This window comes from Mizuhopecten yessoensis, unplaced genomic scaffold (genome assembly GCF_002113885.1).
Source record: "Mizuhopecten yessoensis strain PY_sf001 unplaced genomic scaffold, ASM211388v2 scaffold9651, whole genome shotgun sequence".
In the NCBI taxonomy this organism is placed as follows: domain Eukaryota; kingdom Metazoa; phylum Mollusca; class Bivalvia; order Pectinida; family Pectinidae; genus Mizuhopecten; species Mizuhopecten yessoensis.
In genome coordinates, this window is record NW_018408154.1 from 1598430 (window position 1) to 1670518 (window position 72089).

Here is a 72089-nt window from a genome sequence, read left to right on the forward strand (position 1 = left end):
TCCTTTTGTAATATCTTAATCGTATATTTGTCGCTTTAAGTTTTGAATTGTATGTGGTTGTTTATGATAGAAGTTAATTGTAAGTTTACGGCTAATTATATTGTGGCGCGGTAATATAAGTGCGTCAGATTTCAGTATTCAAACTGGATTATGAATATCTTCTCACACAAGTGAAAGAGTCGCAGTTTTGTCGACATGTATACGAGGTAACTCATAAAATTGTACATAAATATTATATATATATGTAACTACTTTAATTATAACTTGTTTCGTTGAAGTTAAAATGAACTAGTGTTTAATTACCCTTCAAGGGGCCTCTTTGTATTAGCTTCTGTAAATAACCGGAAGTAGAACTCTTCGTTCGACGAAATCTTCGCGGACAACCCAAAACAACTAGACGTCATAACTAATATTTGTTGATATCACCTAAATTTCTCCAGAAATAATGGCAGCAGACTCACCCAAGAGGTCATCGAAGTATTATCAGAATGTCGTTCGACCACAACCGTTCAGGTATGGTAGATAAAACAAAAGCAACCAGTCTGATTAACGCATAATGTCTGTGTATTTGCTTGAAAAAAATCGTTTCGAACAAAGTCGTGTCAACAAATTATCAACAGCTGATCGGAATCATCTTCTCTAATGGCGACCAAAGCTGTCCACTTGAAGAAAGATTGCTCAAATTTGTAAACCCAAACGACTCCAATGGAGAAATTCTTTTTTGATTAAATGTAGAGTTAGAACGAGTAATTGACACGGCAGTTTTGATATGAATTGATGAGGTGTGCAAATGTCATCAGGTCGAATTTCCAGGTCACAAGCTATGAGTCGTGTAATGAACCTGATCGATCCATCAAATATACAGTACATACGCAATCTCGCCATGGCGATTGCTATGGCCATTTAAGACTTCATAATAAAACCAAATTTATTCAGATCGTATCGAGCTTGACATCATCATTTTCACATGGGACATTACAACAGTCACAGTAAATATTTAGATTACTTAACTATGTTGTAAAATTTACAATTTACGTTTTCAACACATATATTGTATGATAAATCCTCTTTTATAGTATGTGGTTTCAGAGAAAAAAATAAATTTAGAATATTACATACCACAAGTTTGAAAGAGGTTCTCAGGATTTCAATGACCAAGACTTTTGAAAAAATCCTCTTTCTGCGTTCGTACCTATACTAAATTTTAACGCCTAAACTAAAGTCCCTTTTTAAGAAATAAATGAGTACTGTTAAAGTCTGTGGTGCTGTTGCTCAATAGAGAAATACCCTAACACTATGTTTAATTATTTTTTCTAAAGAATTTGCAAAGTAAACAGTATGGTTCTAATTTTTTCATTTTTTTTCAGAGCCGAAGGCAGAAACACAATTTTTTGTTGAAATACAAAATTTGTTTTGTTTGGCTTGAAAATCAATTAAAGCAACATTGGTAGTTTCAAGAATCAGGAAAGTGTCCTATTATAAATTAAAGTCATGCACAATTCCACTTGCCTGTCATCTGAGACAAAATTTGATACAGCCTAGGACTAGGGAAATTAAAAATAGAAAGTGTTTGCTATGAAATTATGGATTGGACTAGTAGAATTTTTCAAAGTCTGCAGCTAGCACTTAACTCTCACTATAAAATTTTACACCTCTGTCATGTCATAAAACTGAAAGTGATTTATTTACTGTTGGTAAACAACTAATATGATCAGCTCAGTGTCATTATAATTATATTTTCACCTCCTTTGCGATCATTGTGTTGATAGACAATTGCCTGTGTCTATTTCAGGAGGTTCAGGATCTTGATTATTTTGTCATAAATTTTCTCTTTTGGTAGCACTGTATATTATAATGCATCTCCGATGTTTTTGACCCACCTGAACATGATGTTACTATCACTTGCATTATATCATCTATTTTAAAGTATTTCCTACAGGTACTATTCGTTCTAACTTATTTTTCAAAATAATTTTACAAAATTTGTAAACAATAATCCTACCTAACTTGGGTATTTGTAGGTACATATGATAGATGTTTATGACTCACTAGTTATAATAATCCCTCTGGTCTGTTGAATTGAAATAATAACTAAAAATAAAAAATCCTTTTCCTTTGTATTCTTGTTAGTGGATGTGATTGTTTTTATTAGCAGATATACAATATTAGACTAGCAAGGCTCTGATCATGATCTGTACATGTATTATATAATTGTGTTTCTGTATCTTGTTTCAGTGATAAGACAGTTATGGAGAGTGTGGTGGATTTCATCTCCGATGTAGTCCCACAGGTAGTGTATTGATGTAGTCCCACATGTAGTGTATTGATGTAGACCCACAGGTAGTGTATTGATGTAGTCCCACAGGTAGTGTATTGATGTAGATCTCCAGGAAGTGTATTGATGTAGACCCACAGGAAGTGTATTGATGTAGTCCCACAGGTAGTGTATTGATGTAGATCCACAGGAAGTGTATTGATGTAGTCCCACAGTTAGTGTATTGATGTAGACCCACAGGAAGTGTATTGATTTAAGAGATATATGTGGGGATAATAGAAAATGGTAAGAAGTCAGTACATCACCTCATTCAAGGAAAGGTCCTGCTTACCTTCTGTGTATGCTTGAATCAAATCTATCAGCGATGTAGGATTTAGAACAACCCTGATATGAACTAGTTTTATCTGGATAGCTGTTTCTTTCTAATCCTTCAAATGCCTCTTTAGCAAAAAAGGTAAAAAGTTGTAAGTCTTTCTTTTACCATTCATTAATGTGGAACCAGCAAAAATGTAGAACTAATGTGGCAAAAGGGTTTTGGTTATGCTAGTACTCTTTATTTTATTTGAGTAAATGTGGAAAAATCAGAACTAAAGACAAAACATGCTTCGTTTCATCAATATTGATCTAATATAGAAATTAGTACTTAGTGCATTTCCAAAACATAAAGGAGAACAGACTTTTGAGCCTCTCTAAAACAAAGGGTCAAGTCAGGACTAAAACAAAGGGTCAAGTCAGGACTAAAACAAAGGGTCAAGTCAGGACTAAAACAAAGGGTCAAGTCGGGACTGAAACAAAGGGTCAAGTCATGACTAAAACAAAGGGTCAAGTCAGGACTAAAACAAAGGGTCAAGTCAGGACTAAAACAAAGGGTCAAGTCATGACTAAAACAAAGGGTCAAATCACGACTAAAACAAAGGGTCAAGTCATGACTAAAACAAAAGGTCAAGTCACGACTAAAACAAAGGGTCAAGTCACGACTAAAACAAAAGGTCAAGTCACGACTAAAACAAAGGATCAAGTCACGACTAAAACAAAGTTAAGGGTCAAGTCACGACTAAAACAAAGGGTCAAGTCACGACTAAAACAAAAGGTCAAGTCACGACTAAAACAAAGGGTCAAGGCACGACTAAAACAAAGGGTCAAGTCACGACTAAAACAAAGGGTCAAGTCACGACTATTGACCAAGGAGTTTTCCTCAGCAGCCAGGTGCTTACAAATATAAGTAAGTTTATTACTATGTTTGTAAAGCACAGGGGGGTTTATATGTGTATTTTGACAGGGATCCTCCAACCCCCATATCTATACATAAATAGTAAATACACATAGGTACAGGGTTTGGGGGATTTATGCCAAGCCCTTGTAGTTATAAGCTTGAATAGACGGAATACCTGTATATATCTCCAAATGTTTATCATATTTATTGGATTTGGACATAGCAAGGTTTCATTGTAAATGTATACATCAATTAAAATATATCAGTATCAAATTTAACTAGACTTCTCTATTAATACAGGACATGAGTTGTTACTTTAGAAGGTAACACTTACCACACATCATTACCTGAAGCTCAAACCGCCTGGTAAATTCCATCATTACAAGAATGTCCAAATATAAAACTTCAGTAATTTGGCTGTACATAAATCAAATGACATAATTTGGAATGGTGCATTTGTTTCAGCTAGACAAGTAAGATTATATTGTTCCATAAGATATAAGCAGGTATTTACTTGAATCAGTAATTACCTCCAAATTGGCAATCCCTGGCTTCAGGTCCAATGATTGCCATAGGGGACAGAAATCCTGTGAGGTCACCAGGCCTAAGGATTGCTATAGGGGACAGAAATCCTGTGAGGTCACCAGGCCTAAGGATTGCTATAGGGGACAGAAATCCTGTGAGGTCACCAGGCCTAAGGATTGCTATAGGGGACAGAAATCCTGTGAGGTCACCAGGCCTAAGGATTGCTATAGGGGACAGAAATCCTGTGAGGTCACCAGGCCTAAGGATTGCTATAGGGGACAGAAATCCTGTGAGGTCACCAGGCCTAAGGATTGCTATAGGGGACAGAAATCCTGTGAGGCAACCAGGCCTAAGGATTGCCACAGGGGACAGAAATCCTGTGAGGTCACCAGGCCTAAGGTTTGCCACGGGGGACAGAAATCCTGTGAGGTCACCTCACCAGGCCTAAGGATTGCTAAAGGGGACAGAAATCCTGTGAGGTCACCAGGCCTAAGGATTGCTATAGGGGACAGAAATATTAGAATGCATAACATTGTGTGAGATATTTGAATAGAATGTATTGTTTGAAATATTTGACAAGAAAGTATTGTATGAAACTTTCCATTTAATTTGCAGGCCTACAGTGGACATCAAAAACAGTTTGAAGACAAAGAAAAAATCCAATGGGTTCGCTTTGAGTCATCTGATGTAAATGGTGTGTTCTGGAGGTCTTTTCGATCACTTTATCTTAAATGTTAACAAATTAGAACTTAATTGTTTTTTTACTTCAGTACTTATTATTGAATGACAGCCTGCAGAGAGTTATATACAATGTCTCTTTTAAAGACAGAATATATAGCTATCAAAATGAATTGTAATGGGGTAACATACATTCTTGTAAACTAACTATGATAAAAATTTAACCTTATCCTATTTTCAGTTTGCTAATTAATATAACAGTTCTGCTATTCTTTACAATCATACCCTGTAAACTTCGATGTTTTGTGACATTAATTCTCATGGAGAATAAAAAAAAATGTTTGTAAAATAAATATCTTGTAAAGTTTTTAAATTTCTAACAAAGGCTATAGGTATGTTTGTAGTTTATAGTTTATAGCCTGGCTGGTAAAATGTTTGAACTTCACAGTACAATATCAACAAGAAGTACATAATTATAAAGTAATTAACTGTCTACTAACAATATACTGGGTTTGAAGGAATGACTGATGGTTTACTGTTACAGATATATGTAACAACCCCGACCTGACTGTAGGAGAAAACAAAGGAATTCCACTGTTGTTAATACTAGGTTATAGCAATGGAGTACAGATATGGAACGTTGTAGTAAGTTGGACAGATTTTACACTTTAAAGTAAGGAAATATTCTATTTAAGCTAATTAAGTTCAAAAATGACATGTTCGATTCACTTATATTGGTCTGAAAATAAATATAGAAAAGTAGAAAAAGTTAAGAAACAATATTTTATAAAGATTTCAATGGAGAAGTTTGTTTTAGAACTTAAAGTGTGCTCTATAAACAAAGTGTGCTCTATAAACAAAATGTGCTCTATAAACAAAGTGTGAAACGGGTTAAAATGGGTATTTATGCATCAATTACCTTAGATCTAAATGTTTTTCAGTCAGAATCCTAATGTGATGGTAAGGAAAACTGTGTGTCTTGTATTATGTGTAATAAACATGTTTTAATTGACTTTTGCACAGCCAAGTGGTGAGGCCCTAGAAGTTCTATCTTTACGACAAGGACCAATCAAAGTGGCCCGAGTACTGCCCACACCAGCTCCAGGTTAATGTATAAAATCATCTGTTACCGCAGCTCTTCCAATAACATTCCAGAAAAGCTGACAGTGTTCATTGTAATTAGTGATACAAATATGAATAAAGAATGAAGAGACCATCAGAGATGTGCGAACCTGATAAATATCACATATAAATACCAGTATAGGAAATTAGACATACAGAGTTATCTTTAGCTCAACTATGTTTACAATGCATGATGATGTTTTAGCTGAGATTGGAAATATTTCGTTATAATTTTGAAAATATTATATGTATATTGTTGAAATGTCTGTTGCAGTGAGAGGTGATACAGACCTGTTTCACACCCATAGACCTCTCATGGCTGTCTGTGATACTTCAAGGTATGTATTATAAAACGGAATGTATCTGTTACTATCATTGATTACCTGACTGTGATTTGTATCTGTTACAATCATTGATTACCTGACTGTTTACTGTGATTTGTATCTGTTACAATCTTTGATTACCTGACTGTTTACTGTGATTTGTATCTGTTACAATCATTGATTACCTGACTGTGATTTGTATCTGTTACAATCATTGATTACCTGACTGTTTACTGTGATTTGTATCTGTTACAATCTTTGATTACCTGACTGTGATTTGTCATAGGATCACTCAGTTTATATTATTGATATTTTAATGTTAGCTGTTGACTTTTCTAAAACCTGGTCTTAATCAAATACTATTGACATTATGTAAGAACAAGTAGACATCTTTAAATATTTGTTGTTGTCTTTAATAACCTTTAGAATATATACCTGTATGTAGTCATTACCTGGTAGATAACCTGTACAGTAATAATGTACATGAGTCTATTGTGATCCTGTGTGTATTGTAGTGCTGGCCAGCCTTACTGCTCAGTTAAAATTGTGTCGCTGAAAACTGGAGATGAGGTCCATTCCCTGAAATTCCCCAGCATTCCAGTCCTCAACATCGAGTGCAATAAACGGTACGTACATTGGCGCAGTGAAACCTGTAGAAGTGAGCGCATGGTTGCCAATGAAATTTCAGAGTGAAACATTAAAATGACAGAGTGTAGGTATCAATGAAACTACAGAATAATACACATTTGCCAGCAAATAAAAAGATGTTAAAGTTTTACCGATGTATGTGTCAAATGATTGCCTGTGGTTTTGTCTGTACATGTTGAGAGATACTAAATACATCAAGAGATATAACAGTATTCTCCCCAGGTCATTATAGCTAATCTGGTTAACTTTTGCAACAATCGAATGTGATAACCTGCAATAATCTGTGTTTTTATTTTTTCATACATAAATACTGTTCTTGAGTATTTTCACAACTTGACAGATATAAGACTTGTCAGGCCAGTATTTAGTTTTGTCTATTTCGTTACGCCTAAGCTCTGTATGGAAAAATACATACCCAGATATATTTTCTAACTTCCTGGAATCCTGGGAGAATATTAATATGTAAAGGATATTATTTGATTATCTCCTTTTGTACTACAGAGAAAGGAGAACACTATATCAAGGACAATATTAAATTATCACCCTTTTCACTACAGAGATTGTGAGAATAAGGGTTATTAGATTATCTCCCTTTGTACTTTAGAAGGATTTTTTATTATCTCCCTTTGCACTATATCTATGAATAGAAAAAAATCTGCAAAGTTATGTATATGTGTGTTTCAGATACATTGTTTAATGTATACCTTTAAAATGCTTTAAAGAAATTCATATTAATGTATAACAAATGTACCACATGAACACAAGGTTTCCTTTTCTTTACAACTCATCGAGAACTACTGTAGAACCATAAAATTATTTAAGTTCTAACATGCATTTATTATTATAGTGTATTAGAAACTTATTCAGTACAAACTAGAATTTCATATGAATGATCTGTATCATATAGTTGTTGTATACAACATATAATTGTAGAAACTTAAATGAAAGTCTAGAGGCTTCAATGATCAAGTTACTGTCAAGCTGAAAACAAAACACCAGACAAGATTTATTAAACACATTACAAGGAGTATGAGTGTGTTTGTGTAAAACATATTTTATCTTACCAACCTCAAGTATTTGATGTCACTATTTTCACTTTGTGGCTATTGTCTCTAATGCAATGTCACGGTTCCATTATGTCATGGTTAGTGTCAGAATTCTGACATTTAATTTGCTGATGTGAAGTAACATTAAACAATATAACAGCATGTTTTAACTGCAAAACATGGCTATCATGTGATAATTATCTAATAACATTTTATATATTTTGAAATAATGTTCGTGTTTGTGATAAAGGAAGATAATCCATTATTGCCTAATAAATTTTAATATCATAATTTGGACACTACATAATGTGGATATCCCTCACTGACCTGTAGATTTTTATCATAGCAGGATCCAGAGTTATCAACACTTAATAAGCCAAACTTTCAAAATGACATTTCTCAAAATTGATTGCAACAACACCCATATTTTCTTGATTTCAGTCTGATGGTGGTCATTTTAAATTCAAGAATGTTCCATTTTATGTGACATAGTTTTCATTTTTATATAAATGTAATGGAGCTAGATACAACAGATTCCCGGATATCAAAAATATTGTTAATGTAATGTTGAGTAATGCACCATTCCAAATGTTGAAGTTGAGAAATACATAATTGTCTTTTGATACAAAATGTATCTTCTCTACTAAACATGGGAGGTTTTCTTTATTTGTTTGTTTTATTATTTTTTTGTCATGTGGAGATAATGTATAGTTAAATATAAATATGTTGTACATTAACAAACTTATTACTTGACAGGGTGTTAGTAGTCACTTTCCAAGAGAAGATTTGCATATTTGATGCATGTACCTTTAAGCAAAGGTTTTGGGTGACAAGTAAGTAGAAAACATGTTTATCAAGGTTTTGGGTGACAAGTAAGTAGGAACCATGTTTATCAATGTTTTGGGTGACAAGTAAGTAGGAAACATGTTTATCAAGGTTTTGGGTTACAAGTAAGTAGAAAACATGTTTATCAATGTTTTGGGTTACAAGTAAGTAGAAAACATGTTTATCAATGTTTTGGGTGACAAGTAAGTAGAAAACATGTTTATCAATGTTCTGGGTGACAAGTAAGTTGGAAACATGTTTATCAAGGTTTTGGGTGACAAGTAAGTAGGAAACATGTTTATCAATGTTTTGGGTTACAAGTAAGTAGAAAACATGTTTATCAAGGTTTTGGGTGACAAGTAAGTAAAAAACATGTTTATCAAGGTTTTGGGTGACAAGTAAGTAGAAAACATGTTAATCAATGTTTTGGGTGACAAGTAAGTAGGAAACATGTTTATCAAGGTTTTGGGTTACAAGTAAGTAGAAAACATGTTTATCAAGGTTTTGGGTTACAAGTAAGTAGAAAACATGTTTATCAATGTTTTGGGTGACAAGTAAGTAGAAAACATGTTTATCAATGTTCTGGGTGACAAGTAAATAGGAAACATGTTTATCAATGTTTTGGTAAACTCTTTTATGATTAACCTTTTTCAATTGTCAAGTGTAAATAAAATCAAACTTAAATTGGTTTTTGATAAATAAATTGCTGTATTTGTCATTTAAATTGTGTTTTAAGTAGTATGCTCATGTGTTGTATTAGGTTGCTTCCCCTGTCCAGGACCTGACCACAATCCAATAGCCTTGGGCATCAGGTGGCTAGCTTACGCAGACAAACGGGTAAGTACATGGTGTTAGGTGGCTAGCTTACACAGACAAACGGGTAAGTACATGGTGTTAGGTGGGTTAGCTTACGCAGACAAACGAGTAAGTACATGGTGTTAGGGTAAGTGAAAGTTTCCAGTCCTCTTGTTACAATACATGGGGTTTCCCTTAAACAAACAAGCTTTCAAAAGTGGAGTTTAGGTGAAGACTGGTACCTTTGATACGGGACTGATGTATCAGTTATGAAGGCAGATTCCTGTTGTTTAGACTGTGACTGTGTGTTGTAGTTGGTGCCAATGCATCAGTCCTGTGGAGGGATGTCAGGAGATGGAGCTCAGTCCTATGCTGCCACAGTAATCAGTGCAGCTAAGGTAAGTATAACTTAACTCACTGAGTGACTTTTATAAGTTAATCGTTACTTTGATGTTGTGTATATATGCTGTAGAGAACTGGGCCCATATTCATTAAACCGTTTTCATGCTCAAGCCTTGTACTGTAAAGATAGACAATTTTGCAGTATAGAAATACTTGCATTGGGTAAAGTAGCACAACAAAATCCACTTTTAACGACATTGAACGATTATACAGATGATAGAGCATAAAATGTAAAGAATTTATAGACTTCAGAACTATTTCCAGTGTGAAAATGTTCACACATGATCATTTTATTGTCATTAAAACAAACATTTCTACATGGGATTTTCTACTTTTACCGTTATATATATATAGTTAAATATTGTTAAACTGCAATCAATTGTCCAGAAGAATTTTAATATTACAAAGATTTGGCATAATATATTGAGGTAGGCCTATAATGGGAAAGTAGAAAGGTAGACAGCACCTTAGAATAAACAATTCTAGACAGTTTTGAAACGACAACATCATATTGACGTTTTACTGAAGATATGAGCATCCTAATAAGTAACTTGATATAAAATATGATAGAATTATCCACATTAAATTTATCCCATCAGGATTTAGTAAGGCCAAAAACAATGTGTGTATCGGGTATCCCAATCTACCCTAGATTTTCCTGCCGACCCTAGAAAGATTAATTTATTAGCCAGGCAAAGTTCACAGCCGCTCATTAAAAAGTACTTTCTTCCTGTTCTGGGGATGTGACCCTATTCTTGACCAATTAACAACCATTGTAATGTGTGGAAATGCATTGTAAAAATTGATATATAGCCTAATATTGATCGATGAACATGAAAAATTAAAATTAAAATCAAATTATTTGCCCACCTACCTGCCGTATTATTTTCAGGCATGATACCTGAAATACACATATCTCCGAATTCTATATGATATGGCTGCATATACTTATATTCAAATACCTAAAATTGTAGCTCTGTTAGTTAATATTAATGTGATGACAATATAACTACTGATACAATATAACTACTGATGTTGACTACAGGGTGCGTTTAAGGGCCTGACAATGTTTGGTGAGGCGATGGTGAACAGTGTTACAGGCTGTAAACCCCAGCCAGTGAAAAAGTTGGAGCACAGCTGCCAGGATGTCAATGGGTTCCACCCAGGAATAGTTTCTATCATAGACCTACAGACCATTTCTACAGAACATGTAAGGAACAAACAGACCCTTCTACAGATTATTAACTCTCTGGAAAATATGCTAAAAGTAGAGCAGGAAATAGTTGAAATCATGAATAGAAATATGCTAAAACCTGAACAGGAAATAATTGAAATTATGAATATTCCTATTCGTAAAATTTGATAAAATAAAATAATACGTACAAGTGTATGTTATAATATCATCAACATGTGATCTGTCAAGATGTGGTTTGTTTAAAGCCATGAAGAAAAATTGCATTGGAATGTGGTTGCACTTTTTATAAAGAGCATATTTTCATTTTTTAAAAGAGACAGTGATTGTAATAATTCTTTTAATATTCTGCCTTAATGAAATTTCAGTATCAAACTTATACGATTTTATAATATCTAAGTGCTTAGTATAGAGGTATTACAAAAAATCTCAGTTTGACAGAGATATATACATTAGTATAGTATTTATTCGTGGCATAGATATATAAAATTAATATGACATAATTAGTCATTCAATTTTGCGTTTCCAGTTTTGTGTTGGTGAGGAAAATGAAGGCGATGGACTCATAGCACACTTTCATGCTCATGCAAATGAACCAGTGGCCAAAATGGCATTTGATAGTTCCGGGACATTGCTGCTGACAGCGTGTAAACTAGGCCACAACTTTCACGTGTTCCGTGTAATGGCACATCCATGTAGTTCCTCACTGGGAGCTGTACATCACCTGTACACGCTGCACAGAGGGGAGACAACTGCAAAGGTACAACAAACTTCACTTTGGACAAGAACAGTTATTTGAATTCATTTGAGATTATTTGTTTTAAGATAAATCCTTATTTTTGTTGATATTTACATTTGCATCATAACTTGTGATTTATTTGCATTTTGGTTTGATTGTAATATTTTTTTCAAATCTTTCCATTTAGTCAAATAATGCACATCAATATATTATTTCCTTGTGACACTTAACCCCTCACCCAAATCTACTGTGTATACCATTGTTGATTACAACAGCCATGGCCAAGTTTAAAGGAGAGAAAAAAGAAAATATTTTTGGTAACCGCAAATAGAGCAGAAGTTTCCTGAGAAACAATCAAATTTAAAAGAAGAAATTGTTACTTGTTTTGTATGTTTTAGGTAGTAGATATAAGCTTCAGTCAGGATAGTCGCTGGATCACGATATGTACTCACAGAGGGACCACCCACGTATTTCCCATCACGCCATATGGAGGCAAGTGTAGCAGGATCTGATAAATAGGACTACTTTCATATTGCAGAATACTAAGGTTCACATCTGACTTCTAATCTGAAATAAAATTCTTGTAGGAATTTTAATTAATTTTAATTATCTGTAGCACTCCTTTATTAATATCTGTAGCACTCCTTTATTAATTTGTCATACAATGGTTGATGTCCTCTGTCGTTGGTGTATTTTTACAGGTGCAGTGTCCAAGAGAACACACTGTTCTTCGCGTGTTGTTAATAGAGCTAGTCGATTTCACAAGAGTGCAGGCCTGGACGAGATGCAGCAGGCAACCGGTCGCAGTAGTCCTGTATTGTCTGCTAGTCCTAGTAGTTCCTCAGGTACGTTACACGCACACTGATTCCCATACATACATTTGCACGGTCATTGGAATATTATTTAATATGTAACAATTACATTTGTTTGATAAAGATTAAGTATACTGATATTTTAAATTAACAGAGATATAAACAGTATGGCCCCTTCTGATACCTGTATTTTCAGGTGAGATGGAAATATAAACACTAGTGGATGCTTAGAGGTTATCATTTGACCATTTTCATATCCTCCTTCATAGACACTAAACACTTACTGATATATGGATTAGACATACTGATATTTAGATCAACAGAGAAATGCTATACTTCATATAATTAGTCTGTCTTATTATATCAACAGAGAAATGCTATACTACATATAATTAGTCTGTCTTATTATATCAACAGAGATAGATACTATGACACATACTTTATATAAGTCTGTCTTATTATATCACTAGAGATAGATACTATGACACATACTTTAACTAGAGTGTGAAATGTTACAGGTCACTTTGAGAGCTACCCGAGTCTGATGAGACAGATTGTGATGAGCAACAACACCGGAAACCCACGTCTACCACCATACCCTCACCCTACAACACTGTACGCTCTGTCACAGATAAAGCAGCCCCTCCTACTCACCAATAGTGTGGCAGGGGCGAAGAACCAGAGCCCCTCCCACTCACCCCTGGGGGCAGACAGTGTATTGAGTGTGTGCTCCCATTTCTCCACCCCACGACTGTGGGTCGGGGGTAGCACTAGTGTCACTGTAGACAGACGAGGTTAGTATGAGGTCAAGGTCACTATATATATAGATTTAAACAAGATAGAAAATAACTATATTCATTCCATAGTTCAGCCTACCTTGGTGAAAGCTGTGATGTAGACATCATTCATAAAGCTGTGATGTAGACATCATTCATAAAGCTGTGATGTAGACATCATTCATAAAGCTTGTAACTTTAGTAGAGCTTCAGTGTGGTGGGCCCACGTACAGGTCACCAATACTGCTCGTGTTCAAAACAGTAATATTGGCTTCAGTGTGGTGGGCCCAAGTACAGGTCACCAATACTGCTCGTGTTCAAAACAGTAATATTGGCTACATTTCAGTGTTTCACTATTTTGCTTTCTAACTTTACTAACATGAGATAGCTCTCAAGATTATCAAATGACAACGATTGATGTTAGTTGCACATAAATGATAAGTTAAAATGCTGACAGGCTCTTTCAAATAAAGCAACACAAGTTTTGTGATGTGACAGGCCTGTACACTGGTGTATTGTGTTGTATCTATTTGTTGTAAGGGTAAGCCTGCCGGGGATTGCCTGATTTTGATACATCAGAATGATACACTTTTTATACGCCAGTCAAATTTGACGGAAGTATTGTGGTGTGGGGTTGTCCGTCCGTCCGGCATAAACTTTTGTTTGTCCGGCAATCTTCTCCTACATTTTTCGACCGATCTCTTTGAAACTTGGTATACATTATAATCATGATATGTTGTTGTGTTTCCTTGAAAAGAATTTTGATTCAAAAATTTTGCAAAAGTTCTTGCCCTTTATTTATTTCAGTATTTGATTTTTGTCCGGCATCTCCTCCTACATTTTTCAACAGATCTCTTTGAAACTTTGTATACAATATAATAATGATATGAAGTTGTGTCTCCTATAAAAGAACTTTGATTCAACGATTTTTGCAAAAGACATTGCCCTTTGTTCATTTCAGTATTTGTTTTTTTGTCCAGAGATTTTCTTCTACATTTTTTATAGCATGTCAGCTAACCAGTCTTTGAATGATGCAGATCTTATTTCACTGTAAGAAAGTATATCACACTATATGGCATTCGACGGGTGTATATTGTTTAATATGATATATTTGTGTTTTGTTGAAGTGCGCTGTAGACTCCCTGTTTGTGATGTGACAGACTGGTACACTGTTGCAGTATGTTATGTACGTGTGTTGTAGAGGGTAAGCGTGTTACAGACTCTCTGTTTGTGATGTGACAGACTGGTACACTGTTGCAGTATGTTATGTACGTGTGTTGTAGAGGGTAAGCGTGCTACAGTCTCCCTGTTTGTGATGTGACAGACTGGTACACTGTTGTAGTATGTTATGTTCGTTTATTGTAGAGGGAAAGCGTGCTACAGACTCCCTTTTTGTGATGTGACAGACTGGTACACTGTTCTAGTATGTTATGTACGTTTGTTGTAGAGGATAACCGTGCTACAGACTCCCTGTTTGTGATGCGACAGACTGGTACACTGTTGTAGTATGTTATGTTCGTTTATTGTAGAGGGAAAGCGTGCTACAGACTCCCTTTTTGTGATGTGACAGACTGGTACACTGTTATAGTATATTATGTACGTTTGTTGTAGAGGGGAAGCGTGCTACAGACTCCCTGTTTGTGACGTGACAGACTGGTACACTGTTGTTGTATATTATGTACGTGTGTTGTAGAGGGTAAGCGGGTTACAGACTCTCTGTGTGTGATGTGACAGACTGGTACACTGTTGTAGGATGTTATGTACGTGTGTTGTAGAGGGTAAGCGGGTTACAGACTCTCTGTGTGTGATGTGACAGACTGGTACACTGTTGTTGTATGTTATGTACGTTAATTGTAGAGGGTAAGGACGCTACAGACTCCCTGTTTGTGATGTGACAGACTGGTACACTGTTGTAGTATGTTATGTACGTTTGTTGTAGAGGGTAAGCTTGTTACAGACTCCCTGTTTGTGATGTGACAGACTGGTTCACTGTTGTAGTATGTTATGTACGTTTGTTGTAGAGGGAAAGCGTGCTACAGACTCCCTGTTTGTGTTGTGACAGACTGGTACACTGTTGTAGTATGTTATGTAGGTTTGTTGTAGAGGGAAAGCGTGCTACAGACTCCCTGTTTGTGTTGTGACAGACTGGTACACTGTTGTAGCATGTTATGTTCGTTTGTTGCAGAGGGAAAGCGTGCTACAGACTCCCTGTTTGTGATGTGACAGACTGGTACGCTGTTGTAGTATGTTATGTACGTTTGTTGTAGAGGGAAAGCATGCTACAGACACCCTGTTTGTGATGTGACAGACTGGTACACAGTTGTAGTATGTTATGTTAGTTTATTGTAGAGGGTAAGCGTGCTCCAGACTCCCTGTTTGTGATGTGACAGACTGGTTCACTGTTGTAGAATGTTATGTACGTGTGTTGTAGAGGGTAAGCGAGCTACAGACTCCCTGTTTGTGATGTGTCAGACTGGCACACTGGTGGAGTATGGTAAGCGTGCTACAGACTCCCTGTTTGTGATTTTATGTACGTTTGTTGTAGAGGGTAAGCTTGTTACAGACTCCCTGTTTGTGATGTGACAGACTGGTTCACTGATGTAGTATGTTATGTACGTTTGTTGTAGAGGGAAAGCATGCTACAGACCCCCTGTTTGTGATGTGACAGACTGGTTCACTGTTGTAGAATGTTATGTACGTGTGTTGTAGAGGGTAAGCGTGGTACAGACTCCCTGTTTGTGTTGTGACAGACTGGTACACTGTTGGAGTATGTTATGTACGTTTGTTGTAGAGGGAAAGCATGCTACAGACACCCTGTTTGTGATGTGACAGACTGGTTCACTGTTGTAGTTTGTTATGTTCGTTTATTGTAGAGGGAAAGCGCGCTACAGACACCCTGTTTGTGATGTGACAGACTGGTACACAGTTGTAGTATGTTATGTTAGTTTATTGTAGAGGGTAAGCGTGCTCCAGACTCCCTGTTTGTGATGTGACAGACTGGTTCACTGTTGCAGTATGTTATGTACGTGTGTTGTAGAGGGTAAGCTTGCTACAGACTGGTACACTGTTGTAGTATGTTATGTACCTGTGTTGTAGAGGGTAAGCGTGCTACAGACGTGCTACAGACTCCCTGTTTGTGTTGTGACAGGCTGGTACACTGTTGTAGTATGTTATGTACGTGTGATGTAGAGGGTAAGAGTGCTACAGACTCCCTGTTTGTGATGTGTCAGACTGGCACACTGGTGGAGTATGTATGGGAGCCCCGACCCAAGGTTGTGGTAGACAAGGGGTCGGAGGAGACGCCCCTTGAGCTTCTAGCCACTGGATGTAGAGGGTAAGCGTGCTACAGACTCCCTGTTTGTGTTGTGACAGACTGGTACACTGTTGGAGTATGTTATGTACGTTTGTTGTAGAGGGAAAGCATGCTACAGACTCCCTGTTTGTGATGTGACAGACTGGTTCACTGTTGTAGTTTGTTATGTTCGTTTATTGTAGAGGGAAAGCGCGCTACAGACACCCTGTTTGTGATGTGACAGACTGGTACACAGTTGTAGTATGTTATGTTAGTTTATTGTAGAGGGTAATCGTGCTACAGACACCCTGTTTGTGATGTGACTGTGACAGACTGGTACACTGTTGTAGGATGTTATGTACGTTTGTTGTAGAGGGAAAGCATGCTACAGACTCCCTGTTTGTGATGTGACAGACTGGTTCACTGTTGTAGAATGTTATGTACGTGTGTTGTAGAGGGTAAGCTTGCTACAGACTGGTACACTGTTGTAGTATGTTATGTAGGTGTGTTGTAGAGGGAAAGCGTGCTACAGACTCCCTGTTTGTGATGTGACAAACTGGTTCACTGTTGTAGTATGTTATGTACGTGTGTTGTGGAGGGTAAGTGTGCTACAGACTCCCTGTTTGTGATGTGACCGACTGGTACACTGTTGTAGTATGTTATGTACGTGTGATGTAGAGGGTAAGAGTGCTACAGACTCCCTGTTTGTGATGTGACAGACTGGTACTCTGTTGTAGTATGTTATGTACGTTTGTTGTAGAGTGAAAGCATGCTACAGACGCCCTGTTTGTGATGTGACAGACTGGTTCACTGTTGCAGTATGTTATGTACGTGTGTTGTAGAGGGTAAGCGTGCTACAGACACCCTGTTTGTGATGTGACTGTGACAGACTGGTACACTGTTGTAGGATGTTATGTACGTTTGTTGTAGAGGGAAAGCATGCTACAGACTCCCTGTTTGTGATGTGACAGACTGGTACACTATTGTAGTATGGTATGTTCGTTTATTGTAGAGGGTAAGCGTGCTACAGACTCCCTGTTTGTGATGTGTCAGACTGGCACACTGGTGGAGTATGTATTGGAGCCCCGACCCAAGGTTGTGGTAGACAAGGGGTCGGAGGAGACGCCCCTTGAGCTTCTAGCCACTGGATATATACAATGGAACCTTCAAAGACCAAAAACAGCAGAGGAGATACGACCACCACTGGTATCCAACAACCCTTTGATGCAGGCCACAGAGGCTGTGACCACCCAACAACCAACAACTCTGCCAGGTAAATAACTGGTACTTTCCACTTTAATATTGTGTCAGGGTATTGACTATGATTTTAAAACCATTTAGAAACATGTAGTTATAGTTCTTATGTTACTGTACACCAGGCAATGTTTGCCTCAGTGTAACTTTTGCCTTTTTTGCACTTCCCAAATGAGGGCAAATTTATCATGACAGTGAATATTAGTACACAACATACAAAATATAGTAATGACAGTGTTTAAAATTTGAGGGCGAAATTAACACCAGGTGAACATGGATTTTATCAGCAAAGGGACAATATCTGACTGGGCAAAAGTTTCCCAGTACACAAAAGTCTTATGAGTTAGTGAAATCATACATATTTATGCTATTGGTTTACATGTTTTTATGTCAAAATATTACCTGTTGCAATAACTTCTGTTCTGGTAATATATCTTCGACTTTTTCTGTCAGCTCAACATCTCTATGTCATACATCTTTCCTTCCACAGATGTGTACACTGGTGACCTTGACCCAGTGACCCGGGCAGATTCAAAGGACAGTCTATCATCAGACCATGGTACCAAGGATATGGAGCTTCAGGAGCAGTGGTTGTCCCAGGTGGAGATTATAACACATGTTGGCCCCCACCGGCGCCTGTGGATGGGGCCCCAGTTCTCCTTCAAAACCTACCAGAATGTGCACAACACCACAGTCCTGTCCTCCAACTCTTCTGCTCTCCTCTCACAGAGTCCTGAGGCCAATGTGTCCGCTATGGACATTGTGTCTAATGAGGTTGACCTGGAAAGTCTAAAGTAAATCGCATATCATTATCCTATGTCATGGATTGCTCGTAAAATCATATGTTTATAAGTCACCTGTGGACTCAAAAAGTAGTCCTTGTCTACTCAAGTGAATTTTTATTACCTAAATTTGTATAAAAGCTTATAAATTCTTCCTTTAAGATGTTTAAAACTTCAAATAAACGTATTCAACCATGATAATTAAAATGATTTCTGCTGCAGGATACAACCAGCCCGCTCCAGTCCTGTTGCCATGCCAACAGCTCGACCAGCGTACCGACGCCTGTCAGGCAGTGATAGCACCCCACCCCCAGGGAAGGGCCCCTATAGTACAGCACTGCTTATAGAGGCTGGTAAGTCTTTTGTAGAATTCCTGTTTGATATGATGCATATTGGGTGTAAATGTTTGAAAATTTAGGAATTGAAGCAATGCAAGCTCTTTTAAAACTTTCATGCTGATTTCATCAATTTCAATATTTTAATTTTGATGCTACACTGATTTCTATAAAGAAGTATTTTTCAATGAAAAGAATGGTGTTGCAATCAAAGCACAGATTTTAGTTTAGTAATTAATCACGAAGTACAAATTTTGGTTTAATAACGAAGCACAAGGCACAGATTATGGTTAAGTATGGTGTCACAAAGTGCAGATTATTTTAGCAAGTAGATATCTTAGGTCTTTTCCATAATCAATCATACGGGGAGGTGGGAGGCACCTGTATTATTACATAAAGGATGGGGGTTTTAAAACCAGATCTACCTACAATTCCTCGTATTAGATCATATTAAATATTGGACGTGTGGTTTGGTCTCTGAAAAAGTGCCTCCTACCCCTCCAATACGGTTATTTCTGGAACAATCCTTATTAAATCCGACTTTTCCTACAGGGAGTTTTGAACTGTCACCAAACCTGTGTGATGTGTACAGTAGCTGGGCGGAGTCAACAGTTGCCAAGCAACCGAGAGGGAGTGAGGAGGAAGAGGACAGAATCAAGGAGACGTTAGCGGAGGCCATGCTGGAATCACCAGTTAAGGGAGGGGGTCCTTCTAGTATAAGTAACGGTAAGTTCTCCATCACTAATAGTGAAGCCTATATAAGCTTTCATGTACATGAGTTGGATTTAGATAAAAAAAATATATTTTATCAATCAAATCACAACTTTCTCCTAAAATCGCCTAAAATAGAAATAAGCCACAATTATTCTAATGATGATCAGCTGGGGTTTCACCATTTACACAAAAAATTAAGAAAGATGGGATTATTATTTAGAAACAGGTATAGTACACTATTAGATGGCCTGTCCTCTACATATATATATGATGCCAGATTAGTCTATAACTGATTGAGAGGAGTACCCAGGGACAAAGATAAAGTGGCAAAAAACTTCCGGGTTTGATCATATTCTCATTTAATTAAGGTGTCAATAATTATTTCTGATATCTATATTAGGAGAGTCTATGTTCTCTTGTCTTTATATAAACACATTCTATGCTTAATTAAAAGAATATAATCCCTCTTAAAGCATGTTACATATTTGGAAATACACAGACATATGATAATGTTTCCCAGTAATGCAGCGGTGGTTTATGTGCAGGATTAGTGAAGATATAAGCTTTTTGTTTAGTCATTTTATTCCAGGTTGCTGAATCATAAGTTTTTAATGGACTGGATGCGATAGCTCTGTGGTCAATTGCATAAAATATGAATTTGCTGTTGCATTAATTTTAAAATAACAATGCTAGAATATTTATGTTTAGATATCAACACAGAATATATTTAATGATCATTTTAATTGAATAAAAATTTAACAAAATATAATCATACATAGCTTAATTTGAAAATTCTGAACTGTCTGAAGAATTGGTAACATTAAACAGCCCTGTAACGCTTGTTGATGGAGAGGGTTGGGTTTACATGTATCTATAGATGAATTGGTAACATTAAACAGCCCTGTAACACTTGTTGATGGAGAGGGTTGGGTTTACATGTATCTATAGATGAATTGGTAACATTAAACAGCCCTGTAACACTTGTTGATGGAGAGGGTTGGGTTTACATGTATCTATAGATGAATTGGTAACATTAAACAGCCCTGTAACACTTGTTGATGGAGAGGGTTGGGTTTACATGTATCTATAGATGAATTGGTAACATTAAACAGCCCTGTAACACTTGTTGATGGAGAGGGTTGGGTTTACATGTATCTATAGATGAATTGGTAACATTAAACAGCCCTGTAACACTTGTTGATGGAGAGGGTTGGGTTTACATGTATCTATAGATGAATTGGTAACATTAAACAGCCCTGTAACACTTGTTGATGGAGAGGGTTGGGTTTACATGTATCTATAGATGAATTGGTAACATTAAACAGCCCTGTAACACTTGTTGATGGAGAGGGTTGGGTTTACATGTATCTATAGATGAATTGGTAACATTAAACAGCCCTGTAACACTTGTTGATGGAGAGGGTTGGGTTTACANTACATACTTCTCTCTGGAGGGGGTGTTGATGTGCAGACATTACACATTGTAACCGTACCTGGTACATACTTCTCTCTGGAGGGGGTGTTGATGTGCAGACATTACACATTGTAACAGTACCTGGTACATACTTATTAATTATGTTGGTCACAGGTAGGCTTGGTATCATGATGATATTCATTAGACCAGTGATTGGTCGGGAGCAGTGACAGAGTAAGGAGGTAAATTCTTGCCTTCTAAGTGTCAATGTTTGATACATTAATGCTTTATCTAAAAGTTGAATGTCATTTTACTCTTCATTGGTTTTCACAAGAAAGTTAGCTAGGACATGTAAGCTGGATGAAACCCTGACTGCAGTGTTTATCCTCATTATGTTACGACATGTAAATCCTGACTGCAGTGTTTATCCTCATTATGTTAGGACATGTAAACCCTGACTGCAGTGACATCGTAATACCCTGTCTGCAGTGTTGATCCTCATTATGTAGGACATCATAATACCCTGACTGCAGTGTCTATCCTCATTATGTTACGACATGGAAATCCTGACTGCAGTGTTGATCCTCATTATGTAGAACATGTAAACCCTGACTGCAGTGACATCGTAATACCCTGACTGCAGTGATTATCCTCATTATGTAGGACATGTAAACCCTGACTGCAGCATGTAAGCTGGATGAAACCCTGACTGCAGTGGTTATCCTCATTATGTAGGACATCGTAATACCCTGACTGCAGTGTTGATCCTCATTATGTAGGACATCATAATACCCTGACTGCAGTGTTTATCCTCATTATGTTAGGACATGTAAACCCTTACTGCAGTGTTTATCCTCATTATGTAGGGCATCGTAATACCCTAACTGCAGTGTTTATCCTCATTATGTTAGGACATGTAAACCCTGACTGCAGTGTTTATCCTCATTATGTAGGGCATCGTAATACCCTGACTGCAGTGTTTATCCTCATTATGTAGGACATCGTAATACCCTGACTGCAGTGTTTATCCTCATTATGTAGGACATCGTAATACCCTGACTGCAGTGTTTATCCTCATTATGTTAGGACATGTAAACCCTGACTGCAGTGTTTATCCTCATTATGTTAGGACATGTAAACCCTGACTGCAGTGTTTATCCTCATTATGTTAGGACATGTAAACCCTGACTGCAGTGTTTATCCTCATTATGTTAGGACATGTAAACCCTGACTGCAGTGTTTATCCTCATTATGTTAGGACATGTAAACCCTGACTGCAGTGTTTATCCTCATTATGTTAGGACATGTAAACCCTGACTGCAGTGTTTATCCTCATTATGTTAGGACATGTAAACCCTGACTGCAGTGTTTATCCTCATTATGTTAGGACATGTAAACCCTGACTGCAGTGTTTATCCTCATTATGTTAGGACATGTAAACCCTGACTGCAGTGTTTATCCTCATTATGTTAGGACATGTAAACCCTGACTGCAGTGTTTATCCTCATTATGTTAGGACATGTAAACCCTGACTGCAGTGTTTATCCTCATTATGTTAGGACATGTAAACCCTGACTGCAGTGTTTATCCTCATTATGTTAGGACATGTAAACCCTGACTGCAGTGTTTATCCTCATTATGTTAGGACATGTAAACCCTGACTGCAGTGTTTATCCTCATTATGTTAGGACATGTAAACCCTGACTGCAGTGTTTATCCTCATTATGTTAGGACATGTAAACCCTGACTGCAGTGTTTATCCTCATTATGTTAGGACATGTAAACCCTGACTGCAGTGTTTATCCTCATTATGTTAGGACATGTAAACCCTGACTGCAGTGTTTATCCTCATTATGTTAGGACATGTAAACCCTGACTGCAGTGTTTATCCTCATTATGTTAGGACATGTAAACCCTGACTGCAGTGTTTATCCTCATTATGTTAGGACATGTAAACCCTGACTGCAGTGTTTATCCTCATTATGTTAGGACATGTAAACCCTGACTGCAGTGTTTATCCTCATTATGTTAGGACATGTAAACCCTGACTGCAGTGTTTATCCTCATTATGTTAGGACATGTAAACCCTGACTGCAGTGTTTATCCTCATTATGTTAGGACATGTAAACCCTGACTGCAGTGTTTATCCTCATTATGTTAGGACATGTAAACCCTGACTGCAGTGTTTATCCTCATTATGTTAGGACATGTAAACCCTGACTGCAGTGTTTATCCTCATTATGTTAGGACATGTAAACCCTGACTGCAGTGTTTATCCTCATTATGTTAGGACATGTAAACCCTGACTGCAGTGTTTATCCTCATTATGTTAGGACATGTAAACCCTGACTGCAGTGTTTATCCTCATTATGTTAGGACATGTAAACCCTGACTGCAGTGTTTATCCTCATTATGTTAGGACATGTAAACCCTGACTGCAGTGTTTATCCTCATTATGTTAGGACATGTAAACCCTGACTGCAGTGTTTATCCTCATTATGTTAGGACATGTAAACCCTGACTGCAGTGTTTATCCTCATTATGTTAGGACATGTAAACCCTGACTGCAGTGTTTATCCTCATTATGTTAGGACATGTAAACCCTGACTGCAGTGTTTATCCTCATTATGTTAGGACATGTAAACCCTGACTGCAGTGTTTATCCTCATTATGTTAGGACATGTAAACCCTGACTGCAGTGTTTATCCTCATTATGTTAGGACATGTAAACCCTGACTGCAGTGTTTATCCTCATTATGTTAGGACATGTAAACCCTGACTGCAGTGTTTATCCTCATTATGTTAGGACATGTAAACCCTGACTGCAGTGTTTATCCTCATTATGTTAGGACATGTAAACCCTGACTGCAGTGTTTATCCTCATTATGTTAGGACATGTAAACCCTGACTGCAGTGTTTATCCTCATTATGTTAGGACATGTAAACCCTGACTGCAGTGTTTATCCTCATTATGTTAGGACATGTAAACCCTGACTGCAGTGTTTATCCTCATTATGTTAGGACATGTAAACCCTGACTGCAGTGTTTATCCTCATTATGTTAGGACATGTAAACCCTGACTGCAGTGTTTATCCTCATTATGTTAGGACATGTAAACCCTGACTGCAGTGTTTATCCTCATTATGTTAGGACATGTAAACCCTGACTGCAGTGTTTATCCTCATTATGTTAGGACATGTAAACCCTGACTGCAGTGTTTATCCTCATTATGTTAGGACATGTAAACCCTGACTGCAGTGTTTATCCTCATTATGTTAGGACATGTAAACCCTGACTGCAGTGTTTATCCTCATTATGTTAGGACATGTAAACCCTGACTGCAGTGTTTATCCTCATTATGTTAGGACATGTAAACCCTGACTGCAGTGTTTATCCTCATTATGTTAGGACATGTAAACCCTGACTGCAGTGTTTATCCTCATTATGTTAGGACATGTAAACCCTGACTGCAGTGTTTATCCTCGTTATGTAGGCCTACATTAAACTTGTATGTTAATATTTGTTAGCAACTTTAGTTAGAATACTGTAAAAAAAATTAGGAACAAAATCTGGTAATAGTTTAATACCTCAATTATACTTTTGATAATGTATTACACATATAAATTGATCTCTAGAAGTTTTAATCATTAATTTTCTACGAAGCCAGTATAAAATATACTCATACGGATTTCCTTAACTTACCTAGTCAGTCAAATATACTGATTTATTTCTTGTATGATGCTTAAAAATTCATTGTATGAGTTGTCTCTCTTACAATTGATTTCTTAGTGATGGGTTTATCATACACCATTGTCCGTATGTTAACAATTTCTTCAAACAACTTCTTCTTAACCACTGATTGGAATTTAACTAAATTTGACTGGAAGTATCCTTAGGTTGTGGCGATTCAAATTGTATAAATGGTGGGGCTGTTCCCTAGGGAACTAAGGGGCGGGGCTAAAAGGGGTCAATTTGGCTACATTGCTATAACCAACTTCTTCTCTAGAACTATGTACTTGATATCAATCATATTTGGTTGGAAGCATTAATGGGAGGCGGGGATTGAAATAGAGGGGCTAACCCCCCAGGGGTATTAGGGGTGTTGCCAAAAAGGGTTACCTGGCTATATTTGTTTAAGCGACTTCTTCTCTGGAACTAAGCAATGGATATCAACAATATTTGGTTGGAAGCATCCCTAGGTAGTGGGAATTCAAATTTGTACAAATGGTGGGGCTGACCCCCAAGGGGGCTGAGGGCGGGGCCAACAAGAATAATTTAGCTATATTGCTTTAAGCGACTTCTACTCTGGAAATAGGAGAAAAATGTCAACAGCATTTGGTTGGAAGCATCTTTAGGTGGTGGGAATTCAAATTTGTACAAATGGTGGGGCTGACCCCCAAGGGGTTGAGGGCGGGGCCAACAAGAATAATTTAGCTATATTGCTTTAAGCGACTTCTACTCTGGAAATAAGAGAAAAATGTCAACAGCATTTGGTTGGAAGCATCTTTAGGTGGTGGGGATTCAAAATTGTACAAATGGTGGGGCTGACCCCAGGGTGCTGAGGGGCGGGGCCAAAAACGGTAATTTGGTTATACACATGTATTGCTTTTAGCAACTTCTTCTCCGGAACTAAGCGATAGATATCTACAATATTTAGTTGGAAGCATCCCTAGGTGGTGGGGATTAAAAATTGTACAAATGGTGGGGTTTACACCCCATGGGGCTGGGGGGTGGAGTCAAAAAGGGCTAGTTTGCTATATTGCTTTAAATGACTTCTGCTCTGGAACTAAGTGATGGAAATCAACTTTATTTTGTTGGAAACATCCCTAGGTAGTGGAGATAAACAATTGTACAAATTGACCCCCTGGGCTAAGGGATGGGGCCAAAAATACTTGAAAATGGTTGACATCCCCACCCTATAACCATATTTACAATTGCTGAGTATAAAGAGATGAATGCACATACGTTTTCAGGATGGCCCTGGGGTCTGGCCCCACCCTTGGAGACTAAGTCCCTGGGTCATAACTTTGAAATGGTTGAGAACCCAAAACTAAATATTTACAATTGCTGGGTATAAAGAGAAGAACACAATCATTATATTAGAATAGACCCTGGGGTCTTGCCACACCCCTAGGAACCTAGTCACAACTTTGAGACTGTTGAGGTCCCAATCCTATAACCATATATACAATTGCTAGGCATGAAAAATCAAATACAGATATGCTACACAAATTGGCTTTGGGGTCTGGCCCTCTCCCTGTTATTTGGAGAATATTTTGCCATGATTGCTTAGATATCCAGGTGAGCGATACAGGCCCTCTGGACCTTTTGTAAACATTAATGAGGTATGTTCATCTTCAACTATAGAAAAAGCACTGATTGTGGATATAAATCAACTTCCAATTATATGCACATGTTAGATATTAATTTCCCTTTAAGATATTATTTAAGAGCAGAAAAAAACATTGTTACAGTCAGAGTGTAAAAGTTACATGTATCGATCCTTATTATGAGTAAATGTCTTGCTTTGAAAGTTGATAATTTTTGTAGTTTGAATTAGGTCGAAAAATTGCAAGTCATTTTCGACTATAGTAACCAACCGCTGATTACTTTCAGGGGGAATGAATTCTATCATTGTTGAAAAAAGGTACTTGTTTGGTTTTTCTTGAGCATGGCAGGTTTATCAGCACTCTCCCAAGCTTGCGCTGTTGGACCTCCTGTTATGCTTTTGTTCATAAAGTGGTATGATAATAATGTGATAAGAATTTATACCAGATTCCTGTTTGTGTTTTGACCTTCCTAAAGATTAAGTCACTTCCGCAACACTCCTAAGTGATTTCCAATTAAGTGCATACGGTTTTGAAATGTTCATTACAAAGTGCATGCTACTGTTAGGTGCCAGATTAAAATTATTCATTTCATCGAAAAATGTCAGGAAAAAAGCTGCACCTCAAGGGTCATTTTTAATGCAAACTGGCATATTATTTCATATAAAAAATACACGAATGTTTGTGAAATCCATGCAACTTTTAATAATGAAACCAGACCTATTACAACTAATGGATTCTTGCATTGTGATAGGCTAGGCGTTATATAGTAGAGAGGTATTTGTCACCTAAGGATAGACTTTTTGAGGTTTATATCACGTTCAGATATAGTTTGATGTAGTGTAACATATTTTTATAAAACTTAACAAATTATGAACAATTTTAAAAGCAAACATCTGTCCAGAAACATTGTGAGCGCAACTCGTAAACCGTTCTGTTGGATTGTCTGTAACTTGACACAGTGTAAGTACATCATATGTAGATGTGCATCAACAAAGTGATTTGCGATTCAACAATGTTCCTGGCATTTTGGCCCTTGAAACTTTATATTTCTGCTCTGGAAACCTTTTAAACCTTAACTCCTCATGACTGTGTGTGTTGTTTTTTTTAACTTGGCACAGTGGAAGTACATCATATGTAGATATGCATTAAGAAGTGATCCATTGAATATTAAAAAGAGTTTCATTGCAATTTTTTTATATCAATCATTAAATCTGCAAAAATGGTGGGAAAAAATCTTTTAAAAATAAGGGGCAGGTATATAACCTTAAATGCTTTTCTGAGTTTAAATTGAAGCAATTTCACTTTCATCATTTAGAGGAAATACTAATTTTATCAATGGGGCAAACATTTATAGATTCCTGATAATACACTTGGAATATATTGTGTAATTTGTTCTGTGTACGTTGAAAAAAATATAAAAAATCATGTGATGTTAAATTGGCCTCTTAGTATAGATCAAAGCACATAAACGAACACATGGACATAAACTTGTTTATTCATGCATTTTCTTTTATGCCATTACATGTTACTCCAGTTTCTAAAAATAAAAAAGGAAAACGAGCTTAATACAGGAATACTTAGAGGAGTACATCGTTAAAAATTTCCTTCTAGACACATTTCTATAAACTGAATCATTAGTGATATCCGTATTAAGATTATACACTATAGTACTCTACTCAACATTGAGGATGTTCATATGTTGATTCGATACCAATGATGCCATAATTGTTGATGAGACACAAAAATTGAGCATGTGACTGATTTTGATGGATTCTACGTACAGAACACAGAACAAATATTGTGACATCGTTATGACATCGTTATGACAATGTGTTTTGAGATATAAAGGTTAGCTGATTGTTGTGTATCTACTTCGATTATGATATAAAGAAAAGCTGATAATGTTTTTCCAACAATCATAAAGCAGAATTAAGCTGACTATAAGTTTACTACACAAGAATACAAAGTTTAACTGTTAATAATTTTACTACAGTTGAAGACAATGGCTAGCTGATTGTTATTTTTACTAAAATTTAATAAAAATGTTTGCTTATTGTACATTAATTACAATGTCGTATAAGGGCATGTGGCTGTTAAAATCATGTCCCATACAGTCTTCCTTCATTTTGCTTAGACTGTCATTTTGCTTAGACTGTCATTCATTTATTCAAACATATTTTATTGACATTTAACTGTCAAAGGTATTTGGCACATGTTCTTACAATTTACAAGGCCCTCTCCCAAGCTTAGTTTGTCAGAAAATAATATTTTACATGTCTAAAATACAGTCTTTAATGTAGGATATAAGTTTCAATAAATTAAAAAAAAATGATTTTAGAGAATTTGTAATTTTGATTATCGATAATCATTACATTTTTTGCATAAAAGTTGAATGAGAATAAGAGGGAACTTTATTTTCAAAATTTCATATATGTCTTTAAAAAAAATATTATGCCATAATATAATTTCTGTTTACCAACGCTACAATAATCATTTCAAATGATATGCAACATCCTGCTGCCATCTATATACAGTTATACAGCGTAGAGGAGCCAGTAAATAGTTATAACAGTAAAGCAACCCACCATATTATTACATAGTAAAGCAACACAGTACACTAGTTACATAGTAAAGCAACCCAGCATATTATTACATAGTAAAGCAACACAGTACACTAGTTACATAGTAAAGCAACACCGTACATCCGTTACATAGTAAAGCAACACAGTACACTAGTTAAATAGTAAAGCAACCCAGCATATTATTACATAGCAAAGCAACACAGTACACTAGTTACATAGTAAGGCAACCCAGCATATTATTACATAGTAAAGCAACGCAGTACACTAGTTACATAGTAAAGCAACCCAGCATAATATTACATAGTAAAGCAACACAGTACACTAGTTAAATAGTAAAGCAACCCAGCATATTATTACATAGCAAAGCAACACAGTACACTAGTTACATAGTAAGGCAACCCAGCATATTATTACATAGTAAAGCAACGCAGTACACTAGTTACATAGTAAAGCAACCCACCATATTATTACATAGTAAAGCAACACAGTACACTAGTTAAATAGTAAAGCAACCCAGCATATTATTACATAGTAAATCAACACAGTACACTAGTTACATAGTAAAGAAACCCAGCATATTATTACATAGTAAAGCAACACAGTACCCTAGTTACATAGTAAAGCAACCCAGCATATTATTACACAGTAAAGCAACACAGTACACTAGTTACATAGTAAAGCAACATAGTACATCAGTTACATAGTAAAGCAACACTGTACATCATTTACATAGTAAAGCAACATAGTACACTAGTTACATAGCAAAGCAACACTGTACATCAGTATGTAAAGCAACACTGTACATCAGTTACATAGTAAAGCAACACTGTACATCATTTACATAGTAAAGCAACACAGTACATCAGTTACATAGTAAAGCAGCACCGTACATCAGTTACATAGTAAAGCAACATAGTACACTAGTTACATAGTAAAGCAGCATAGTACATCAGTTACATAGTAAAGCAACACTGTACATCAGTTACATAGTAAAGCAACACTGTACATCATTTACATAGTAAAGCAACATAGTACACTAGTTGCATAGTAAAGCAACACTGTACATCAGTATGTAAAGCAACACAGTACATCAGTTACATCGTAAAGCAACACTGTACATCAGTTACATAGTAAAGCAACACTGTACATCATTTACATAGTAAAGCAACATAGTACACTAGTTACATAGTAAAGCAACACTGTACATCAGTATGTAAAGCAACACAGTACATCAGTTACATAGTAAAGCAACATAGTACATCTGATACATAGTAAAGCAATACATTGCATTAGGTACATAGTTAAGCAACATAGTACATCAAGTTAAACATTAGGTACATAGGAAAGCAATACAGTGCATAAGGTACATATCAAAGCAATCCAGTGCATTAGGTACATAGTAAAGAAATACAATGCGTTAGGTCCATAGTAAAGCAACATAGCACATCAGTTTCATAGTAAAGCAACACCGTCCATCAGTTACATTTTAAAGCAACATAGTACATCAAGTCAATCATTAGGTACATAGTAAAGAAATACAATGCGTTAGGTCCATAGTAAAGCAACATAGCACATCAGTTTCATAGTAAAGCAACACCGTACATCAGTAACATAGTAAAGCAACATGGCAAACTAGTTACATAGTAAAGCAACACATTACATCAGTTACATAGAAAAGCAACATAGTACATTAAGTCAAACATTAGGTACATAGTAAAGAAATACAATGCGTTAGGTCCATAGTAAAGCAACATAGGACATCTTGTCAAGCATTAGGTACGTAGTAAAGCAATACAATGCATTAGGAACATAGTAAAGCAATACATTGCATTAGGTACATAGTTAAGCAACATAGTAGATCAAGTCAAGCATTAGGTACATTGCAAAGCAATACAGTGCATAAGGTACATATCAAAGCAATCCAGTGCATTAGGTACATGGCGAAGCAATACAGTGCATCAGGTACATAGTAAAGCAGTACAGTGCATTAAGTACATAGTAAAGCAATACATTGCATTAGGTACATAGTTAAGCAACATAGTACATCTTGTCAAGCATTAGGTACATAGTAAAGCAATACAATGCATTAGGTACATAGTAAAGCAACATAGTACATCTGTTACATAGTAAAGCAACATAGTACATCAAGTCAAACATTAGGTACATAGTAAAGCAATACAGTGCATTAGGTACATAGTAAAGCAATACAGCGCATAAGGTACATATCAAAGCAATACAGCGCATTAGGTACATGGTAAAGCAATACAGTGCCTTAGGTACATAGTAAGGCAATGCAGGGCATTAGGTACATAGGAAAGCAATACAGTGCATCAGGTACGTAGTAAAGCAATACAGCGCATTAGGTACATGGTAAAGCCATCCAGTGCATTAGGTACATGGCAAGGCAATACAGTGCATAAAGTAACAAAAAAAAAAAAAAAGAACACCAGGTCAAACATGAGGTACATAGTAAAGAAATACAGTGAATTAGGTAAATGGCAAAGCAATACAGTGCATAAGGTAAATAGTAAAGCAATACAGTGTATTAGGTACAGAGTAAAGCAATACAGTGCATTAGGTACATGGCAAAGCAATACAGTGCATAAGGTACATAGTAAAGCTATACAGTGCATTAGGTACATGGCAAAGCAATACAGTGCATTAGGTACATAGTAAGTCAATACAGGGCATTAGGTACATAGCAAAGCAATACAGTGCATCAGGTCCATAGTAAAGCAATACAGTGCATTAGGTACATAGCAAAGCAATACAGTGCATCAGGTACATAGTAAAGCAATACAGCGCATTAGGTACATAGTAAGTCAATACAGGGCGTTAGGTACATAGCAAAGCTATACAGTGCATTAGGTACATGGCAAAGCAATACAGTGCATAAGTTACATAGTAAGTCAATACAGGGCATTAGGTACATAGCAAAGCAATACAGTGCATCAGGTCCATAGTAAAGCAATACAGTGCATTAGGTACATAGTAAAGCAACACAAACAAAGTAGACATTTGCATGTTAAAGCAATAGTACATATCAATTTTTACTTTGTTGTAACAAGCTAGTCCAGTACGTGTCCATAGAGTACAACAAAATGAATATTTTTTTTAAAGACCATAATAAAATCAGTCCAACATGTAATACATGTAGAGCAAAAATAGTACCTATCATCTTTTTTATCAGAAAGAAGCAAAGTGGCAAAGTGGGACTGATACTTCATGTACAATTTACATGTCGTTGGTAATTTGCTCTCTCAGATTGCAATTCCGAAAAATTGCCCTTAGATTGTATTTATAGATAAGATAATGAAAACAGAGCCTAGCTATACTTAGTATACCATATCGCTTTGAGCCAAGTCACGTTCCCAGGGTATTTACAACTAATGTGTATTCATTTTCATTAATCCCCAATCTGAGAAAACTCCCCCTGTTACTGTGACCAAAGAAAACTAATTACACTTATCCTTACATGAAAGGCTAATTCCATCACCACGGGTAAGATCTGGAAGTAAGGGTTTTATGTTCATCCCGTAATTACTGTTACTTAATCTTCAAGTATCACCGTGTCGTTGTTTTGTTGGAGAAGTCACGAATTGGGTAGCAAATCCATGGCCACGGGTTAATAACTTGATAGCTGATCTTGTCAAAGATGGATTCTCATTTATATGTTTGCTTTAATAATCATAAAACTGAAGACTACACCTGTGACAGAGGCAGATATTAAAACAAGTTGCAATATATGTTTTAGCGTTTGGATAGATTTATGGTGGGTATTAAATAGAATGCCAGGGACCTTAAGACCCAATTTCTACCTATAATTATAAGGTCACATCTGGCTGTCTGTTGTCAAAGGCCATGTTAATGATGGTATGACACTCCTGAATTAGACGAGCTCCATACTCTGTCGTCAAATATTACACGCCGCTTGTGATTGTCTTTATACCCCGGGTGAATTACCAGCCAGCACTCGGCTATCTATCCGAATTTCATTTTGTTTCATGTGCCGAGTAATTTATGTTTTTCTGTTGTCTAGATCTTCCCAATCCTCAATGGTTAATGGATTTTCCATCAAAATAGTCTCTACAAATGACAAAAGAAAGCCTTTAAGATGGATTTGTGAGGGACCTTTATAGATCGTTATTAGTTTGCTAGGATAGAGTGAAAAAACAACCCCATAATACCGCCATGAAAGATGTAAGATAGTGTTTAGTGATATTTTTTTAATCTGAGACTATAACTTGGTATTGATAATAAGTATGCTAGACATATATTTGAACGTAATGTAATATTCTATATAATCTTGAAGATACTTGCCGTTTTCATTTCATTTTATTTTGATGTCTTCATAATCAGCAATGATATCTCCATATAAAGTCATTTGACATTTTTTCATATCACTTGTTCGTGTCTCTAAGCTCACATAGTCAGATGTCACTAGTTTCAGTCATTTCATTTTTTAAAGTGAGGAACAAAAGCAGCAATACTATTATAACTATGTTTCCATAGCAACTCTGTTCGCAGAACCAAAATTCAATTCATGTGTCTTGACATGTTTTAAAACGAATGATGCATTTTGAATTGTTTGTGACGTAAGCAGATCTAACTGATTGAGCTGTCAATTAACTCGTGTTTAATGGGAATATTGACAGAAGAATGTCATTGATTACAAACAAGGTTTACGGAATTCTAAAATGGATCTAATAAGATTTAAAACAAAATAAATTAAATAGCAGTACGCAAACCAGCCACCTGGATCATTCAAAGTGCGTGTTGTTCTATTCTGTTACGCCATGTTTCCGAAGTTCGTTGTAATATTAAATAAACGCCTTAGGAATTGAAATAATAACCTTCGTGTGTGCTACAGACATTACATCTGGTTTTTAATGTAACAATTAACTGGCGTTTTTAGACGTATTATAAGGAACCTCCACCCAGGTAGATGGATATTGCAAACCAATTTATTGCATTTGTCATTGTTCAATGGTTTTCAAGTAAAGGTGGAACAGTAAGTTAGAACACTTTTTAAAAAATATTTTTTGATTCTTTGTTATTTCTATCAAGGTATTTCAAACAAAACAAAAAACTTAGGGAACTACTGACTTTGATATTCTGTTCAATAAACTTCTGTAGAGTAAGTGAAACTGATTATAATTTCTTTAAATTATACCTGCGTGATAAACGACCTGATCTCTTGTTGTACGTGATTATGACATAACGTATTACAGAATTATGCTTACAAAATCAAGTGTCTTGTGCAATTACAATTTTAATAAGGCACAGCACTGGCTAACCCGACAGGTAGGAGACGAAGAACTCAGTCAGAATGGCGTTCACATATCACTATTTCAACAGTTTATTTTCCAACTTTGACACCTAATGGTACAATTGTCACACAAAAATTACATTTTTAAAGTAATTGAATGTTGACCTTGATCACGTATGAAAAGAAATCTGGCATGACAGCAAGCCATATGCAAGTCGGGCATATGATGCGATGCACTGAGGTGGACAAAATCGAATAAGTTTAAATGAATCGCCTTTTTAATAAACTCACTCCCACTATTCTGTTACTATTTGTAAACAACGAGTTGTCAGACTATTTCCATGCTCTCGTGTTCAAGCCGTCAGCGAGCTAGAAATGTTTAATAGAAGGTCAGTACGTGTTATAAAAATGTCCTATAGGTTCACAGATGGAGGTTTGACACTCTGCTTCATTGGCCATGTCAGATTTCACCTCATCGGTTATCGCAATTTAAGTCGTAAATGAGCTGTTATTTGTTATATACCATTATACTATTATTAGCTTACATTTGAATTAGCAAGTCATGGTTTCCGTTAACGCTAACACTTCTGTGTTCTCGTCAGATTACTTATGTCAGGATATTAACTGGTATGGTATTTAATTATACGTGCTCGATTTAATATCTTTCAGATTTCACGATAAGTCATTCATTTAATTATTTTGTTCGAAGCGGCAGACAGTTTGAATATTTTATAATAAGTTAGAATTACTCTTGACTTTAATAACTGAATCCTCATGATATATATATGTATTTTTGCTGAATTTCATTGGGGTTTGGTGACGTTGTTATTTATATCTGGAACGATTACTTTATATATAGTCATTGTCGTTATGTTTTAGTTGATGTATTTGTTGTTATTAAAACTGTTAATTTGTTGTTTAGATCAATTGAGATTTTTTTTTTCTTCGATCTTGCAGATGTATTTGTCGGAAGCAATGACAATCTGAGCACCAGCTCTGGGTCCAGTACTGGCATGCCGTTACCGCGAGGCGCTGAACATGTCTTAGACAACGTGTTCCCTTCAACTAATGGATCACTGGACTCCTCTAGCTAGCTGCTTGTTTCTCCAAAACCATTCTCAAGTGATGTAATAACAAGTTTTGTTCCATGCTCCACTTCCAATTTATGTGCCACTGATTTAAACATCTTTAATTAAATATGAATTAAGTATCATCCTTCACAAGTGAAAACGAATTAGATTTGAATGTTACAAAAATCATTATGAGTAAAAACTTTAAAATGTATGAAATACTTTCCTACATGAAACGAAACGTAACTGTATAGTTGCTAATTTCCGTTGTTATGAAATTTCGCGAATGGTATCCAAATATTATTCGCAATAATTTGATTATTTGTGAATCTCTGGAATACCAAACACTTGTACAGTAAGACCTCTGTTGGATTCAGTTTGTTTCTTTGTCTTAAGATAGGTTTGTTGGTTTCGATTTAGTATCTTTATAATATTCTTATCGATTCCGAACATGGAGACCGATTCGACATCGACCTTCTATGTATTATTCAGAAATAACGTTCAATAAATAAGATTTGTGTTTATCATATTTTCTTTCTTCCGAAAAGTTGCATTTGTGAATTATCATGCATTCGCGAAATTGAAACCTTCGCCGCGGAAATAAGCAGCTGTACGGGTTTTAAAAATCTAAGAAACCATTGCCACAATTGAAGATGATAAAAAAGGAATGTTTTGTAGATAGAATGTTTCGACTGATTTTTCGTACCTTATAGAAGGAACTTGATGATTTTGGAGATAACGATTATTTGATCTTTCTTTCCCTGCCATAATAAGTTTTTAAATCGTTTATTCTAATGTGTTCAAAGATTAGTTCTAATTTAGAAAAGATACCTTAAATTTATTCCGATATTTTACGATAATAACTTAACTATACATCTGTCGTTTATTTTGTTGTGTGATTATTGTAGAGTTACACTTTATGTATATATTGTACATACATTATATTTATCTTTCATGTCAGTATCATTGTAAGGTATATAAGCAAATACGTGTTAACTGTTTTGCTCTGTTTTAGATCATTCTCAAAAACGTTTACTCCATTTATAGACAGGTAACACATTTTCATACATGAAACACGTATGTGTATGACTCATTGAGCAGCAAAGCAACCGAGGCTTGATTGATATAAATTTATCTTTTTTCACGCTTATACAAAATCAACCATTGATTCAAATTGGAAAACTTGTAACATCCACTGATGGCCTTTGATATATAAACATGAGCCCGTATTGTAATCGAACTGAAGAGGGCAGTAGGCTGACGAGATTTATTTATGATAGAATTGTATCGTGTATATCATAAGGGGGATTTTTGCATCATCGTTTTTCGTTGTTGGACAATTCAATGTTCGTGGTGTATCCGTGTCGAAGTTCTGTGGCATTACCCTATCGTCCTGCGTGCCTTTGTGTAAATTCATGGTCATAGCATGTTATTAAATAGATGCACTCGTTACACCAATGTTAGTAAAATATTCTGTAAATTGATCAAACCTAATTATATTGTTTTCAGAGTACCACATCACAATTCTCCGTCAGAAACAATATGCATTTTTTTAATTCCTCGTAATTTTGTGATGCAAAAGACACTCTTTCTTAGCAGTCAACCAAGCTAACGTGTTCAGCACACATTTGTTACAAAGACTGTCAGATATTTAAGATTGTATTTTTGATTTTCGTGGTAACGCTACTTAAATAATTTGCATATGTTTTAATTAGGTTCACCACATTATTTTTTATCATTATTCCCTATTGCAACGACAATATCATGATGTTTAGAAAATTGACAAACCTAACTAACATATTTGTGATAATGACTTTTGCATGCTTCTTCTTAACTATGACTGTTCAGTTCTGTAGAATGTATTTGTAAATACTCTTTATCATGGCATTCTGAAATCAAATTCTATATACAAAGTTGTAAACATAATATATATTTAAAACAAGGGGTTCAGTGATAAAACAAGTACATATTTAAAATATTTAAAATTCACAGAAGAATAAACTTGCATATACGTAATTAGAAAACAAAGTTTCATTTAGGTTTATATACGTCATTTTGTTAATTACTAAATAGGTGTCTATGATGTACACTCACGATGGAAAACAATCATTGACTCATCTTTGTCCTACAGGAGAGGAATTGCTGCTTACTCAGTGTGACTCCTCATACGGAAAGTCACGTGGGGCCATTCCAGTCACTTTACCCGTCTGTTTGGTACATCTTACACCTACTGTGGACTGGCATTTAAATGATTCAATGAAATTATGTAAAGAAATTATGTACATAAGGATTATATATATATTTGTGATTATATCTTTATATGAAGTAGGAATCAACAATATAAACTACGTTTGTACATTTTGATATATGTGTTTGTGCTCAGGTTATATAATGTCCGATCTCTTAAATAGCTAATATGAAATACTTTGTTAATGTTTTATTAATTCTCTCTTGATGTTTTATAGATTTAAATGGTGATGATAGCAGGAAAACGATTGACATGGTGTGTACAATATCTGGTTTGCCTGATATGGTTGGAAAGTGACGGTTCGTGGTCCTAATTGTATATTTCGCTTACTGTATTTTAGTTATATATTTTAATAAACATGAGTTAACTAGAATTAGTGATAATTTACAGGATTCCGTTATTTTCTATTTTTAAGTAGTTTCTGTACAAAGTTCAGAATCAAAGCATTTTATTCAAACAAAATCCATTCAAAAAATCAGACTCATTTTTAAGTAAATAAAATACCGTAAATAGAATAAATAGATTAACAACATTAAGGTATATTTTAGATAGTTATTGATAGACAAAACGGTTGACAACACAGGCAAATGCTTCACGAGGACAATTATCATTGCAAAAATAATCAATGCAATATTGTCTGTCCGGAAACTTGCCGACAGATCAAGATAGCATTAAAAGACCAGAAGTCAAATTACGATAAAAGGTCAAAGGTCGAATTGATTTTTCGCATTTTAACCTCAAACTATTTGACTTCTGACAATGCGTGATCTAAATGTTATCTTTTGACAACACTTGCGGTATATACCAGTTTATTCTATGCAGTGACATATCTATCTAATATGCTGTTTTCATTATTTGTTGCTTTGAGTATCATCTATGAAGTAGTTTTCTTAAAAAATATATTGGTACTTAAAAAATATATACAGAAATATTTCTAAAGACAGTTCAAAATTTGTATATAAATCAATATCTAACGGAAAACAATAATACAGCTGCAATGTATTTGCCGCAATAAAGATATAAACAACCTAATCAAGTCTGTCTACTTGCCTTATTGTTTGTATACTGTTATTTAAAATAAGTTAAATATGTTGGCAGTTATTGACGCAATTATCACAAGGCCGGAATTGTTTGTTTTCGATGCCAGACTTCCCCCAAATATTCTGCGAGATCTCTAGAATTGAATTGTTAGATGAACAGATTATTCTGTGAAATAATTCCATATACTACAAATCAAAGAATTAGTTCGATATTTAGGATAGAATACGACTTCTATTTATATATAGACACGTTGTATACGTTTAGTTTTCAGTTACATATATACTCCTGATAGTTTAGTACTGAATTATGCATTGAATTATAATACGTATAATCAAAGTGGTGTTAGTTTTATTATTATTAATATGTAAATAATTTACCTTCACTACGTTGATACAAAATATATTTATTTTGTGTTTGTGACTGATGGTAAAATTAAGCATTAGTAACAAAAGAAACATTGATCTTATTTGCAATACTTGGATGTCTTTTGCTTCAAATTCAATTTATTTATAGTTTGTTTCCGTTCACTTTGATTAACATTTATAAAATGTAACTGAGACCGTATTTCAACTAAAGGGAATTGTTTGGGTATATTTCTATTTGTTTCATGCAACATGATGTTGTTTTCAAAGTTATATTATGAACAAATCGACATAAAGTCAAAATACAAGTATTGTCATATACAACGCCGTTAACTGTCGGTATAATACACGTTTTGGCTGATATGCTTTGCGTGTAGTTCTGCTATTATCCTCTACTTTCCTCTTAGATGCATTTATACTTTTGCTTTGTATTGCATTTTGTTTCATTAGTTTGGGCCACATTTAATATCGTCAGACTTTCCACCATAAATATTTGTGATATATATGTTATACACTTAGCATGCAACGAACGAGTACTGACGGTGAAAACACATGATCAAATTAGAGCAAGAATATTTTTAATTCAAATTTTAATTTACTGTTAATTTTATTTCTCGGGTTTGTTTGCATTGAAATATTTTGATTTGCAAAAAGTGCAGTTCCCAGTAGAAGTTCGCAAATATGTGCTATTTAATATTGATTCTTTTTTAATCTAGTTTATTTCTGACAATTTGCTATAAAATGATAAAGGCAGTTCTGCTGTTTGCTGATATCTATCGGTTTGCATGATGGCGATAAAATTGTCTGTTATCTACAGAATTTCTCACTTTATCCCATAAACTGTTTGTTTATTTTATGAATAAATACTTCAGTCATTAAAATCCATCTAAAATATAACGTGTTGACTTTTTTTATTCGCACTTATCTTACTTTAAAGAAACGAAATTTTATGCAATATGTTGGTGAGAAAAAGACTTGACGGATTAGAACATATTGAGATGTACATACAATTTATAGCAGAAGTAGTCTCCCTTGAGCTGCTGTTGCTAAGAAGATGTTGACAACCAAATGTTTTGTGGTTGTTGTCCTCATAGACTGTTCGATATTACATGTTTTATAACATAAATCACAATTCCACAAGTGCTCACTCAATGTTTGACTTCTACCACCGTTCCTCGTGTTAAACTAAGGTCACACTTAAAATATTTTGTATATAACATCTTCCTACCAAACTCTGACACTTACCCACAATAAGACGTACATCGCTACCGTGATCTGTGTAATAACCCGCAATAGGACATTTTTTCCTTTCTTAGAAGTAACAACCTAAGTGACCGTTGTTTTATTCCAGATACCTTTTAAAGATCTGAGCACTGTATGTGCTGATTAATGACCTACTTAAGTCAATGTAGTCTGCGTGATTGGCCTCTTTTTGAAAGAATATTACATCGTCGTCGTCATAACAGGATTTCCTTCAATGCTATTTCAATATTTGAAGCTTAAAGGCATTGTAGTTCGTTGGTGATTTGTATGCCTCGGCAGGTGATGTAGCAGTTAACATGTGACGTACATGACAGACGTACCCTCTTTAGAATCTTGACCTGTATTCATGAAACTATTCAAATGTCCGAGCACGGGTTCTGTTCTTTTTCTTGTAACACGCTTATATGATGTGACACGGTAAAAAGGTAAATTGGAAACAGTATTCGGCTTAAACGCTCCCAAAAATTCTTCCAAGTCATAGACAAAATATGAAATTTTATTATCACCGGAACGGAAAAAAATAGTTTTAGCCTAGAATCAGAATTTGAGCGTGCGAACAGTTTCTTAGATGTGAACTCTGATTTCTTTGTGGGGTTATGATGTCTTCCCGGCTAAAGAAGTCTAGAGCGTTAGACAGCATTTGAGCCCGGTTGTGCTGATTGGTCGGGTTTGACTCCTGATGTCGGAGGCAACTGGTACAAGGTCTAAATAGAACTGTTCATTTCTGATGTTTGTTATTTCAGTTCAAGGCAGTCCTAGATGGAAGTTTCGATTGTTTATGTCAAGTTTAGTGCTATATGTTGTCTTCTTAAAATATAAATCAACCTGAGAAATACCTTTGTAAAGTTACAGCTGTTCTTTCAAGAATTCTATCTTTCCTGTTGTTCTGGTGTCTTTTCTATTGTATTTTTCATAGTTTGAGTTCACTCCCCAAATTCTAACGTGTCTTTGTTATAATAGATTAATGGAGTGTTCCTTTAACTTACAGTACACTACAAATTATTTATAAAATAAAAGCTTTCTTTATCCTGAAAAAAATATGTATCAAGTTATTTCAATTTATACTAATCACTCCTGTTAACACGAATGTTCGCGCGCGTGGGATCTTAATGTGGGAGGACACCGGAGTACTGTTTCCGGAGAAAATCCACGTGGTCTGGCAGGTGACCCAATATGTTTTCACGTTCTATCGGGAATCGAACCCTGGTCGCCTTGGTGAAAGGCGAGTGCGTTATCCACTGTGCCACCAGACTAAAGTGTATGTGTAGTTGATGCAATGCAGATCTTTATGTCTTTCTATTTTGTGAAATATAATTTCCTGGAATCATTGTGATGTAATTTGTGCTGCATATGCAATTCTATAGTTGGAAAATATTTCCTTTTCTGTTGCGGATCTGTTTTGTAAAATTGCGTGGCCATGCCTTCTAAATCGTTATGTCCATTAATGAAATATGAGAGCTTTATTTGCGTGATCGTGACCTCTTTTAGAGTTTTACAGCTGTAGATAAGAACGAACATTATTTTAGATGTTATGTTTGTATGCCTTTTGAAGTCACCTTAGGGTATCAAATTCCAAAGTTATTTGAATGGAAATAATTGTTCAATCTGTCTTGTTCTTTATTAAGATAATCACTTTGCACTTCAATTTATAATTTCAAAATGTATTGCTTCGTTTGAAGGGTTCATCTTTTCGTCTTAGGTAATCATGTCATTAACAAAACGGTTTTAGATGTTAGTTGTCGTTCGTTCAAATTTAAATATGAAACCGTAAAGCTATCTGACAGGAGAGGGCCGCCTTATATCATATTTACCGCCATACCGATGTCAACCCAAGTGTGTTTTATTGAGGACCCTTTAACCTACCCATTGTTACCTACCCTTTGATATGGTTAACAGAATGAAAGTCGACACTGGGCCGTTTGAAATACTTCAGTACAGTTTACACCCGGGATGACATCTGCCTTTTGTTACAAAGACTAGCAAATATACGGTTAAAAGTGTGTCGCGGCTCGAAGCCTTCGAGACGCGTGAATATCTCAATCGAGTGTTTACAGCTCCAGTGTTGTGTTCGCGCACTGTGTAAGCCACACCTTACTGTAGGTTGTCAGTGATAGGTACACCGCACCAGGTCCGCGCTAATATAGTCAAAACCCATAGGTCCTTCTCATCTATAACAAAGCAAGGTATATTCATTCACAAAAAAGTTGAACATAAATTTTACAAAGTATACAAGGATGTTTGGGTGCCAGCTGGTTCAGACCACCCGGTGTTGTGATAGGGATACACTGGCAGGGTTCTACTCGTCGCCATTCACATGTTTTTCTGCAGCATTTGGTTTTATGAGTCTTTGTGGTTAAACTGCCGGAATTAATATAAACTTTGCACTTTTCACCAACTTACTTTACGTGAATAAACTCGTAATTTAAACAATTTACGCGACATCAACAATGCTCACAAAGGCTTGAAGAATGCCCTTCGTCATCCCAATTCACCTACCTGTTTATAATGTAAGGCATACAGGGCGATTTGTGGGATTACAGCGACATGTGTCCCACCGTCCACTTACTTCTGTTACACATGAATAATAGGCAATAATAATTAAGGAGACAAAATGGCAGCGTGGGATCTTAATGTTACATATGTACACATGCTTCACTTACAACTTTGCAGTAAAGTAAATTGTCCAAACATCTCTGTTATTGGGCAGACACTTTAACGACTCTGCGGACAGCAATATTACACGGTAATTGCGTAAAACGTGCGGCGGTAAGAATTCAGTGTGTCGCCAGGTATTCATTTCTTACTGTAAAGTTTGCATGAGTAAACGATGCAATGTTCTAACATTTCCTTGAATTGATCATTGCTAATATAGCCTTTTCTTCAAAACAGAAGAACACCTATCATATTTCAGAATGAGAATTAGATACCCCGATAGTATCTACAGACATTTACACTACATGTAGGTCTGTTTCAATAAAACAAAGTAAAATTAACTAGAATGTTAATTACCAAATACGTTTATTTTATATAAATATTTAGATGAACGAGGCGATTGAAATTAGTGGGAGTGCAATTATACCTACATAATAAGGCACTGAGCCGCCTACTATGACTGCTGTTTTGTCAGAATAGTTACAAAATTCACCACTATTTTATAAGCGTAATTGTTAACAATTTGGTAACAAGTTTTAAAAATAAAAGCTTCATGACCAGAACTATTGAAATGATATGTATTTCACAAAAAGAAATGACCGGAAGCTATGTGTGTGTGTACCTAACTGTAGCTTAAATGTCCAGTAAAGTGCAGTTATTCATAATGATAAAATATGGATAAAGCGCACACTTTTGTCATATCCTTTTTATTCATTTGATTTGGGAAATAAATGACAGAGAAATGGAACGATCGCCTGAATTTAGGGTGGGAAAGAGGAATATCAATCTTCGGAGACAACTCTGTCCACTCCTACCTTCTAAGTAGGGAAATATATCAATGATACATGGAGCGTGTATTGCTTGTCAAGACTATGATATTATACAGAACACTAACTACGAGACGATGTTTATAACAGAGGCGTTATGCCTATTGAAGAAACAATGGAGTTGACCATTTTCTGGTGATGGAAATGCTACTTCAGCAGTTCAGAATTCCACGTTTTACCCGTGCACTATGTTTACCAAAATGTGGATACGCTTGTCTGACTTACATTTTATGCTCTGCTGACCTTAAAAATCTTTGGGCGGTTTACCTGATTGTCATAAGGAAAAGAAAAGGATTGAAGTAACGTGTTTTCACTCAATCAAAAATGTTTGCAAAATTCACGAAATCTATCTTTTCCCTTGCCAACGTCAAATTTGCAACGTCGTTAATTTTGACTCGGTGTCTTTGATGCGACCTTGCAATGCTGCACCTTTTATTTAGTTCTGACATCAAATTGGGTGATATTAAAATGTATAACATGTGTGGATTCATTGCATCACACTTACATGATATATGATGTAATAATTTTCTTTTTGTGTCCAGAGGCAATAATCAGTTCCGTACGCTTTCTCAATAGCAGATCTATAGTCACAAAAAATAATTTGTTTACATGTTTATTCTGGTAACTTATAGACGCTATCCCATGCATTTGAGTTAACTTTTTCACAGAAACCGGATAAAAGGTGACGATAGTCCACTGTATGGTCATTTCTCTAGACAATAACTATTAGTATGTTAGGATGACACAACAAGAAGATGCGCGGTCTGTTTAAAGACATCATAAGTTTGCATTTAATACAATGACACCATCCTTGTCATGTAGATCATCTAAACCCCTGCAACATTTGTTGAAAACCCCGAAATTGGTAAGTTCTTCAAAAACAATAACGAACCAATCAAAGCATGTCGTGGAGTATATATTGAACTGTCAAGCCGACATCCTTTTCTCCGACACAGATTCGAATAGGCATAATAGTTCCACTTAGGCGGACGTGTGGATACAACAGTCTGTAGCGTTACGTCACACGTACCACTCCTGATCCTGGTGGTATAGTTCCATAGCGTAATGCGACACCAGCACCATTACCTGTATACATACTATCCTTGCTTCCTCCACTCGGAAGCTGACAGCTTACGCGTAAGAGGTTGATGTATCGAGGCATTACTGCTTGTTGACATGGACTTGTCTCAATTCTAAATATTGATAAGCTACAATACGGTATACCGTTAATTGGCTCCAACTACAAGAGTTTGAGTGACGAAGGTGAGATCTAGTCACCTATCGGCGTGTCTCTTTACAGCCAATCAATGGATGGTTGACGAAGTCGGGTTGACGGACCGTTCTATTTGTCTCGTTTTAATACCAATCCATTTCGTTTAACGTAGACATCAGTCGCCTCAAATTGCTTCAAGAACGCCACTCCGTGTGCTATTCCAAGCTCTCTGGTGTAATGAAGCACACATTTTATCCGGAATCGCCAAGGCAAGCCACTTCCGGTCCGTGTCCGCTTCCATAGTTATATTCCCTTCTAATTCCCTTTCATCAAAATGCTTGTTTGTGATCAAAGGAGAAGTTGGCGGTAATTATACAGCTGTGGATGTCTTGTTGTTCAGAACTTGATCCCTTTTTCTTCATCTCTTCTTCAGTCTAAGTCATTTAATTAGTTCTTTTATGCTGAGATGACGAGTCTGTCTTTGGTTCTGTACAATATGGTGCTACTGTTCCTGATAGTTACTGAGGCTGTGGCGACAATTTCGAGGGTAATTCATTTCTTTTTGCACTGCCCTCGTGACTGCCACTTCCGGCGTCGTAGGTAAACAGACAGTGCTCACGCTAGCGCGTGTTGTTACGCGGGCATTAAACCCCTCTACGGTTACAGCTTCATTAACAATAACTTGATCTTTGATTCCCATCATTTTAAGGTCAATCTCGAGCTATGTGAGAAAGCTAACTAATGAAAAATGATATGTATTCCAAATGGAATAGAAAAGACTAGATGCTGAGGAGATGACGGACCCATTGTTTCCGTGTTTGAGATTTCCCATATTTGTCATCGATTTAATAACTAAACTAATCGATGACATTGTTGAACATATGAATACAACGTTCTTGTGAATAAGAAATACGACGGGAACAGAACAAGTTCGATTTTCAGGAATTAAACATTCTTGCAAATAGTGAAACATGTGGTTATAATATTCTTTATAGATTTCAATGATATTTTATTTTGTCACTTTTTCCTTGGAAGAACAGCAGTAGTTTGTTATCTGTGATGCAAAGCTGATGTTATTCTAGATTATATATAGAATTTAAAAAAACCCGCCCATGTTCGTCTATACATTGGTGTTGTTTTTGCCTTCAGTAAGATTTGCCTCCCCTTAATAGCCTTTTTCTTTGGGACTACAAGGATGTCGTAATGTTCTTACTTATCTCAAGGAAAGCAAACCCTGACTAATGTTTTTTAACTAACTGCTTTATGAATATGTACCACGTATTGACAGAGCTATTTCCTAGAAAAGAAATCGCCAGTAAGGAAGGGTGTCTGTAAGAAATAGCAGGATAACATAAGTCATAGCACTTTCCAAAGACATTAAAATAAACATAGATTAGAATTTCTTAATGATACTCTCCAATCCAACTAGTGAAAACGCCTCAAATATCTTATCTAAAAGTGGAGCTAAGCAATATCGGTCCCGATTTTAATTTCCTTTGTTGTTTTGGCATAAGTAGATACATATTTATTAACAATTAATGCGGGTATAACTACAGATAGGCGAAATGGACATCCTTGCGTAACACTCTAAAAATGTCAGATAAATGTCAATTATAAATATATAACAATCCAATTTTTTCTATAAAATATTTATTAAATTTCCTGGAAAAATGTGATAAAGAAGCTTATATTTTTTTTAATTGAAATATTTGAATCAGATAAACCTTTATCATTTGTTTTGAAAATTTGTGGTTGACAAATATTGTAGAATGTATTATAAAAAGCTGATTCTTCTTAGAACTATTCAAATTAACATGCACAACATTTGATTACTCTTATTTGAACAAATGCAATTTTCTCATGAAAAAAATGTCATATTAATTTGTTTTCAATGTAACAAATGGTTGCATTGGGAAATAATTTGTCATTTAAAAACAACATACAAAAACATTGATAATCGCACATTTATCACTGACATATATGGCTGTAAATGGGATCCATTTGTCACCAAATACATTCTCAAACAAATATTAAGCAAGCTACCTATGCCCATACATCCTTTTATCGTACGCATCTAAGCAGAAGCAATCCTAATGTTAATTCTCAAAACGTGTTGACGATATATTTCATTTTTGTTATTGCTTTCATCACTTACAAATCTATAGTACAGCATTGTATATACACATGTACTGGTTTCCAACGCTGCTCCGTGTGCTCTTAGTTTGATCTTATTTAAACTTGCAAATTTGCAAAATTTCATATCAAAACATCAGTTTTACCGAATGTATTTCAAAATTTTAGCGCCAATTAATTAAACATTAATGATAACGTGATATTGAAAAATCAAGATTTAAGCAGGATATAGTTTTCTTACAAAACGTTCATATTTTATCCGAAAGATTTTAAATTTCAATCCAAGTACAATATCAGAGAATCATACCATCGCTATGATAGCTACATTAGTTTGTTTTCATTCTGAATTCTCTAAACCCATTTTGGTTGATTATTCCTTTCCACATCTCCACAAAATAAATTATTGAACGTCACGCCTTCTTTACTCGCTTTCTTTATTATCGCACTCAATTAAGTGTCAATTACGAAAAACAGTTTAAGTAAATTTCTTGTCATGGTATTTTTTCACAGCATTTTAAGATAAAAAATTGTGTTTTTGAGAGTTTGTACTCCGAATTAAACATTGTTTTATACCTCCATGAAAATGGTTAAAATGAACCTCTTTGCTAAAATATAAATGATCGAATGACTTACATGTTGGGTTGTTTTATTAAATAAATGAGTTGTTGTTTACTGCTGAGAAATATAAAAATGATGTATTTTATAGTGAAAACTATTTCTTTCTAAGATTTAAACTGATGACAATACTGACTGGTAAAGCAGTGCTTACAACAACCAATACATCTGTACGAAAGCTTGGGATGTGCCTCCTCGGTATTGCGCATGTTTGTGACGTCATATTGTCTTTTTAAAGTTCTAAAGATCCAATAAACCTAAAACCTAATGACTTCCCCTTGATTATTTTTTATGCTTTACTGGTGTTGAAGAATACTTAAATATTTTCACTTTTCAATATCCTGTTGATAAAGCAACAACATGTCAGTTAATCGGATACCTCAGTATTTATAGTACATATAGTAAGTATAATAGTAGCGTGTGACTGCCGTATTCATTACATAACTATTATTAAGAATCCTTATCGAAAGCCTAACCGATGCATCAAAACCAAACTTTTTTCCTCACATTTCCTCCCGTTATCACACCCTATTTTCTTATTATACAAAAAAAAAACACATTCCGTATCCCGTTATTTTCACTGTGTGCTTCTTCATTTTTAATGTAGTCTTTTGTTGTATTTTTGAGCCATTAACAAACAGTATTACATCGCCTAAACGGATCCTCGCGGTGACAGACTAGACACCATCTTTTGTTTTGCTGTCTCATGACTGATGACGTCAGCCCAGATTTACGCCATTCTAGTAGGGACAACACATTAGTTAGCTGCACGCGACAGGCGACCATAACAGTTTTCCAGCAGGACTTTATGCTGATTACTTCGGACAGGTAACAAATGATTAAACAGACATTTGATTGACAGCTGGCTAGTCGAACATCTATCATTTCCCTGTCCTGGTCGCCCTTCTCCTCTCCCATCCGCGTACACTCTCTGGGTGATTGCCCGTCTCGACATTCGCTCTGAAGATCAAACCCTATGTTTTTAATTTCATAATTTTCACTAACACATCCAAATGTTACACTGTATTGCTTGTATAAATTTAATGTCTAACAATAAATCTATTATGACAGGTTTATTTATTTGTACTATATTTGTATGTCAATTTCACGAAGCCTGCACAATAGACGTCTTATATCATTAAGTTATCAAAACAAAATAGTTTGTCCTCAAATATTCTTAAAAATGATTGTAAGTGCTTTGAATACACAAACTAAACTCTCATGTTCAATCCATTTATTAAAAACTGTTATTTAAGAAAAACACATAATTTCAATGTCATATATAAACGATGTGTAAAGCATCCTTTGTATTAACAACATAAAAAATTGCATAATGTTTATTTATTCATTATTGGTAACGGTAGTCGTAAAGACGGTAAATCATTGTTGCATTATAACCCGCAGATCTGGTGTTTTATCGTTAACAATTTATTATATGGTACGAATATTTGTGAATTGTAAAACTGCTTTCTATTAATACGTATTGCTGTAATAAAGGCAATTGTATAATCGTTGTGTTTTTTTATGTTTTTTCTTGTTAAACTATTTTACAATGCAGTCACACAACGGATCATTAACAAAATAATTTAACAAAAAAATACATTTCATTTTTTATAACTTTACCAATCAAGTAGGTTTCTACAGCCAATGCGTACCTTGTCGATATTTATATAACAAAGTTACATACTTTTAAACAATATATACCTATGCATAAAACATTGTTACAGTATATGTTATACGGTCAACCCATATATGGAAAACAATGATACACTATAGCATAGAGCCAATACGTTTATAGAAAACAATGTAACAAGAAATATAGATAAATATGTTTTACAACCGATACCTATTTATACAACAATGCACACTCTAACAATATAATGTACAGCCCATACTTAGGTATTCATACAACAATGTACACGCTAACAATATCATTTACAGCCCATGCTTAGGTATTTATACAACAATGTACACTTTAACAATATAATGTACAGCCCATACTTAGGTATTTATACAACAATGTACACGCTAACAATATCATGTACAGTTCATACTTAGGTATTTATACAATATAATGTACAGCCCATACTTAGGTATTCATACAACAAAGTACACGCTAACAATATCATTTACAGCCCATACTTAGGTATTTATACAACAATGTACACGCTAACAATATCATGTACAGCCCATACTTAGGTATTTATACAACAATGTACACGCTAACAATATCATGTACAGCCCATACTTAGGTATTTATACAACAATGTACACGCTAACAATATCATGTACAGCCCATACTTAGGTATTTATACAACAATGTACACGCTAACAATATCATGTACAGCCCATACTTAGGTATTTATACAACAATGTACACGCTAACAATATCATGTACAGCCCATACTTAGGTATTTATACAACAATGTACACGCTAACAATATCATGTACAGCCCATACTTAGGTATTTATACAACAATGTACACGCTAACAATATCATGTACAGCCCATACTTAGGTATTTATACAACAATGTACACGCTAACAATATCATGTACAGCCCATACTTAGGTATTTATACAACAATGTACACGCTAACAATATCATGTACAGCCCATACTTAGGTATTTATACAACAATGTACACGCTAACAATATCATGTACAGCCCATACTTAGGTATTTATACAACAATGTACACGCTAACAATATCATGTACAGCCCATACTTAGGTATTTATACAACAATGTACACGCTAACAATATCATGTACAGCCCATACTTAGGTATTTATACAACAATGTACACGCTAACAATATCATGTACAGCCCATACTTAGGTATTTATACAACAATGTACACGCTAACAATATCATGTACAGCCCATACTTAGGTATTTATACAACAATGTACACGCTAACAATATCATGTACAGCCCATACTTAGGTATTTATACAACAATGTACACGCTAACAATATCATGTACAGCCCATACTTAGGTATTTATACAACAATGTACACGCTAACAATATCATGTACAGCCCATACTTAGGTATTTATACAACAATGTACACGCTAACAATATCATGTACAGCCCATACTTAGGTATTTATACAACAATGTACACGCTAACAATATCATGTACAGCCCATACTTAGGTATTTATACAACAATGTACACGCTAACAATATCATGTACAGCCCATACTTAGGTATTTATACAACAATGTACACGCTAACAATATCATGTACAGCCCATACTTAGGTATTTATACAACAATGTACACGCTAACAATATCATGTACAGCCCATACTTAGGTATTTATACAACAATGTACACGCTAACAATATCATGTACAGCCCATACTTAGGTATTTATACAACAATGTACACGCTAACAATATCATGTACAGCCCATACTTAGGTATTTATACAACAATGTACACGCTAACAATATCATGTACAGCCCATACTTAGGTATTTATACAACAATGTACACGCTAACAATATCATGTACAGCCCATACTTAGGTATTTATACAACAATGTACACGCTAACAATATCATGTACAGCCCATACTTAGGTATTTATACAACAATGTACACGCTAACAATATCATGTACAGCCCATACTTAGGTATTTATACAACAATGTACACGCTAACAATATCATGTACAGCCCATACTTAGGTATTTATACAACAATGTACACGCTAACAATATCATGTACAGCCCATACTTAGGTATTTATACAACAATGTACACGCTAACAATATCATGTACAGCCCATACTTAGGTATTTATACAACAATGTACACGCTAACAATATCATGTACAGCCCATACTTAGGTATTTATACAACAATGTACACGCTAACAATATCATGTACAGCCCATACTTAGGTATTTATACAATATCATGTACAGCCCATACTTAGGTATTTATACAATAGTATGTACAGCCGACACTTAGGTATTTATACAATATAATGTAACATTGTGTTTTACAGCCAATTCTTATGTATAAAAAAAATATGTGTGAAGTAATATAAAATTATATAACAATATTTTACACAGCCAATATACAAAAAACAAACAAGATGCATCAGGGTTGTATTGTTTTGTATCTATAAAACGGACACTTGATGATCGATATATAAGCAGGTGTTTGTGCGTAATGCTTATAGAAAAAAAATCATTTTTTTCTGTCACGAATATATCGGTATTCCTTGCTATATAAATGTCATAACATTGTAAGTTCCATGATACTAAATGACTATAAAATTCGTCGGTATAATATTAACATTGAAATTAATTGTTATATTGCACCAATATACCATTATTATAATGTGCTTAAAATGAGAGAATTATATCAACACCAACATAATTTCCTGGAAGAGACGGGATATACTATACAGAGGAACATATTTACTACAGTAACCATTTACATATCTTTCTCTATTTTCCTCAGGGTTTATGCTGTATTTCCTTTGTTTTTGTCTCAGTTCCAGTTTTCGTTTTAATGTTTACACTGTTAGGTACGATTTTGTCCTTGTGTGTTGAGACTGGGGTATATTTGTTTCTATCTAGGGAGTAAGGACATTTTGAAATGATTCCTAGTTGTTGTAGAAACATATTAACATGACAACAATCATGACTGCCAGTACATCTCCTAGCCTTATGATCAAAAGGACCTTGAATCGAATCCTGTTTATTAAGGAAGTTTTAAAAACATATTGATTTCGTATTTTGATGTTTTACTTTAGTAAATGAACAAAAACATCACGTCAGAAAAATGCCGAACAAATCGGAACTTTTGTTTGGCGAGGGGGGTCTCTCTTCCTTGAATACTGTACTTTCAGAACAATCGTTCTTCTATATAAAAACAACAACAACTGCAAAACGAATAATAAACGACAAAGTTCTCAATTTGATATAAGATATAATTTTGCAATGGTTCCCGATGTCTTACAATTATATTATACCACAACCCTCCACAGAGGTCCTCATTATAAATCATACCTTTATAACTGTATAAGTCGTTACACATGTGTTAGGTTTGTCGTAGTTAACACAGTACAACTGTGGGACTGTGTCGTAGTTAACACAGTACAACTGTGGGACTGTGTCGTAGTTAACACAGTACAACTGTGGGACTGTGTCGTAGTTAACACAGTACAACTGTGGGACTGTGTCGTAGTTAACACAGTACAACTGTGGGACTGTGTCGTAGTTAACACAGTACAACTGTGGGACTGTGTCGTAGTTAACACAGTACAACTGTGGGACTGTGTCGTAGTTAACACAGTACAACTGTGGGACTGTGTCGTAGTTAACACAGTACAACTGTGGGACTGTGTCGTAGTTAACACAGTACAACTGTGGGACTGTGTCGTAGTTAACACAGTACAACTGTGGGACTGTGTCGTAGTTAACACAGTACAACTGTGGGACTGTGTCGTAGTTAACACAGTACAACTGTGGGACTGTGTCGTAGTTAACACAGTACAACTGTGGGACTGTGTCGTAGTTAACACAGTACAACTGTGGGACTGATGAGGCCACCGTTCGGAGGACGTCTTTTGTTTACTGACTTTTACAAAGTAAAGCACAGTGATATTCAAATTTAAAATAAAAAATGATTGAATAAAAATTCTAAAAGATTTTATGGTCATATAACTACCTTTTTTTTTGGGGGGGGGGGGGGGTCTCTTCCCTCAAAACTGTACTTTCAAAACAATCGAAAGTGCAATTGATTACAGCACTTTTCCTATGGGAGAAGTTGTTAAAGGAAAAAGTGAAAAATAAAGTAAAAAAATGTGACAAAAGAAATACCACGTGACGTAAAGGGTGACTGATATAGTGTTTTGATAATTTGTTTTGTTAATTCCCTTTGTTTCACTGGTGTTAAAGTGTATTTAGTAATAATTTTATTAATGTGATGCTTCAATAATTTACTGAACAAAAACATTTGGTTAAAAAAGTGAAAATTTAAAGTAAGTTCTGTCAATTCCAGATGTCCTTTGTAAACATTTATAGCAACCTAAACCTCACATGCCCGTGTACTTACGTTCTGGCGATGGAACCTTACCCGACCTGGGGATGGAGATAAATATGGCCTACCTGGTCGGGAGGTGCTGAACTCCGGTCATAAAGAAGGCCAAGTATACGTATCAGGTGCCCCCCACACACCAGCAGGGGGCGCGGCAACACCTGGGGTTCACCTGACACCCGCCAGGCCCGCGAACTGGGGGAGGGGAGAGGACCGAGGAAGATTTACTATTCTTGGACGTGTTCTGAATAATAAATGACAACTTGTTCTCTCGTATTCGCCTTTAGTTCTAAACATCGTTTACACAACTTTTTCACATTGTTTAACTGTCCCCGCGAGACTGAATTGGTGAAATTGTCCTGTCTTTAGGGAACGTGGTAGGAACCATCCAACTTTCAACATGTGATTGTTTGACGGCATACGGATGGATATGTGGTTTGTTGACGTTCGCAGCACTGTTATAGATGTGAAGTTACCATCTGTGGTCTCATCTCCTGTCAAAGTACCGTGAAATGACCACAATCACAAAACGTATTTTGACAAAAGCAATTTGTAATATACCCGCTAACAATCAGGAGGTTTGTACTGGTAGGGTTTTGTCACACCGTCCCTAGAGAATTTGTTCGTGCATATATAATTATATCCAATCGACAGTAGATTATACACTATCAGTTCTATTGTTGAATAAGTGTCGACGACAGCAGGAGGTAGTATTTGGGTGAAATATTGAACAGATACAAATGAAATACTAAAAGTAAGGAAAGAATAAATGACTACATTTCAGGGTGTTTTATGACGAAATTGAGATATTTGTGGATAATGCAACGTTGGATTGAGAACATCGGTTCCTATTGGTCCATCTATGCCAAATATTTTGTCAGAGGTCTCGTCTTGATTCTTTCAGGTGTTTAAGATATCAATTGAAATATGGCCATTTACTCCATAACAGTATAACTCGAAATCGACTAAAATGTTTATTGTCTAATCTATACTTTTTGTTTAATGAAAGAAACAAAAAGAGGTACATACTATTTTAGTTACTAAAGATGGACAACCAGTAACATGCCAAGGTATTGCAGCCAATTAAGTCGCTATTTAGGTTGTTATTTGTCAGCATTGGTCCAAATAATGTTACACCGTCGTCACTTCACATTTGTCTCTGGGCACTCTGGATTACTCTTCAATGGCATGTTTCGTGTTTGTTGTTAATGTTTTCGTTCTGAGTTTACAAGTTATAAAGATGAGATATGGGCGATGTTTGTTGGGACTGTCTTAACGAGCTGCGCCATTAACGTGAGTGATATGACAGACAGTACGTAAGCGAAGCGAGTCTGACGATTTGTAACGTCCATCACCCTGTCAGACAATAAAACACAACCTTATGGTCCACCCGGCGTGAGACAGCATGTGAACGAGGTTGATCCGGTCACCGTAGCTAGGGCAGGGAGCGAGAATTTGTCAGCCATTACATTGTTTGTGATACATGTTAACTCCCCGTGGTACCAAACTACAACTTCCGCCATACATGTTGTCTGTAAACGTTTTGACATAGATTATCCTACTTTTTAAAATGTTTCAACATGGATATTAACAACCAATCTATTTAAAGTATAGAAAACAGGTAGCCGTTGGAGTTGTAACAGGGGCAGACCGGTGTGTCGCCAGCACGTGTAATTACCAATTTATGATTTGTCGCTTTTACCTGTTCGTTAAGGGTTTCTGTCTGTGCCCAGGTACACAAACACGTAATTTCGTAATCAGGGAGGGCAGTACGGTCGTCTGATATGTCAACAGACGAGCGTTACATGGACCCTGTAATGGGCCTAATAGTGGGCATATGTTCCAGCCCGAGTACTCTGTCTGTAGTACCGCTGTATTTACTATAAGTTTGAGTTTGCGCGTTATGGCACCAACAGGGGAAAGTCGAGGTCAGCGTGAACCTACCAAGGCAGTGTGGAAGGGGTGGTATGTGTCTGCAAGACTCTATCTTTGATGCAACTTCAAACGAGCCTTCTCACGAAATCAGATAAAGTTTAATTGTTTTCCATTACATAGATGTCAGCGCGGACCTATTGATGACGGAGATTAAGGGCTTTCCGCCCGAGATAGTGTCGCCCTTACGTGATACTGAGCTTATTCGCCCCTGAAAATCTATCGGCTCTTTTGTGAATAAGTATCACTCGAGCGATAAGTTAACCATAATTGATAAATTTGAAAATCAATTTTAAACACATCAGAAATCGATACTAAAACTGCGTTACAAATTACTGAAATAACAGGGTATGTCTTTGGTAATACAGCATTCAGAGATAAGATGTATTCTTCTTTTAAATTCGGATTTTGACCCAAAGTTTTACCCCCATTACAATAATGTTATATAAAATGCTATCTTAATGAAATGTAAGAAATATCAATGCACAATAAACTGCACGACCTCCATACACTAATGCGATTTTTTTTTTATACATTTCGATAAATCATATAAATATTCAATACATTTATCTTATCTTTATTCATAGAAAAGGAGACCGTCAAAACCTAATCTGTTGTAGCTTTTTACTCTGAAAAAAATATATTAGGACCACCGACGTTCAAGAATTATAATGTATAGTCTCGTCTCAACGATTATGTACGACTTTATGTTTTAATGTATTGTATATAAGCTTACCTTGGGTTTGGGTTTCCTATTTCGCATTCTTTATTCAACACTTTCACCTGACGGTGTTTTAAAATCATCTGTATATTCATGCATGATTTATGCGATAACGCAAATTGGAAATATATCTACTAAATATGAAAGGGAGACAGTAAATATTTTTGAAAGTAAAAAAAAAAACTCTTATAATTTCTTTTTCCCCCTCTTTTTTCTTTTTTAATTTTCATCTGTCAGTTTTTGTATTCGTCAAGGTCTTTTTATAGCCAAGCATTTTGCACGTACCAGGTAATATAATTTTTGTCTTACAGCAATAACGAATGTTTCGCAAACTCAACTCCACCAAACGTTTATCAATACACTCTAATTGTCCTATACAACTTGCATTGATTAAGTGTTGACATAGCTAGAAACTAATACCAACTTTCTGGAGATGGATCTACATCAGTTGTAAAACTTGTTTCCAAATCCAATTTCAACAATTGTGTATTGCTTAAAATCATACTGTAAAAGAACAAAATGAAATGAACTTTATATAAAGACAGAAATGAAACGTTCAGTGTGTTCCAAAAGGGATCCGTTACAGCTACACGATGTCAAGTGAAGCCCCAGACCTGATTCTAGGTGGACCTTACCAGGTTTTCCGTCTCCTAGCCTGGTGTAAATAGTTGTACGGTTTTAAATCATATGTCAGCATAAGGTAAAATATGCGCGTTAATGTTGATAAAAAGGATTTGTAGTTTTCGCCTTGGCGAGAAAACACGGGGAGTATGAGGTCATATCACCGTCTCTGTTATCAGAGGGTCGGACGACTGGTCACTACACTATCTCCAATCCCATCTCCGGACAATTCGGACATTCAGATTTCTTGTCATCTACGGAATTTTAGCAGATACATGGTTTGGCTTTAATCATTAATGATCTGCTTATTTCCGCATTAGGACTGCTTTGTGAGTTTATGAAGCGTCAAATGAGCATGTTTAGAATCAGTGGGTGTTGCCTCGAGGGTCAATACCCTTGTCTGGACAGTTAGAGTAAGTCTAGTCGGTCAATGGTTTGGCGGACAAGAGGACTCCGTCTTGTCATAATGGTTTACATCACAGAATAACAACGAATTTACCACCACAAGGGAAGGATAATCGGTGCCTCTGTTTACACCGGTACGCACATTACATTTGATGACTAAAAACATTCTAAGTAGATCCTAGTATCCCACGGTCAGTAAAGAATTTATTTTAAAACGTACGTAGATTTCACAGCAGAATGAAAAAAGACCATCTTAAGTAATTCCGAATAGCATCACAACTTTAAATGGAGGTGCTATCTGCCAATGCGAACTATTTACTAAATCAGCTTAGAAGCAACTATTTTATAAATATATAACGCCGTTGGCCTCGAAGGTCTGTATTTGTATGAAACACGAAAATCATGTTTCTTTTCTTATCTTGGAGACAACGTTTCCCTTGAATAGGACTGGGATATAAACACATTAGAATCAATGACAGGGGTTAATATCAAGGACATAGACAGTAAACAATAGTTAACTAATACATGTACAGTACAAAACGGTAATGCAACTTGCCCTTTGCCCTTTAGGCTTCCATCACGAGGTCAAAGCCATCATACAGCTTAGACTAATGTTCTTGGCTATGAGTGTGTATATCTCAGGGAAGTCGTAAACATACTGGTACGTCATGTTTACTCGGCATGATGTATTGTAATTGTGGTGGAGGTAAACAATTACATCACAGCCAAGTGCCAATCTAACAAAACAGGTACAAAAACAGACGAGCCGTCGTGTTTTACACCCCAAGGTTTGGCCGAGTAGCGATGTGCAACTCCTCACCTACTAACTATCATGACAAGTGTCGTTCCGAAAAATATTACACGATTCCGTTTTGGCATTTATTTATAGTTACGACACGGCTTGAATCACGTTTCACAGCGAGAATGAGCATGTTAATGCCATAGCTGCATAGACAGCCTCTGAACTTCTTGCCAGTATACAGACTTATCTATCACTTCCCATTGTTTACGTACGCTATTTCCATAAAATCTGTGCCCGTTGCACCTTCTATATAGCTATACCACTGCCAATGCAAACATGTCCTGCTATTCCTGTCAGCTATATTGTCACTCTAGATTGGGACCCTTTGTATCTGTAACTATATGGAACATTGGCTTCTTAAAAAGTCATTTCAAGTAATGAAAAGGTCTATTAACTAACATAATATATTTTTCTTGTGAAATTTATATGAAAATTGTTTGGATATGTTTAGAAAAAAGTATAGCGTCAGCTATTTCAAAGATGTCTTTAAGATCTTATAATAACGACAAAAGAAACTGCTTAATAGCCAAACAATTTTAATTACAGAATTAAAAAAACGTAGTCATTTGTGACAAAAATGCATATGGTATCAAAGAATTACAGAACGTTACAAACATCTGAGACCTGATGTTATCTGAAGAAGGCAATATAACTGCTTGGACCAGATGATGGAGGTATGGTCATATACGCATGTTACCTATCGGCAAGTTGCTTGCAGAAACTAGCAGTTCTTAATTAATTTTCTTAACATGCTTTATATGTCTTAAATATGTACATTTTTTATGAAATATTTCTTCATTATCTTCAATGTATTGTTATTTCGTGGATAATTACACGGGAGATAAGAAACAAAAACCGGCGGGAAGGTCTTCAATATACGTCCTATTCTCGCCGGTATGCACGTCAATTGTGTATCCGTGCTCGTTTGAAGTCAGATAATCTTATGACATAAAACATGTGACGGTGTTTTGATGTATCCTCCACGACTAATGTAGCTAGGCCACCGAATGGTTAGGGTTTTGCCACAACATACTAACGAAGACCTTCAAAAGAAACATTTTGAAGACAGCAGAAAACTAATGATTATAATGATAAACATGACAAAAACGGAAATAACACGACCAACAAAAAATACCATATTAAGTTATCGGTATTGTCTTAAATGGCATCATTATAAAGCAAATAGTATTTTCCTGCTAAAAGGAATTCGTTCGCATGAACGTTCGAAAAAAGACTAGCGCTTTATAATTATCGGAACGACTTTTTCTTTTCCATCATAAAATGCATTAATTTCAGACTAATACACTGAATGTTTGACTAGTAGGTGCGGGACGACGGCCATTAAATGGCAAACCACCAGGCTGGGGCTTTTACAGTAAGGACAGGGTAGGGACTGAAGACTGACCGACCATCTGACCCTCCGCAGTTCCTGGCGTCTCCTGGAATCAATTAGCAAATAACAGCCCATTTCGTTTTTTTCTATGACTGGTAAAGCTAATGGAAAGGGTCATCGAGTAGCCCTAAATACCAGTATTTTAGGGTAGGGTCACGCTTCATTCGTTGGCGCTCTGGTGCGATACCCTGTATTATCGAGTCGGTTAATGTTACGCTTAAGTTAGCTTATTGGCGCTAGACTTCTCGTCTATAAATAACAAAAAAGTGACCATCGTTTAAAATGGCATTGTTCCAATACAGCAGTCTTTAACTGTCGATATAAAACGTTCATACTACAGTCTTATCTATCTATTGGTAAAACACACCGTTAACGTTTCGTTATAACTATAGCTTCATGTATCGATATCACAGGCAAGAATCACTTCTGTTATTATCACATACTAATATATTGACAAAACATCTACGTAATATTTTGTTAATATTTGAGATTAATAGATATATACATTTTTATATTAGTGCTTACGGCGTAACATTTTACCAAACCCTACGGGTTATCTTACATCTTCCATGAAAGGACGAACTGAATGTTCAATTCCTTGATAGAAAATATAAAATTAACATATTTTTTGAGTAATATGAACAATGAATTTTACTCTATCATTATACTGTTTCATTATTTTGTAGATACTTCATATTATTTTCGTATACAAATAAGAAATCAAGGGATATGGTTGTAATTTCTGTCGTTGCTGTAAGTGTAAATGTTCTAGGATTCTTTTATTTGTATCGATATTAATCCAAGGGATATTGGTCCAGAGAGTGGTCCATGAGACAACTAATGAGATAGTTTTAGTTAAAGAAAATGGTGTCCAATATGTCACTTCTGTATTAAAATGTGTCTAGATCTACTATGTTTCGTATCATATAAATGTATAGATAATACTGTCATTAACTTTGAAGTAAATTCACACGAAAACATCAAAAGAATACCAAAGTGTCAATAAAACTATAATCATAACTCGAACTTTAACTCAATAATAAAATAACTCGCATACTGCATTATCTAAGTTTCTCTTGAGGGAACAGTACTAATCAGTATTCAGTTTAAAACTCGTAAAAGTGTATTTTCTACATGATTTTTTTTAATTTAGTTAAAGGTTGTATGTCAAAGACACACAAAATCTAAAATTTCTAATCACTTATTAAGTAAACTTAAAAATTGGATTGTTTCAAAGTCCCTTGCCATGGCGTATGACCATTTCAGTACCCAGTCACTTTATGGTAATTATTTGAACGAAGTGAATATTTATATAGAGACCTGTGAATGAATTATAAGAAGAATAAGACCAGGTGTTTCGGAAATGTGAGCGTCTTTTGCTTCACCTACAACATCTGCCATGTATCTCTAGGTAAAAGAAAAAGACAAAATAATGTCATGTTTTCATTACGGGATCTCGGGTAGTGTCAACAAAAATAACGAGGCTCACTAATGATTATAATGAAAAAGAATTCGACCTGTATATCTGATCATATTGAACTGTAAAAACTGGATTGTTTCCAAGTCCCTTGGCATGGCGTATGACCATATCAGTTCCCAGTTGTGCAAAATGTGATTAGCTAAATCACTGTTTATTGACAATTTCAGCTTCTTATGAATTTGTCAATATACGAGGTAAACATCGTAATTTTGTATATCATTTACTCTACTGAAATATTTTCTACATGGAATATTTTAATTCAGATAAGGGTTGTGTTTTAAAGACACACACAAACTAAACTTTAATTAAGCTTATCGCCCTTTGAACAACTGGGCACTGCTAGGGTCATTACTATCGGGGTTTTTCAGAAGATTTTATTTAGGGTTGCGGCGAGGTATTGCCCTTTTTAATCGTAACTGTTTCATGCATGCATGCTTTATTCGTATATGTCTAGTGGATTTTCTTATTTCCTCACTTATGAAAGGACACTATTTGTGGTATTAACAGTGTCCACTTCACACCTATGTCAGCACAGAGACGCTCAGGGACGTTGTCACAAAAAAAGTAAAGTCATTATCTCACTATTATATACATGGAAAATAAGTAATATATGTAGGGGTTAACACACGACAATGACTATTTCAAATAAATGAATGAAGACGTAACTCAACGTAATTGCATTAAACGACCATTTACTCCTTTAAGAAAGATATCTATATATATTTCTTTTTCTTGGAAATACATTAATTTGTTTCATGTTTTTGTTTGTTTATTTGGTTTTAATGTTGGATTTGTTTACTTCAGCTTCATTACGCAAAGAGGTAAACTGCGAATCAGTGACAGTAGTTTAACTGCGTGGAAATTATATACTAACAATATCATCATCGCAACAACGAGTCATAAAAATAACTTTTTTTTCCGATCTTCCCTGTTTTTATCAATTATTTTCACTCCTGTTTTCTCACTTACCTCGTATTTTCATTAACACTATTTTAAATAAACTGATAACTATTTACCTGGTACACACACATGATTTGGTTATAAGGCAATTAATATCTACAGAATGTCTACAATCTTGAGAGTCTAAAATGCTTTGTAAAGGTGTGAAGTTTAAATGTGTTTTTGTTTTGTTCGTATAATGGTTTTGAATTGAAAAAGTGAGTTTGTTGATATTCAACAATTGTGATGTAGTGTTCGTCCAATGAACTTAGGTGTCATAGAGGTAGGTGTTTACTGGACCTATCCAACCGTGACATAACCATTGCGTCTACCTGATCCCGCCGACTGTCTCACCCCAATTTGTAAGCATTGAGTTTTACCACCATCACGGCTCGTACCCAGTTACTAGTGTTTCATACCCCATATTGGTTGAGGCACAAGCTAAACGCCCACTAGTGCTGTTCTGAGGGTTGGTCTCACCATCTGCACACTACCATGGTGTCTTGTTCGCGATTAGTTTGGGTACCTCCGTGAACAAAGGGGCCGGGTAGCGATTCTTCGCGCATATGTTAAAGTAATTGAATTTAAGGAAAGAACTGAGACCTGAAATTCAAAGTCAAAATCTAGAACACCATTTAATACCTCAATTATCTAAAATACTCCTAAAAGAACAGTGTCAATCTGTATGCAAGTTTATAAGACAATTGGATTACAATATGATCATACAAAATAGTCTTAAGACAATTTGGTACCTGGCCCCGGTTTAAGACAATTGGGTACCTGGCCTTGGGCTCAAAGGTTGGAAAGGGTTAACCAGTGGCTAGGGGAATTTATAAAACATGACTACAACTAAATCAAGAACATCTGACATCATTTTACAACTATAGACAGATCAGATTGATGTGTTTTGAGGATTTCTTTTAAAAAGAAACGGTAATTTATTTTTACTAGCAACTGGTAAAAGTGTAGACAACTTTGGGAAACTTGGGCCAGATCCCCAATTGTGGTTTCATAATGTATCTTGGGCTCACTGTTATAACAAATGAGTACTCATTTCTGGGAAGTATTCTGTTTTACTTACATGTAGCTACGTTATGTAAATTCTAATACTAATCCATTTTTAGTATTCACATAATTGTTCGTCTTCATAGCACGGTAACATTTGTCATCTACCTGTCTCGAATAATGGTAGTTATCTATATAGGTTTATCTGGTTTGTCATATACAGCTTTATAGACTCCTTGATATAGCATGTATAGCGAACTATAGATATAAGCTTCTCTCGTATATCATGTATACCGAACTATATATAAGCTTCTCTTGTATATCATGTATAGCGAACTATATAAGCTCCTCTTGTATATCATGTATAGCGAACTATATATAAGCTTCTCTTGTATATCATGTATAGCGAACTATATATAAGCTTCTCTTGTATATCATGTATAGCGAACTATATATAAGTTTCTCTTGTATATCATGTATAGCGAACTATATATGTTTCTCTTGTATATCATATATAGCGAACTATATATAAGCTTGTTTTGTATATCATGTATAACGAAATGTATGTAAGCTTCTGTTGTATATCATATGTAAAGAAATATATGTAAGCTTCTGTTGTATATCATATTTAACGAAATGTATGTAAGCTTCTGTTGTATATCATATGTAACGAAATATATGTAAGCTTCTGTTGTATATCGTATGTAACGAAATATATGTAAGCTTCTGTTGTATATTATATATAACGAAATAGATGTAAGCTTCTGTTGTGTATCATATGTAACGAAATATATGTAAGCTTCTGCTGTTTATCGTATGTAACGAAATATATGTAAGTTTCTGTTGTATATTATATGTAACCAAATATATGTAAGCTTCTGTTGTATATTATATATAATGAAATATATGTAAGCTTCTGTTGTATATCATATATAACGAAATATATGTAAGCTTCTGTTGTATATCATGGATATCGAACTAAATATTAGCTTATTCTTAGATACATTGTATCTATATTTACTTATTTTTTTGTATAAACAACATTTTATTCCAATTCCTGTTATCCAAAGATGGATATTGCTATTGGCTTTACCTGGTTATATTCAACATTTTACTTCGCACTCAGAACAGGATATATCTGTTATGTCATTAGTTACTCTGGCAGTATATATATGTTTTACATAACAGCTGTTTTGTAACATTCCCTGTAACGTCATTGGTCATGTACACATGTCAGTGTCTAAATATTGAACGTTTTTTATAAAGTTGCATGCTGTGTATAAAATTAACGCGTTAGCAATTATCAAATTAATATTAATGGTTGTCTTAAGGTAGAGGTTCCTGTCACTTTCCTGCTGAATAAAGGCCTTGAAAAGTTTTCCTAAAAACTCATGGTACTTACAAGGGCATATTCAGGTTGTGGGCCCGTATTAGGGTGCTAACACATCCTAAAATATTTTGATTGAAAGTATTTAAAAACAAAAAAATCATGAAATAATCCATAAGATAGTGTCAACAAAAAAGGGCATAATATGAACTCACATTACTAGGAAAATACCTATATCAATGTTTCGTTTAGACAATATTCTGAATCTATGTTTTTGATCATCCTGCGTCACTCGATTATGCTTGGATATTCTACATTGCTTTCGTTTTTGGCAAACCCCAAATATTGACACGCTAAACAACGATGCAATTTAGCTGTTATTTCAAATATTCCAAGTTTTATATGTTCAATCGATTTCTGATTTTCGAAAAATAGAGGTTGGCTGAGTAAAATTGAGAACATGTTGTCAATCTGTTCCCTTTTGTAACCTAACGGATTTACCACTGCTCCATAATAGTGATCCTGAATAGCAACAAAGTCGGTTTATTCATTTTGGGAAACTTGGATTGCCCTTACCTTAGTCCAGAGCGTACAGAACCAAGGCGAGCTTCAATGGCCGAACACATTTCAGCCACTCGCGTTGGAGGTTGTTTCAAAGAGCATTGGCATACTCTTTTATCTCAGTTACAACATGCAGATGTGAGATCTCCTTGTCAGTTTCTGTTGGCCGTGTTATAGCCAGGATGTAGAGAATCAGACCCGTATATAGATATTGTGTTGGTCTGTCATTATGTGAAAGGCAACACGGTTGACAATTCTCCTAAGGGTTTCAGAATAGGGACATGAACATTAGTACAGCCAGTTGTTAGAATGCGTCTAATCAACGGTCGGTTTGCATGTTCATACCAAGACAGTTTAATCATTAACGTAATTGATACAGTACAAATTGCAGATATTATATCGTTGTATACATTTCCCACGACTTAAAACCGAACTGTGGTCTAGTTATGTTGCTAGTTTTCACACTTACCATCAACAAGCCATATTTACAGTTTTTAGTCCTGAAATTACGTAGCAGCATGCATCAATAAGGTTCTGGATAAAAATGTAAACTGATATTCTACTTATCATAAAAGCCTATTGAATAGACAATGAGTTCAAATATTAAATGAAGCATTTTATGCAATGCATCATTTTATGAAAGATTACTTGGAAAAGGCCTAATTTTAAAATATTCAACAAATAAACTGGCAATTTTTTAAATTTAAGTAAATTATTTATAGAAATCGGTCAATTTTTTCCCACCTTATTTGTAACAGATGCATCATTCGTTTCATCTTTTCAAATTTTGTGAACGAATATTGAAAATTGAATGTATGGTTGGCTTTACAGTGACCCTTTAACACAGCATTGCTTATAACACAGTAAAAAGTAAAAAAATGTAAGTTGTAAAACAGTTATTCTTGTATACGACATGTTATTATAAACCTGTCTATTGCATAACTGTGATTTTCAATATATCATTGTTATTAATAATAAAATCTACAATATTTAATTACATACCATAAATATTTAAAAAGAGATAAATAAGGTTTTATTTTCATACTTTATTGAAATGTAACGAAACGATGTAATGCAATGTAAAATGTAATTGCAATTTATACCACCCCACCCCACCCCACCCCAGAACAAAAAAAGGGTATGATATATCATACTTTGAGAAATGTCAAGTTTGGCATTGATATTTAATATATTTTAACCCTATCGAATTTGTCTGTCTTAGTGTGTTAACGAGAGTATATATCACAGCAAAGGTTAGTCTTAGTATACTCAAATGTGAATCCGTTATCAACGGAACGATATTGTTTCGATACATCATCTAATTAAACAATACTCTTACAGGAGCTGAAATGTGTGCTTACTAATGGTAAGGTTAAAAGACACTGTATGTACAAGATATTAATCAATGAATTTTTTGACATTTTGATAGTAATTCATCATCAAAAATTATATTTTATACTTTGAACAATTAATTTGAATGTAACACACATAATATCTATATAAATCTTGATGGGTAGTTTTGAAATGCCGTTCGCCAATATATGTACAAAAGAAATAAACATTCTCGTATGAACAATTAACAAAAACATATTTGAGAGACACTGGAAAACAAATGAACAGTATAATTATTATGAAAATGCTTGTAAAACTGCAAACACGTATATGTGCTGTAGACCGTTTGGAGGGTTTCCTATACCGTATTTTTTACTCGGAAATACATGCATTGCTTGTTACAATGGAACAAAGGCGTGTGCGTTTGGGTTAGATTAAACTTTATCTTAGGTTGAATGACACCGGATCTGTCAAGAGCATGTCTGTTTGTTTGTCGTAATAATCCACCACATTTCATCAACAGCCACAACAAAAATTAAAATATCAAGCACCATCAGTGATCCGAAATAATCAAAAGAAACCATTATATTAAACTAAAAGTTGTATGAATGCAAAATTACACGATATGCAGATAAACATTTGCAAAAATAATCGGGGTTAACTCCGGAATCGATATCAACACAATCATAAGTGTATCAACTTTTTCAACGACTTTTTGTAATCAAGCGAAAACCAACCAATAGCATTTGTTAAGACAATATTTTTATAGAGCCGAGCGATTCACGTGCACTGTGTTTTCACATATAATGATATTTAAGTAAATAAATATGTATTTTTAGTATAAAAAATTATTAGCTGTAAAACATTATATCTATAACTTGTATGCAGTAAGATATGACAACATTTAAAAAGAGAGCAAAAGAAAAAACCCTGCAACAATGTAAAGTTAAAAAACAAATCAGAAAATAACAGGGAAAAATCTAACTAATGTAAAATATTAAAAATAAATAAACAGATTCAAAAATCACAAAAATGTAAACAATGAAAGAAAGACAATAAAAGGAAGAGAAGAAAAATTATCAGCAGTGTAATGTATAATCGTTATAATGATGTAAATATCAGCAGTGTAATGCAAAATCGTTATAATGATGTAATAATTTATGGATGTAAATGTCAGAAATAAAGTTAACAACAAAATTAATGCAATGGAAAAGGATTGAGTGTATCAAGAATATTATGAATAATAATAAAAAAAACTAACGCAAATAAATATCAGGTAATTTTAACAACCTTCATAACATAACAATAAAAGGATGTTAATATCAGAAAAACAAACCATGAAAATTATGGAAAATGGATATAAATATCAGGAATATAGTGAACAACCCTGGTAGAAATAAACTCCATAACACAATAGGAAACTGATGTTATATAGCACAGGAATAGTGTTAACAACTATGATATAACAATAATAAACGGATGTTAATATCACAGGAATATCGAAAACTACGATACAAAATGATAAACGGATGTAAATATCACAGAAATATAGTAAACTACGATACTAAAATGATAAACGGGTGTAAATATCACAGAAATATAGTAAACTATAATATAACAATAATAATAAACGGATGTAAATATCAAAGAAATATAGTAAACTACGATATAAAATAATAAACTAATGTAAATATCGCAGGAATAAAGTAAACTACGATATAACAATAATAAACGGATGTAAATATCACAGAAATAAAGTAAACTATGATATAACAATAATTAACGGATGTAAATATCACAGAAATATAGTAAACTACGATATAACAATAATAAACGGATGTAAGTATCACAGAAATATAGTAAACTACGATATATTAATAATAAACGGATGTAAATATCGCAGGAATAAAGTAAACTATGATATAACAATAATAAACTAATGTAAATATCGCAGGAATATAGTAAACTACGATATAACAATAATAAACGGATGTAAATACCACAGAAATAAAGTAAACTATGATATAACAACAATAAACGGATGTAAATATCACAGAAATATAGTAAACTACGATATAACAATAATAAACGGATGTCAATATCACAGGAATAAAGTAAACTATGATATAACAATAATAAACGGATGTAAATATCACAGAAATGTAGTAAACTGTGATATTACAATAATAAACGGATGTCAATATCACAGGAATAAAGTAAACTATGATATAACAATAATATACGGATGTAAATATCGCAGGAATATAGTAAACTAAGATATAACAATAATAAACTAATGTAAATATCGCAGGAATAAAGTAAACTATGATATAACAATAATAAACGGATGTAAATATCGCAGGAATATAGTAAACTACGATATAACAATAATAAACGGATGTCAATATCACAGGAATAAAGTAAACTACGATATAACAATACTAAATGGGTGTTGATGTAAGGAATGTTAAAAAACAATAACAAACGAATGTAAGTTTCAGGAACATTGTGCACAAATATGCTAAAGCAATAAGAAGCAGATGTTTATTTCAAGAATATAGTAAACACCTTTGATAAAACAATAATTAACAGACGTAAATGTAAGCAATGTTAAGAAAAACAATTACAAACGGATGTGAATTTCAGGAATGTGGTAACAATTATAATAATAACAAACGGATATAAATTAGACGGAAGAGGATAGATCAACTATGGTGCATATTGGATGTCTACTTCTATTCAAAATATTTACAATAGTACTAACGTAAGGTGATAAGATCAACATGAATGAAATAAAACCGATTTTTTAAAACACTGAACAGCTACGATTTGTTCATCGAATGCAGTGTATCATTATATTACATAAATTGTTGATGTTGACCATAGGAAACAGTTCATTGAAATATTGTTGCTACAAGTTTTGGCTGTTGTTTATAAATAAAAATATTTTATTTTACGAACATGATAATACAGCCAGGCAATTTTGTATGTGAACAGATTTGTAAAGATTAGTATTAAAGTTATTCAAGTTCCGAATCCATTACAAATATCCTATACTTTGTCTTCATGTGATATTTACAAACGAATGAATTGTTGATAAACATCTTCGTCATGAGTATAAAGATAAATTGTATATTAGAAATATTGGTAAAAAAACAACAAAAATTTGACCGAAACAAATACGAAAGATATTTATGCGTTTTGGACCTCATAGTATTATGTACTTTAACAGTGTTTTTTTCTAAATTTGACTATTAAAATATTATATCCTATATGGATTGTTTTTTTCAATATTTTTAAACGCAAAATTTTAAACTAAAATGAAAAATGTAAAGTTAATATTTTAAAACGATAATTTAGCGAAACACCTTGAAATATTATTTATAAAGCAAATACGGTTTTGTCAATATGTACAACTCAAGCATTGAAAAAGGCAGTTTTTCAAGATCTATTTATGGCATTTATCAAAAACATAACATAAACGAACGAAAAAGGATTTAATTGTACAACGACAATTTACTTCTGAATATAAACAAACATGTTTATACAATACCCACCAATGGGGACAACACCTACTGACTAAGACTGACTGGCCATGTATACAGACAGTTTACGAACCTCGTTTATATGATGGTTTCTGTCCGTTTCCAGTTCATTATATATAAATCCGACCTGATTCTGTCAACAAAACTTGACACATCCTGAAACTAACATCAGCTGCAATGTTATGTAAAATATACAGAAAATACTGGACATCTACCTTCCTCCATTTTATTCTACAACACACCAATCGACAAACGTCATTTCCTCTCGGGTAAAAAAAGTGGGGAAATGGTTTTTTCAACAACTCAATTTACAAGTTCAAAAGGAGGCCATGTGTTGGAGTAGATCAAAAAACATTTCAATAAAGAGAGGTGGCCTCCAAATGTCCTTTCGGGGTCCTGTTATTACGGCATATTAAATAATGTATAATACCCGGTGATGCGATGTGTGAGGGTCCAATACTTCAACCGTATCGGTGTCTCCGACTAACCCTGTTTATCGTTCCATCACAACAGTAAACATAGTGGACACGGGACCTACCCAATTCGGTTAAACAACATGGCTGCTATGTTAAGGATGCATGGAACAAAGTATTCAACATATACATATATCAGTAGATATAATTTCTTTTATTAAATTTAGAAAAATCTTTTTCAATTCAATTTATAATGAAGGCCTCATGTTTTTATCAAACCAATCTTCAAAACCATCCCAACCCGAACAAACCCAAATCGCCATTCATATATCAACAATTTTCTTGGAAGCAAAGAGTAATATTTTTCAACTCAATGCTCCATTAGTTCGTATTTTTTTGAACAGCTAACAGTGTATATCTTAACACCCTTTATATAACAACTGTTCGATTATTTAATCGTTTGTTGATTTCCGAATAAATCGTTTCGCAGGTTTTGGGGAGGTTAAGGACGTTTTTGTATGCGTTGCTGTGTCACCTAATTTCCTGTCGTTATATTTCATCGATTTACAATTCCAATTGTTTCCTGAACACTGACGTTATGCTACATTTCATTTTGGTAAATATATTTACCAAAGTGTCAAGAGAGAGGTACAAATATACCACAGCGTCAACCCATAAGTCTAAATATACCACAGCATTAGCAAACAGGGAAAAAAGCAAATATACCACAGCATTAACGCACAGGGAAAAAAGTAAATATACCACATCATTAGCACACAGGGAAAAAAGCAAAAATACCACAGCATTAGTACACAGGGGGAAAAGTAAAACTGTTTCAACAATCAAGTACAAATATACCACAACATTAGCGCACACGGAAAAAAGTAAATATACCACAGCATTAGCACACAGGGAAAAAAGTAAAACTGTGTCAACAGTCAAATACAAGATATACCAAAAAATGTAGTAGAAATATATAACAGCGTCAATAAGCAAATACAAGATATACAACATCATTACCACAGAAGTACAAAATATACCACAACGAGGCACAGAAGTACAAAATATACCACAACGAGGCACAGAAGTACAAAATATACCACAACGAGGCACAGAAGTACAAAATATACCACAACGAGGCACATAAGTACAAAATATACCACAACGAGGCACAGAAGTACAAAATATACCACAACGAGGCACATAAGTACAAAATATACCACAACGAGGCACAGAAGTACAAAATATACCACAACGAGGCACATAAGTACAAAATATACCACAACGAGGCACAGAAGTACAAAATATACCACAACGAGGCACATAAGTACAAAATATACCACAACGAGGCACAGAAGTACAAAATATACCACAACGAGGCACATAAGTACAAAATATACCACAACGAGGCACAGAAGTACAAAATATACCACAACGAGGCTCAGAAGTACAAAATATAACTCAGCGTCAAAACACAAGTGAAAAAAGTTATCCGCACCACATGTGGTCTGGTCATTATTTCTTGGTCAAACAAAGGAGAGGGTGAAGATGACGAAGATAAACGACTCAATGAACAAGTGTTTTCACGTGGGTAACATTGATTGTGATTGAAATCAGGTAAATCTGTAATTAATATTATTTATATCATGTATTGGAAATAATAATGTAACAATTTTGATCATTTATTTTGACTCTGCATTAAACCCTGAATATCCATCAGCACAGGAAAACATCTTCTGCAACGCTAGACATGGAACTGAGGAAAGCAGCTGTATTATTAACTGTTTTGGATTAACAAGAGG

At 35.0% G+C, this 72089-nt stretch overlaps 1 protein-coding gene across 2 annotated transcripts; it reads left to right on the plus strand.

Annotated features, from left to right (window-relative positions):
• The first annotated feature begins 371 nt into the window (after positions 1-371).
• On the plus strand, positions 372-39958 carry LOC110458547 (breast carcinoma-amplified sequence 3-like). Of its 2 annotated transcripts, XM_021510299.1 has the most exons (21): positions 372-513; positions 2236-2290; positions 4629-4707; positions 5236-5336; positions 5715-5796; positions 6088-6151; positions 6652-6762; positions 8587-8663; positions 9416-9492; positions 9765-9848; positions 10898-11062; positions 11574-11804; positions 12182-12275; positions 12485-12628; positions 13114-13389; positions 17676-17936; positions 18408-18711; positions 18922-19052; positions 19587-19760; positions 26779-26809; positions 35301-35422. In XM_021510299.1, the coding sequence occupies exons 1-21, from the start codon at positions 446-448 to the stop codon at positions 35320-35322; spliced, it is 2631 nt and encodes an 876-aa protein (XP_021365974.1). In that variant the 5' UTR covers positions 372-445; the 3' UTR covers positions 35323-35422. The 2 variants fall into 2 exon arrangements, with proteins under 2 accessions (XP_021365974.1, XP_021365973.1); XM_021510298.1 differs by lacking the exon at positions 26779-26809 and having other exon boundaries at positions 35301-39958.
• The last annotated feature ends 32131 nt before the right edge of the window (positions 39959-72089 follow it).

Bases quoted from the DNA above. Each gene is read 5' to 3' on its own strand.
- LOC110458547 (XM_021510298.1), top strand. From the start codon at position 446: ATGGCAGCAGACTCACCCAAGAGGTCATCGAAGTATTATCAGAATGTC. The intron at 9,493-9,764 runs GTAAGTACATGG...TGTGTGTTGTAG, and splicing joins TAGCTTACGCAGACAAACGG to TTGGTGCCAATGCATCAGTC. The intron at 11,805-12,181 runs GTACAACAAACT...TGTATGTTTTAG, and splicing joins GAGGGGAGACAACTGCAAAG to GTAGTAGATATAAGCTTCAG.